Source organism: Struthio camelus, chromosome 3, assembly GCF_040807025.1.
Source record: "Struthio camelus isolate bStrCam1 chromosome 3, bStrCam1.hap1, whole genome shotgun sequence".
NCBI lineage: Eukaryota > Metazoa > Chordata > Aves > Struthioniformes > Struthionidae > Struthio > Struthio camelus.
In genome coordinates, this window is record NC_090944.1 from 118206983 (window position 1) to 118279071 (window position 72089).

At 43.8% G+C, this 72089-nt stretch overlaps 1 protein-coding gene across 1 annotated transcript; it reads right to left on the reverse strand.

Moving 5' to 3' along the window:
• Positions 1-30769: 30769 nt before the first annotated feature.
• Positions 30770-59904, reverse strand: DUSP10 (dual specificity phosphatase 10). Its single transcript, XM_068939905.1, has 4 exons — positions 59737-59904; positions 57289-58134; positions 35738-36115; positions 30770-32814 (listed from the first exon to the last, which is right to left on the reverse strand). The coding sequence occupies exons 2-4, from the start codon at positions 58088-58090 to the stop codon at positions 32549-32551; spliced, it is 1446 nt and encodes a 481-aa protein (XP_068796006.1). The 5' UTR covers positions 58091-58134; positions 59737-59904; the 3' UTR covers positions 30770-32548.
• Positions 59905-72089: the final 12185 nt, after the last annotated feature.

Consider the following 72089-nt stretch of genomic DNA (forward strand, 5'->3'; position numbering starts at 1 on the left):
CTGAGGTTTTAATACCTTCGTAATTCTAAGAGCAAGCAACAGTGCTTTGCTTTCCTGTCATGAGGTGCTTTCCTTAGGACTTTCTCCAGAAGCAGATTCTCTGCCCATGGGCAGAGCAAAGGCCCAAATACTGCAAGCTTTCGCATGGAGCTGATGTACATGGTAGCATAGATAGCTCTGGCCAATGCCCACAGTGACAGGGGGTTACATCAGAAAGCCCAGAGGAAAGATGTCACCTACAGCACTTACAAATGAGGAAATAGGACCATGGTACTTTCAATTTTAACAGCAGGTTGGCTTATAATGGTGTAGCACCCGCTATTTTGGGACAGTGAGATGAGATTAACTCAGGAAAACATCTTTCTCCGGCAACAATACCAAGTATGTGTCCATTGGCCAATGGACACTGAGGACCAAAGAGGAGTTCAGTGTGTACTTAAAGTTAACCATGTGCATATATGGGTATTTTTGAACATGGGCCAAAATGAGGAGGCTTTGAAAGAAGTCCCTGCAGTTATGGTTTTATCACACATTCGGCCTTGCTCTCAGACAGTGAAGCATCTCTGGAAGCTGACTGAAGAATTTCAAATGTTTTGGAACAACAGTAGAAAATTGGGGAAGGGAAAAAATTCCAGAAAATTTCACTCACATTTTTACAAGCTTTGGAGATGACCAGGTGCCATTGCAAGCGAAATAGCTCTTCTGTTAAAATAAACAAACAAAAACCCTATCTTTGTCCAAAGCAAACCAGGTTGACAACAAAGGTACAAAGATGATGACAGCCTCTTAAAAAGCTTATCAGAAAACCACAGCCAACGAAAGGTCAGAAAGATCTCATCATGGAGAAGAGCCACTGAAAGCAAGACTGATGGGCCACATCTTTCTAGTGAAGCCACTATAGGAAAGAATCCCACAAAGGGCTCCAGCTCATCACTACAGCAAATCCATCAAATGTCCAGAGGAGCACAGGCTTCTCTGTTTTCCAGTGTCACAAGGGCCATCTGATTAGAGATAAGAGCAGGAACGCATTATTGGATGTGCAGGATATTAAAGCTTAGCTACTCTTATGTTTTTGGATAATTTCACAGAAAATACACAATTGACATTTCAAGGCTATAGGTATTTTCCAAAAAATGTGTAGAAGCAGATTATTTTGGAGAATTTACCAAAACAGGAGAAAAACTGATTCTGTTACTATCAGCATTAGATACTTGTACTGAAATAGTTATCAAAAGCCTCGGATAGGATTTGGTCTCATTATGCCGAGTCCATATATCTTCACATCCCTGGCTATAGTCCATGCCTTCATATTCTTGCCCTGAAAGACTGATTGTATAAATAACACACCAAATAACGCTCTGGTTTCTGAGAAAACCTTTCTTAGTTTTTTTTTTTTTTTTCCCCATGTGTTATGCAAAGACTACAGCTAGCCAAACCATGCACAAAGATTCCCCATACTGGCGTGGATTTAGGCACTGCAAAATGAAAGTAAGGGTTTTTAAGTATCTTTAACATTAGGGGCCTTACTGACCAGCAAATGCCCTATTGCAGGAGCCTTTATGTCCCCCATATATTTGTATTTTATCTTGTATGACTGTGGATATTATATCATATACATGCAGCCTGATTCTTTTTTTTGGATTATCCCAAAGTCTTGGTTGCAAGTCCCACCTTAAGAGGAAGTGACCTGCAATGGGTTGTGCCTTTAAAAAGAAATAAAACAAAGTCTTAGTTTCACAAGCAGTCAGTTACCAAAGAGGCTGCAAACCAGCTCAGTCTTGCATCTCTGGGCTAGCGGAGACTGTGCTTCTTTTCCTTTTATGAAGTGTTTTCTTTTTGTTGCTTTTAGTCTCCTTTTTAATGTAAAAATCACTTCCTTCCTCCACCATCCTAACCTTCAGTCATTCCTTTATCATTCTCTAGATCCTCCCAGCACCACCCCATCCCGTTTCTTTTTCTGTTTCAAATTCAGGCTCAGATACCTGATCCTGTCTTTCACACTCTCTCTCTCTCTCTCTCCCCTTTTCCCTTCCCTGCTAGCTCCTCCAGGAGTGTTTTTTCCTTTCTCTTAGTGGTTCCACATCTTTCAACTTTTAGTAGCCGTCTTCAGAGCCCTCTGCCAGCCACACCGAGCGTTTTCTCCTGCTCACCTTTCCAGGTGCAGAAGCCATGTGGGGAACAGGGCCAGCCGGGCTGCTCTTCCCAGGGGCTGCAGCCAGGTCCCTCCTCACCTGCCCTAGCACTGCCAACCCTCAGCACTTGGCAGCGATGGCAGCTCTCTAGCAAAGGCCATGACATTTTTAATCAAGTATTTTGGGTTGTGCACCAACTTTGGCTGCATCCCACAGATCACATTAAAGGAAGAACAGCAGCACTTGGCATGGCAAGTGGTGAAGAGACATGGAGGAGGCACACTGTGGGCACATTTGGCCGACTTGGCCCAGGAGTTGCGTACATCAAGCCAAATATGTTACCAGGCTTCTAAAGCCAACATGCAACCGATTTTCAGAAGAGCTTAAGAGGTATGACAGGCTAAGCTTCCAGTGCTAACGGCAGGCCTAAAAATACACCACCAGGAATTCAGAGCGCATGGCCTAATCATTATGGCTTTTGATTTCCAATAAGGTTGGAAGGCATCTTCATGAAAGTTTTCAAAGAAACCTTTAGGCGGTTCTGGCTGTTACAGAAGCAGTTTAGACAGAGTTTCATTCAGAAGGCAAGAACAGAAAACACAAAACCACCCCCACCCCTTTCCACGTGAAAAATCTGCAGTGTCTCATCACAGATGGCCTTCAGCAGTTTTAACTCTTCGTCCAATTGCTGTTTGAACAGCAAAACTACTGGTGAGCTAGGAATGGGAATTGTGGAAATATCACAGGGTACCTTGTGGAAACTTTGGGACTGGGCAGCGAGTGTCTGGCACTCGGACTTTCCACCCGGCGGCAGCAGCACACTTGCTGCAGTCTCCCATCACTTCCCTCCCTGCAGCTCATCTGGGAGCAGCTCTCTGCAGCACATGAGGAGCTGAAGATATTTAAACTATTGGGCATATATTAGGCTATAAATATGTTTTTTAGCTTGCTAAATCCATGTAAGGTGTCAAACAGCATTCCAGATGCTGGGATTAGAAACCTTGGTTCTATTCCCAGTTCTGCCCTTCGCCTGTTGTATGAGGTTGGCTACTCTGTGACTTGGTTTCCCCATTGGTGACATTTCCCTTTTCTTGCACAGTACTGGAGTATTTTTAAGCAAGAGAGGTATGCACTGTGAGGTAGTAAGCTGCCAACTGGAACTATTTCCAGAAAAAAGTAGTAAATATTTCTTTCATTACTATTTGTCCAACTGCTTTTGAGACAATCTAATCTCACGCACTTTGGCAGAGATGCAAAAAAAAACCAAACAAACAAAAAAGCTGATGTAAAATTGTTGTCTTAATCCACAGCTGAAATATTTTGCAGCTAAAAGCAGTTTTTTCAGCAGTGGTTTTTCCTAACTTATCAGTGAGACCTTCTGTAGATAGACTCCAGTGAGCAGACCAGATCAAGTATACAGATTTATTGTCATTTGGGCCTCAGGCAATGCAGGCTTGAAATTTGGTGGCAATTGCTGACAGAAAACTTCAGGCTGCTCCATGGAGGAAGGACAACTAAAAATAAAGTAACATCAAAGCTGAGATGACTGCGTCATGCTCCTTGGACAGTATTTTGATGTCTTGGTGCACTGGAAGCAAGGCTTATAAATTTTAGATGTTATTGAGAGCTGCTTGTAAACAGCACAAGACAGAAATAGGTCATTAGAGAGAAAGTAAGAAATAAAGAAAAATGGAAAAAAAAATTGAAATAGTGTGGAGAAAATAGTAAAATCTATTCTTGGCTACCACTGTGTGTATACAGAGGTTTTAATTGGAAAAAAGTAGCTTCTTATGTCAAATATGGAGCTATCTTGCAACTGACATCCAAGCAACAAATACAAATGTAAGAGTCAATGTTTTTAAAAATACAGGACAGATTACTGAGTCAGTATCTCCTACAGACCTCCAAAACATACAAGTGAACAACCTCCAAAACATACAAGTGAACAAGAGGATGAGTTCCTCAAGCATTCATCTCTAATAGAGCTTTTACCAAAATTTCAGTATGAGGGACTTATTTTGGAGGTGTTCTCCTGCTAGAATTAAAACATGCCCAGATTTAAGTTATAGACAACAATTTCAACACTTTCCTGACTCAGAGTGCTGTATCTTAACTTTATCTGTCACAAAATCAAAACTGAATGGTTACTTAGATATGAGAGACCATGTTTTGGCTGTTCAGTTTGAACATCACAAATGCAGATCCCAAACCACTAATCCAACTACATTTTTTGCAGTTTCACAACGCTAAAAATAAGTGACAGTAAGATAACAAAACAAACATAAAAATAGGAATTGTCATTATTAAGGGTATTTTACTAGATAGCCCAGAAATGAAGATACCACATTCCAAAAAAGGTGCTCAATAATTTTAAAAGCACTTGACTTTTAAGAATGAACTGTACAAGTAAAGCTCATCAAAAACTCAAGTTATAATACATAGCAAAGCAGGGAAGTTGTTAACCAATAATATAAATTAAAATCTAAAATAATAGATGGTAGAAATAAGCAACTAAATTAAGCACTATAAAGAAGGTTTGGAGGTTTGAGAACATGAAGAAGAAAATCAAATAAGTTTATAGTGGGATTCTACAAGAATTAATCCCCAGGCTTTATTATTTACTATTTTTTATCAGTAACTCAGAAGCACAAATAGAAACACTCTTGATCAAGGATTGTAAATGACACGGAGATCTGAAGACTAATAACTAACAAGGACGGTCATTGACACTTGATGATCTGAATCGCTGATTAACTGAGAACAAGGAAATACCATACACTCCAGGAGAACAAACCATGAAGTTCTATATCCCTGAGTAAAGAATTCAGGCCGTGCTCACCTGGGAACCAGGAACTTCAAAAAAAGGCTTATGGTTATGGCAATTATCAATCCAGTGTGACACACTGTGGCCAGTATATTTAAAAGTACACAAAAAGAGGAATATCAAGTAGCCAAATGATCTTATTTGGCTGTGTTGCAAGTACTGCTGTGCTCCCTTCTAGTACCACATGTCTAGAAAGCAGATGAAAAATTGTAAAGGGATTAGAGAAAAAATGAGAACAATTAAAGAATGATGTACAAAATGCAGTCTATTTAATTTATGAAAAAAATACTACAGATATTTTCATCGCAGTTTAACAGCTTCCCCAATTTTTATAACTAATGGCTCTTACATTAAGCAACTAACAATATAACAGGAGTCAACTGATGGAAGGTCGACCTAGACAAGTTGATTCTAAAAATGAAAGACAAAGCAAGAGTGGAATAACTAGTCATTGGGATTACATATTCCATAGCTTGTGATGGATTTTGTCATCACCAGAAATCTTAAATCAAGGGAAAAAAAAAGCATCATCTGTAAGCTGTGCTCCAGAACAACTGTAGAGTAGACTTGAAATAATAGTTAATTCCGGAGAATTGTTATAACCCTTGCAACACAAGGGCTGATCGCATAAGACCCTATGAGTTCTCCAGATGATTCTGTTCATAAACCTGCAATTTAAAAATGGAACCTGGTATAGTTTCTGAAAATGTATATATTTTGTTCATTTTGAAGCTTCTGTGCTATCCCATGACCTCACATTAACACTATATAGATATATCTTTATGTCTGTTACACTGCTGAAAGAGTGTTTTCTTGGAAACAGACGACAGCATTAGAATTTAATATTTGACTCAACTCCACCTCAACATCTGAAACAGCCAGGGAAAAGAAAAAAGATGAACTGACAAGTATACAAAAATCGCCTTTTTATCAGATTTGTGTGTTCCAAGAGGACACGAGAGATTTTTTGAAAGGTTGATGGGCTGCTTCCTCCGAGTATGAAAGACAACTACGTGCCTAAGTCTCCTTACAGCAAGTGACACCACGGTCCACAGCAGGCAATGGGAATATCATGCCATCACCTCCACTAGGGTTAATCCCAGTACCCTTTGAAATGCCATGCCCTGCCACAGCCAGATATGAGTCCTCACAGTATCGCAACCTGAAACTCAGCATCTATGACAGTATTTCTATTCCTTCAGGCAGTGAAACCTGTGAGAGCACAGCAAGATAGCCACTGTCCGTAGTCCCATTGCTCTCTAAAAGAGTATCATAGAGCATCCGTTCTGAACACCGAAACTCTCCCTCACTGCTCTGTGATGATGGATGAACCACAAAGAGAGATGTCCCACTTCTTTTGTTTGTGGACTTTCCCAGGAAAGCAATTTTTAAAGGACAAAGACCTTTTGGTGATTAGGGAAGAACAGAAATAGCAAGCTGTGCACCTGAACAAAGCTTTAATGTCAGGATACATATTAATCTGTTTATTGTAGCCTGGTCACACTTCACTTACAACCCAGCAAAGGGTTAACGTTAGGGAAATTTTGGCAGCAAAATTTCCTTCCTTCTGTCCCATAGCCATGCTATGGTTTGTGCTGGGACAACTCCTCTTCTCCAGAAGAAATTCGGTGTGCCAGAGCCAAAACTGGCTCTATTGTGCCAGTCTGCCAAACTCTGAGATCCCTCAGTAATACCTAAAATGAGATGCTTTCTTGGGTAAGTGAAAGACAGACCTAAAGCATATTTTAAACCTAGACCAGGGTATTTCTGAGAGTTAAAGGCAAGCCAGGGATAGCCAGGATTGATGCCTCTGCCACCATTTCAGCTCTGATCAGCCAAACATTTAACTCTCCAGGCAGCTCAGCTCACCTTGTTCCACAACACTTATTCTTTTGTGAGGTGAACAGAAAGGCAATAACAGCCGCCTTTCAGGGAGAATTAGTGCACCTGTAGTTAAGATAAAGAATCTGTGGGAGAACTCCCAAAAATCTCTTCCCACTAACATCACTCACTCTTTGTGCTGCCCCAGACAAGCTGTTAACACTTTGTGTCTCCCTTCAGCCCTCTCTGAAACATAACTAAACAGTGCTGTGAAGTATAATGAGAACTGATTATCAAAATCCCCAAGGCTGTCTGATGCATGGGAGTCATGCAAGTCTAAAGTGTCCTTAGCTTGCCCTTAAATGTTTGTAAAGTGCTATGTACAACCCATGGCTTGTGACCAAGAAGTTATTGAAGAACTCTTCTACTGCTGACTCCCTCAATGACTGTAGGGTCAATAAGTCTTTCAAAGCTAAGCATGAAGTGTTCAGATGGAAATACCTTGGAAACAATGGTCTCATTCAGCCTCTCTGGAGCTGTTCCACCACAGTGTCTTTAAAATATCAAGAGCAAAGTAGTCATGACAAAGACCACAGGAAGAGAAATTTTCATAGGAAGATTGTCTTGTTTAAGTGCCAGACTAGCAAAAGTCATATGTGAGAGGTCTGGCAGCGAGAGGAAAAGAGAGACCATATTGTCAGAAGGACAAGCATGAGATGCAAAAGAAAGCTCTGGGACAGCTCATAAGACTACAGTCTGACTTCTGAGGAGATTAGGGTGGCAAATGCATTTATTATTGTCTCTAATCTGTTATATTCTTCACAGTGATGATGAAAAGAGTCATTTGATTTTGGAGCCTGAGAAAACGCTGCACACTGAAACATCAAACCTTACCCACAATTGCTATTGTCATAACAGTGGTCGTCCTAGGGAGAGGGTGAATAAGCCATTATGCAGGAGAAGGAAGGCCCACCCTTCATCCTTCACAGGTGAACCATGGTGCTTAGCTCTGAAAAAGGGACCTTGAAGAGAAGGCACACCTAGCAGTTCCAGCCACGCAACACCTGAATTCTGGTTAGAGTCAGGATCCTGAAAATACATGGTAAGAAAATGACTGGCTGAATATTAACCTTCATAAAGTGCTACAATGGCAGTGGCAAGATAACGTGGATATTTAAAAAGCCACACAAATATGGGGGAAAAAAATTCCACTAATTTATTCAAGCAGCTCCAATGTAATGGACTGAAGGGTTTCATCTCTGTGCCTATGGAAGTCCTACTTCCCAGCCAAACTGCAGCTCTTTGGGTCCAGTTCTCTGCTGAAATAACTCAGCTGAGCATTTTTCTTCCAGTTGCTGCTGGAAATAAGAGACTAAAGCTATGGTATAATTGTAATCAATCAAAAAATATCCTAGGATTGCTACTTGCTTCTGATCAAATTATTGGAGAACTTAAAACAAAGGCTTTGTTGTCAGGAAAAATAATTTAGGAAACAAGACTTCAGCTCCTCTAACTTTTACTGTGTTGATGGGATAGCAGTGTCTTTAAATACAGCATTTTTATGAGGGGAAGATTCACTTATATTTGTGCGACTCACTACTATTGCAGTAAACGTATGGATTGTCTAAATTGCAAAGGTGGAAGCTTTATGTACACACATAACCTACTAAATAAAAGGCTCCTCGCACAGTGCAAACAAATGGGAAGGGACAAAGTGTATAAGTGACTGCTGATCTCTTCTTAACGCTATCAGTTCAAGATCACCTCTCATGCCTTTTTTCCTTAGTAAAGCTGTTAACTGCTTAGTGTATGCATGCATATACATGTATATTTTATATGCACATGTATACACATACTTTTTTTTTCCTTGGCAATTGTTTCTTTCTTTCTTCTTAGTATGTTGAACGTCTGCCACTCAACCACTGAGTGATTTGCCATGAACGACCCAGCAGATATTTCTGTAACCTGAAGAGGGAGAATCTTCAGTTCCTGAAGGATATATATACCTTTCTTTTAAGGTCACTCAGGACCTAACCCAAGAAAGCAGCCTAGTGCTTGGCCATCACTAACTGACACGTCAGTAGGCTCTGATCTCCGTGCTATGAGGCCACAGTGTCCACAGGAGTGGGCACATCACCAGCCAGATAACACTCATCAGGAGTTGGAGACACTTCCTATTTAAAGTTTGGGGGAAATAAAGGAAACTCATAGCAAGAAACTTGGGATTTCAGTCTTTTTGTAGTAGTGCTTCTGTTGTGTTTTTAAAGAGAATGAAGAATCACATCCTTTTCTAAATGGCTTTGAGTTCCAACATTACAAGACATGACCAGGAGCAGAAAAGTTCCCCGAATTTTCTTGGACTCTTCCTCCCCGTTCTTGCTGCTGCTTTGCAAAAGTAAAACAGGCACTGTCATATTTTATATCTTCTGTATATCCTCTGATATTTTGAGTGAATTAAGTGCCATTTTGGCAAATGGCAAATATAGCAATCAGCAAAAAAATGAAGTTTGCATCTTTATATAAAGCTTCATTTACTGTCCTTTGAAATCAATGTAAAGCCTTGCATTGACGTCAGTGAGCTTTCAGTCGGACTTGCACCACTGTAAATATAAATTCAAGCTTTCCAATAGTAGAACTCATGTAATAAGCCCCATTTTTGATGTATTGAACAGTGCAATCACATTTTCCTTTGATCATCCATAGCAGTCATCTTCCGTGGCTTTTAAAGTATATTACAAAGGGAGGCAAACATCATCAGCCTCAATTTACAAGTGAGAAAGAAGAGCTAGAAGAAGATGCCAAACCAGGGTCCTATCCAGTACATCACACTGATAGAGGATCTAGTTTACTACTCAGACATCAAAACAATCTTTTCTTTACCTTCCCAGACAAAGCTTTCAGAGGAATGAGCTCCAAAAGCTTCAGACAGAATTTCTGATCAATATGGAAGTAAAAGGGGGGGGGGGGTGGAAGGGGGCCAAACCAAACAAAACAGAGAGGCATAAGCAAAAAAGAAAATGGTGTAAAGTCCCTGTACCATAATCACATGTGACCTCTCCGTTATTTGAGATCAAGCTCAGGTCCACAGTGAGATTTCACACGTGGGCTTTACCTTTAAATGGGTAAAGATTCAGGGGCGTTATAGTTTGGGTATTTTGAGGCTCATTTCTCCTCCTTGTGGTGGGCTCCCTGACTGGACTCCATCTTCTATTGCATACCACTATTTCCCTTCTTGCTGAAGGGATCACGTCAGTACCTCATATTACATGCTCCCTAGAGGACATGGCCTGAATTCCAGCCATTCGGCTGATGATAGGGCAGCCAAGACCGTAATTTCCACCTAGAGGTTAACCAGCAGTCGGAGCAGGCAGTCAATCTGTGCGCAGCCTTCTCCCTGCGAGATCACCTCCCAACTGCAAGGTTAACCGTCCCAGCATTCAGCTCTCTGGCAGTCGGTGGCTGCTCTGGGGGACTCACCTACTCGATGTGTCACCCTTTGGCAACCTAAAATGTGCCAGCCAGTTCCAGCACTCTGGAACTGGGCAGTTCCCGTGCTCTGCCCCACCTCTGGGGCTCCATGGGGTACTGGTGGGGCCTCTGCATGCCCTTGAGGTGGGGAAAAAATAAAGTTAAAAATTAGACATACACATGTCAAGCTTCACGGCTGAGATTTTTCATATTGCTATGGCCATGTACAACTGCCCCATACTGACCTTGCATGGCCATGTACAACTGCCCCATACTGACCTTGCGGCACACAAATAGAAAGAGGAGGAAGGTCTGATCAATTCATATTTTCTAGATTAGGTCAAGCAGTCCTATTTTATTCAATAAAGTCATTCAAATTAGTTCATATAAAGTATCTAATGTTTTATACATCATTTCCCCAGCTCAAAACATGCAGAGCTGCCTTGCACCAGTGCTAGTCATTTGCAAGCAGTCTGATTTTCCTAAATTCCAGTGGACAGCACAAGGATAGCAATATCAGACTGCTTACCAGAAATCCTTGTTATTTATGCTGAGAAAAGGCTGATTAATTAGTCAGAGGGAGGGAGAATTCAAGCACAGAAGTGGAAAGGAAAGTGGAGATATTGCACCACTCCAAAGGAGAGTCTGAAAGGAAATGCTATTTTTAATATAAAAGATTGGTTAACAGCGCCGTGTTCAAAGTCAGAGGGACTTAAAAACGGCTTTCCGTTTCTGTTAGCCTCACAGAACAGTCATAGTTAGGAAAGGTGGAGCCCATTGCTTCTGGTGCACTAGCAACAATCCTATTTATGTAAGCTTCCAGGTACTTATGTGTACAAAATTGCGGCGCACACAGTTTGTAAATAAGCAGACAATGCCAGATTGCCAGTAGTACAAAGGCACACACACTTCATCTCCTTTCTGAGAGAAATAAGAAATGTAGTACGCTGAACGAACTGAACTTTGCATTCAAAAGTGCCCTCACAAGTCAAATCTTAAGCTGCCAGATAAATGTTCTTTAGGATGCGTTCATGTACATTGGTGTGACATCCCGTGGCAGGTTCAGTTAGTCTCAAGTGCTTGCTCTTACCTACGTTTCTCCCACACAATCCTACAGTTTTTCTCTTTCCACCCCCTCTTTCAGCCCCAGGAGAAATGTGGACGCAGCTGGCTGCTTCTGCACAGCACGCTGTGCTTGAGGCCAGAATGAATGGGAGGGTTTTGTTTTAATCAACTCCTGAGTTACTATCCTTTCTTTTCTCGCTTGGTGGTCAGTGTGACATCTCTTATCTCCGTTGCTGCAGGATGGAAGCAGCATCCCTGAGCTCTCCCCTTATTTTCTCCTGCTTGCTTGTGAGAGCACAGGCTCTGCTGATGGATTTGGGGCACTGCTATGCTGTTCACCGCACATCACATCTCCTTTTAATATTTCATGCACAGACCCAGGGAAAACAGCGCATTTTTTCTATGTCACAAGACATATACCACATGGCCAACCTACCATTACTCTCCCTGTTCTCCAGCGATCTATATTTTCCCTAGGGCTCTGTTACATTTAATCTTAAAATCCCATTCTTGGATATTTCCCTTTCATCTAGGGGACCACAAGCAACAGTTTTCCCCTGTGTCAAAAGAAGGGCTTGGCCTATTTTTTTTTTTTTTTAAATCAAAAATTCTCATTGGGGGAAAAACCCTTATCATCCTTCTGTCATTTTTTCTTATGTCCTGCTAACTCAAGGGACTCTTGCTGCAGGTTTCTCCAGCCACTGCCAGGGCCTCTAGGGTCTTCTTTCTGCAGCCCAGTGCAAAGCTGCACCCACAGCTGTGTGGAGCACCCTCTTTATCTCCTTACCTACTCTACCAGCAGGGAACAGGAGAGAACACAAAACTACTTCCCATACAGGCAGGATATTCTCATTTGTACATTTGTTTCCTGAATAAACATTTATTTGCCCTCCGTTCTAGGTTTTTGAGACCTGTCTTGACCCAGAGGAGGAGGCAGATAGTTTGGAGATCTGGATGGCAACTTCACTGGCCAGATCCTTTAGGCATTTGGCATCTAGAATAACTCAAGTTGACAAGGTCTTTCCTAAGGAGATCAAAACCTTAAATTACTTGAGAGCCTGTTAACACGTAGCTAATTAAGTAACAAAGCCTGGGGAGCAGGGCTGCCTCCTTTCCTTTCTGGGTGTTGGTTGTGGTGATGGGGCCTGTTCACACTTCACATATGGATAGCTTTTCCATTAAAATAAATAAAATTCATATTTATTTGCAGCAGCACTTTCATAAGAGCTGCCTAAAGAAATATAGAGACTATATCTCCACGGAATTTCATAATCATCATACATAAAATACATGTGTTCTTCTCTTGAGACTTGCTAACAAGGCAGGGAGCAGATGGGGCTGAGGCCACACTTCTTTATGGTTAGATGGGAAAGGGAGCTTTGCCTACCAGAAAACCTTTAAAAAACACTGGCATAAGGAACCGATTTAATGCTAGGAAAAAACTGTATCCTCTTTAGTGAGTGTACTTGGATTAGGTTTTATGTCAGCGAACACAGAAAAACTTTACTCATTCTTATGTCACTAATCCATACATAATTGGCATGGGGGGAATGGGGTGAGGTAGGGAAAGGAGAAAAAAAAAATCAGCGCACTGCTACTTCCCAGACAAAGTGTAATACTGAGGTTTCTCACTATTAAAATTTCACTGATTTTATACAACACAACAGCAGAATACTCACTACTACACAAAGCCACACACAGACCCCTCTCTTTACTCTTTGAGTAATCCTATATAGATGTCTAAACATAACCAAACAGAGGCAAAGCCTTTCTTCGCATGCTATGTTTCAATAGTAATGCTGAAAAAGTAGTATGTCAGTCACTGTTAGTTGGATGCATTATTCATCTTGTGCTGTAGGGCTGAAGCTCAAATATTTTACAGATCCGTGTCCACTGTCCCAATGTATTTTAAAAGTAAAGCCTTTCTTTGCATCCTTGTGCATACTCTGCTCTTGGAAAGACATCACTGTCAATCTCCTATGTTTTCCCATCTTTCCCTCTATCCACAAACACTTTTCCACATTTAGATGCATCAAGTAATTCAGTTACTGCTTTCTCACAGCTGTCTCCTTACCCTGCCAGTTGCACTGTGAAAGTGTGCTTTTAAATAAGAACAAATAATGAAAAAGAGTATTTGAGAAGGTAAATGACTCTGAATGCATGCAATTTAGGGTGTCTTGATAAATAAGACTGCACGCACAGAGCCTCACATACCCACACATGCTTCATCTGAGTCATATGCAGGGATTTGGTAAGCTTCAATTTCATGAAGCAATGGATGTGTTTTAATCACCCATAGGCAGTACCCAAAAGAGTGTCTAGATAAGCAGAAAAAGAAAATTAATTAGTAGCGAAACATTTCCCAGGAACCACGTTAGCCTCAGACTTAATGATCTCATCTGCTAGTTACTGGCTTTTGGGTTCTTAACTACTCTTGATCGTCTTAGTCCTCTTTCCCTGGGAATATTGCTTTTTTCGTACAGAGGAACACAACTTCAGGCCAAATGCTAACATCTACTAAGTTCAAAGTTATTGCCCCACAAACATACTATCTTATTATGAAAGAACTCCAGCATGCACAAATCTGACCCCTTTCTCCTTAATTATATCTTATACAAGTTGAGCTCTTTCTTGCTATCTGCAGTCCTAAACAACCACATCTATTAAACTGGAAATGTTTATCAACAGGTTTCCAGATGTTCTCGCCCTTGGAAATTTTTCCATCAAGTGTCTTGCGGGGATGGGAAATACTGCCTTGAACTTATTGTCCCATCACTTCTTTTTATTTGGTAGGAGAGTCTCTTTGTTTATTCAAGGTCTCCTATCTGTGCCTCTTTTTGAGCCTGGGGATCCACCTTTCAGTGTCAGCCCAGGTTTGATATGGTTCTGCTGCCCCAAAAAGCAGTCAGTCACTGAAATTTCTCTCTAGCAATCTCCAGCACGTGGAACTTTCTCCCACCAACATCCATCTCACCCTATCCATGCTCCTGCCACAGCAACTACTGGGAACAGTTCACACAGTCAGTACTGACAGGTCCTGTTCAGAGCAGCACTTTTACACATGATATAGACACTGATGTACTCATGCAGTCAAGCCGGAGGCAACTATGGCATTTAAGTTGGCAACAGCACTATGCTGCTACCATGGACAAAGAAAAAGATCTCCTCCCTGTAAGGAAAAAGGAAGAGCAAGACAAGGGCTCCTCACATTGCAGCATCCTGTTGTATCCCCCTGGCAATGAGCAGCATAAGCTTAGTGAGCCTTCAGCCTGAATGTTTACCCCTGTGGTCACCACAAAGCTGGGAGAAAAACACAGATACAGATAGGAGAACTTACAGGAACACAGCCAATGCTCACAGCTCTGCCTATCCCAAGCCAAAAACCCATGTTTTGGAAAAGAATTAGTTATTTTTTAGACCTTCCTGAGGGTGCCTGCTCAGTATTTGCTGAAGACAGGGCATTTTTCATTGGTGTAAAATCAAGGTATCCAAAAACCAGACACTTCTGAGTAATCAACACCTTTCTGTGAGCTAGCCCTAAGACAGTTGTGTGCACCACAGCTGTTGCTTTAGCTACTTCTAGCATGCATGCATGCATGAAAACTGACACCAGGTTTCATGAATTCTAACCGTACTGTAATTTACATGCTATCATAATTATTTTCATTATATAATTTTTAATTGCTATATTTTGATCCTATTACATCTAATTAGATAAGACATAGTTTTATGATGAGACTACTTTACAATAGCACATCAGTCACTGGCTATTTAGTTTTATGCAACATCCAGCATTTTATGAATTTTAATTCCCATTTATTTTCAGTTTTATTCCATGTTCATGCCACATTTATAATGAATGGCTGTATTCCAACATGCACTCCGGGCTCTCAGCACTACGAGCTAGGGAATCTGCGGTATTACGGAGGAGTTCCCCTACAGCCATTTAACCAAGCCCCCATCCTTCCCTGGATAATTGCAACACGGGAGAGAGGACTGTGGCTCCCATTACCTGTAAATGCCCTCTAGTAAAACAATGTGCGAGTAAGGTCTGGCAGTGGCACTGCTCTAGGTGAGCGCACAGTGTAGTCCAGAGCCGCACAGGACTGAACGTGTGGAAAGATCCAATTGCTGGTAAAAAACATATTACTACAGTTCTCATCAGGAGTGCGTTTCCACAGTTCACATCTCGGTGATGACGATGAGGCAAGGGAACGAGAGCAACTTGCGGTGTGGGCAACATCACGCTGGTGTGCCTACGCAGCCTCACATGGGGACCGGGCAGGGCTGGGGACACAGGTGTCCTTGCAGCGCTCGCTGCTGTACAGGGGACATGCGCTGTTGGAGCGGTCTGTGCACGCTGGCTTCAGCGGAGGCAACGCCAGCAGCTTTGCCCACCAGCTTGGGAAATACAGTGCTTGCAGCAAGCAGTGCTAAAATCCCACATCTCGCTGTCCTTGTAAGACCGCATTTCAGATCAGGAGTGTCCACGGATTTGCCGCAGGGGTAAGAGGCTGAGCATACAGTGATGCAAACTTTTGTAACTCTTAGCGTTGGCACTTCCTAGTCATGTGAAACAATATCTCGCAAGCACTGAACAGCTTCCTTTCCAAGGGAAAGCATCAAGGATGCCAGGATCTCTTGGGAAAACCCCCTGTTACTTTAGGATGAATTAGAACAGTTCACACCATATTTAACACAGGCATTTTCTCCACGCAGGCAAGGTGTGGACACTCCAGACTCAAAATCATTTCCAAGTCATATTTAAGCACTGTATAACAATTACATCAATGCCTCATTTTCTTTGATAGAAATTCTTATTCCCAACTACCTATTCCAATGCTTTTCAACCAGGTAGAAAATGTTACTTCCTGTGCAAGCCCAATTCTCACCTATGGCCTCTTAACCAAGACCTCACCCCCACCCTGATTAACCAGGGACAGGTGTGGAGAGAGTAGACGGTTGTTGTTCCACTTTACCCAGAAAGGCTTCCTAGAATTTCTTAAGTTTGCTTCACTGAAGATACTTCACCACTTTGACATCCTGAATTTTATGTCAGTGAAAAGCACTATTCGGCTCTGTCGAGGTGACAATTACTATGGTGTGAGTTTGTTTCAGTATTTATGAGAAGAAGTCTTCTAGAGATTCTGGCAGCAGATTTGTTTGTCATTTTTATAACATTGATCAACTATACATTATCACCGAAGGCAAGAGCGTTACTGCCAAAGAATTTTCTCCAGGTTGGCAATAGCACTGTATTACTGTAAAATAAAAGGACAGGTAGCTCAGTTTCCCTGCCCATGCATATGGACTACCAACAGCAATGACTTGATATGATAACTATGCAGACTGATCCTCTACTCATTAAATTTCTGAAATATTTTTTTTAAAGGCATTTTTTTCTTAACAGAGGACTGCAGGATATGACCCTCCGTTGGGTTTTACTGATGTTGAATCAGTTACTAGTGAACCAATTTCATTTCACATATTCCACAGATACCTGTTGGCAGCAAACAGCTTTCGGAAACTACCTGTCTGGACCAAATTTGAGTAAGTGACCTGACAATGCAGTCGGACTCATTACCCTTCTGCTGAGCCATCTGATCACCAGAAGCTACAGACTTAACACACATGCAAATCCAAATCAGTTTCTCAGGTAGAAATTTAAAGACCATGGGGCCCATTAAGAAGGGAGGAGACTGCAGAAACATCTGGCTTCAGGAATTCAACGTGTCAGGTCAGAGTAGCTCAGAAGCCAGGAATGAGATTTACCACTTCTTTACATAGAATTTAATTGGAGTTATTCATTGAAATTTCAAAACTCAAGTGCTGTTGTCATGATTTTACAGTAGTCAGGATATAAATACCTAGAGACAACTATGGAAAGATATGAGGCAAGTATATTAATAGTTATATTAAATAATTATCCCCTTATTTGGATTAAAAATATATCCTTTAAAGGATTACTGAATAAGCTTGAAATAAAATTAGTCAATCAGTCAGCTAGTATGTGGTTAGGATGACAGAAAGCAGACTAGCTAATTGCTTTGTGGAAGGTTATAGCTGTTGTATTCAACCTCAGGATGAGTTAAGGAGAAGATGATGAAGGGGTAGAGCTAAGCAAAAGTAAAATAAACAGCATGAACTACCAATAGTGGGAAAAATACACTGTAGATGGTTTGAGGTGTGTCCAACTGCAAGCATAGCCAATGATCACCACTAGCCATGGAGTCAGGGACTAAATAAGCAAGTGATAAAGAGCTAGTGCTAAACATGATAAAAATGCACAAGCAGGTTTAAAAGTAGCCACTTGTAAATAGGTGCAAAAATTTCAGATTAGATTGCCAAAATAAGTAATTTTGAAAGCATGGGTGCAGAGGGGCAGACTTATCTTGTAATCATTCCAACATTTGTCAATTTGATAACTGGAGTGGAATTTGAACTTCATTGATTTATGTTCTGGGTTAGAGTGGGGCTGATAGGGAAGAGGAGGACCAATGTTTCTTAGAAGTGTTGGATTCTGCCTGGAATAGTGTGATTAAGCAATTGAGCATTTAAAACTTAACTGGAAAGGGGGGGAAAAACTGGGGGGAGAAAAGGGAAGAAATTTTTCCTTGCAAGTTATCTCTAAGTTTCCTTTCTCAGGATAAAACCAGAACCTCAGGTCTGGAGCAAGAGGAACCATATGTGTGGAAGGAGTCTCAAAGGTTATTGCTCCAACAGCTAGGAACCCAGACAGCCTGAGAGCTTCCACTTCAGGCAGAGTTCACAGGGCTTTCAAGATTAACAGTTTGAGAGGTTTTTACTTCGTAGGAGCCTAGCAGCTTTGAGGACTTCAGTTCCAAGGTATTAAAAATAAAGGAAAGGAGAATAAGATATTTAAAATAAAATGAGGCTTGCAAATCAGCTTACAGAGTCACCTGGACTTTGGTAAAGGACATGAAGCTGCAAATATAAGAGCACCACTTTCCATCTCTAAGTATGCTGCTCCCCACTGCTGAATCTCACTTGAGTTCAGAAAGATGCCGTGCAAAGGCCTGTTTGTTAGTGACTTGAGGATGACAGTTTTCCCTTTACTGAGTCACCAGCCTGACAGATGGCATATCTCAGCCATATCCTCCATTTCCTTGTTTCAGTATCTTTGTTTGCTCAACTATGCAATGCTTAATACTTGGAAAAGCCCTATATCCAGGATACCAGGAAACAACATACACTTCAGCAAACTCAAGTTAGCTTCTCAAATGTACATTTTCATACAGAAATGTTATTTGAAAACCATTTAAATTATACCTTTTCTCTCATCAGTGATATTATCTGTTCCAAATGAATCAAATGCTCCTGCTAGCTATCCTGCAAAAAAAAATATGCAGATGCTTTTTAAAGAAGGAATTACATAAATTACTAACGGGAAAAAAAAAACATCTGAATTATTAAGATATTAAAATCCATTTTGGCATACTCTGCTTGCTTCTAACTTGACCTGACATGGCAGCTTCTCCACAGGACTGGTTTCATTATGTTCTTTGTAGCACATTTTCAACTAGCTTTTTGCAGGCCTTTGTGCCAGCTGTTACTGCTTGTTCTCTTTTATCATAGAGAAACCAACTTCAAGGTATTATCTTCTTCCTTTCGTGATTTTTCTCACCTATGCAAAACATCAGGCTTCCTTTCAGTGAGCCCTAATCATCCCTAGTGAATGCCCAAACCCTTTCACTGCATTTCTGAATTACTCAGAATAATTATGCACAAAAGCATGGGGGTCATACCGCAGAAGAGAAAACAGAAAGCATTTTTCTCCCATAAGACAAATTAAATGCTCTCAATTATAAAAGCCATGTGTTACCTTTATCACTAGCCTGATACTCAGGCATACCTTGATTTCTTACTAGTATCTTGCAGTGGGAAAAACACACTTTCATCCAAGTTCTGAAAGGTCAATGCACTTGGGGCATATTCTCAGTACAACTGAGTGCTGCGAAACTTAAGCTTAGCAAGTAAATAGTGGGCAATATTGGGCTCTTGGCTTTCAGACATACAAACTTTGATATTCCCTACTACTTAAATTGCTCTTAAATTGCTCTTGGACAATCCAAAGCACTGTATTGACTTTAGTTGCACAATACTGTTTCACAGACATATTCATACGCTTTTCTTTCTAAGAAGCCTTCCTATTCCTTTACCACAAATAGCATCAAGAGCCCTTCAGGCACTTCCCAGGACAACTCCAGAGAAGTGCACCAGCATTTGCTCTTTAGCCCTTACTCCCTCTTTGAGGATCCCAACCTAACTTCTTTCATCCACACTTTCTACTAAGAACAGTGAACCCTAAAGACGTAAGCAATCCCCTCCCCTCATTTTATAGGTGAGGACACCGAGTATGAGAATTAGGATCACACTTGAGCACATAAATCGCTGCCTGGAAAGGGGAGATGGACCAAGGAAACCTCCCCTAACACATCTGTTGCATCATGTACTGGAGCAGGGACAGCAATCACTGCTGTAACACCTGCACTGGCTGGTCACCAGCCTTGAATCACGGATGCACTCCAGGAAAAAGGCCAAAGTAGGTTGCACCCCTCAGAGGGGCAATGTGCCGTTGCTACAGCCACAGCATTACACTCAGAGGCACAGTTGACTTGAGCTGCCACCGAATGCCTAGGTGAAAGGCATATCAAGAGTCAATAGCAAAGGCAAGGAGAAAGCAGGAGTCACAGTTCCCAAAATTACAAACTTAAAATTGCTATTAGGCCTTTTCCTACTTTCAGTATATTACGTAAAGGTTTTTCCCACGAGGCTTACTTGAACTCCTCTTCTAGCCCAAGTGCTCCAAACAGGATCGGGCAAATGAGGATTAAGAAAGGAAGAAGGAAAGATGGAAGGAAGGATAGATGAAAGGAAGAGAAATACTAGCACAGAGCATTTTTACTGAAACTGTAATCTAGAAGGATGGCTCTGGCTACAGTTCCCTCTCAGTTCTCCAGGCTGAAGAGATTGAAATAGTAGTCTGGCTAAGTTTGAATCTTACCCAGTTTTGATGAAGAATACGTAATTATTTTCTATAAACAGATTTTCATCTTCGTACTAAGAGCCAGTTCAAGGAGGCACCCCTTTGTGCCCACACAGGTTTAATAGAACAAATATGGAATCAACATCTATCCACTAGCCACACAACGGCAGTTTTGCAAATGCTATCAGTCATTGTGCTTGGGCATTTCTCAAGAAGAGCATAAGCTTTTATTCCCCTCTTAAACCTGGTTTGGTAGTGGTATGACTAGGAGCATCTGCCTAGGAACCTCAGGACGTATTGTACAAAGATATGCTGTACAAACAAAAACCACAAGTCCATTTCTTTTCTCTCTCACCAGCAGGACTTGTACAAGGCCAGGCTGGGCTAGATCCTTTTCTTACCTAGCTCCAAAAGTAATGCACTCACTGATTCACTTAGGAGAGCAGCAGACATGTTCCAGTTCAGTGAGGGTACTTTTCACTTACTTGTTAGTAGTAAGGAATTCTTGTCATAACTCTCAGCACTTTGTTAAATAATGCATCTCCCTCAAAAGCACAACAGACTACTTCTCTTGAATATTTCATATGGCCAGCTCTTGCACTTCTGATGGGTTTAATGTGTCCCTTCTCAACCTTAAGGGCTCCCATCAGGAGCCTTTTGTGACAGCTTTTGGTACCACCAGGTAAGATGTCAGCACAACACCTTCTGACATTAACAGATGGGGCGGTGTCCATCACTTACGCAGCTCAAGCAGCAGAGGTACACAACGCACATCTGACACTTCCACAAATGACCTTTATTCAGTTCTACACACATGGAGAGACCTGCACAGTTTCAATGTACTAAAAAAAACAGTAAAAAAAGGGACAAGTAGATATAGCTCCTCTCTCCAGTCATATTTACAGTTTGATATGATTGGTATTTGAGATTATCATTCACTGGGAAACATTGGCATTCCATATTAGAAGAAACTCCACCATTTCAAAAACTGCCTGCACCAGGACATTTGTGCAGGACAAAAGTGGTTCATTTACAGATGACCAAAGAGTTTTGACAAAAGTCAAAGCGTCTATTTCCCACAGCAAGTTTATTTCATTTTACAGAAACATTCAGAAGATGAAGTCCTTTTTTGGAATGGAGAATTGAAGGGTTTCATTGCTAAAAAGGTCAAAACCAAACATTCTGACCTTATCAAAAGGCTTTCTTTCCAATTATTTTCTAAACAAAGTTTTATCAGAACTGTGCATTCTGTGCAATGTCTTGCTGTTAATGAAACGGCACATCCAAATGAAAAAAACAAAACATTTCAAATTTTCCAATTAGTTCAAGTTAAAAAAGAATGATCTGAGAACACAATGGCCATAGAAGAAACCAGCTTCAGCTCGCAGCAAAGCCTAGACGTCTATCTGGCATGGAAAATTTTAGCCCAAAATAGCTCAAGTTGAGGAAAGTTATAAGGAACTGAAACCTGAGCTTTCTCATGATAACTGTAAGGAAATGGCAATGAGACTGACAGAGTCAGCAGGACAATGACAAAGTGCCCATAATCTCCTCCTTGAGGCAATAGAATTTAACCTTCAAGGCAAAAGGTTGGCAAGGAAGCCAGTATGCCTTCCAGGTGGGTAAAGCTGCTGACAGGCTAGAAGTTTAGCCTTGTCTCATAGTATTAGGATATGTATTGAACTCAACTGTCTTTCAGTCATTAGCAATGCAGCTAAATCCTGGCCCTCATTGGGAAACTGAAGACTCCAGGAGAATTGCAAACGCTTTGACAGGCATGAAATGGCTCCAGTGCCTTCTGCAGCTATCATATCTCAGACAGCACCTAGGAAACTTCATTTCTTTTCCCAGTTCTACTGCTAGGCTGATGAGAGGCAGCCTGTGTTTCACAGCGCCAAATTTTTCTAGCTAAACAGCAGCACACCGTCTTATTTTGGGTCTCTGAATTGCTCTTGAGGGTCAGCACCTGCTCTTTCCACAGCCCAGAGAAAGGGGCTAAGGTGGAATTTCAGCCATGGAGAAACTCACATGCTATCTGGATCACTATTTCCCTCTCTCTAAAACAGGTTAATGATATCATTAAAGAAGTGCGTGAAGCAAGATTGCTATTTTCCTCCAAACGAGCTCCCAGCACCCATTTCTTTCCCTGGGCAGCAGCTTATCCCAAATGGTCCAGCTACCAGTTGTCAGAAGTGATGTTCCTGATCCCCCTCCACCCTGCAGAGATTGTGCATCATCCCTCAAACCTAGGTGAGGAGAGATTCTCACTTGCGCATCTAGTTTTTCTGCAGTGCCATCCTCTGCTCCTAAGCATATCCCACAAGTAGTACTTTTCAGCAAGACAGTTATGCCTTTCCACCCTCCAATCATTAAAAGCCTTGAAGAAGCATGATGAGCAGGAGGGAGGGAATTTTATACTACCTTACTATGCATAAGCAATCTGTCCCATATAGTGCGTGAAAAATGGCTCGGAAGCAATTAAGCAATTGATTTCTTCCACTGTGGAAGCAACCGAACTCCACACAGCAGAATCATCACCAGGTGAAGCAGGAAGCAAAGAAAAATACCATCTCCAGCTGAAATGGAAAGAATTTCAGGTAGGCAGAACATCATTAATCTGTGGATGCAGGCTGTGTGCCTAGAGTGCTACTGAAAGCATCTGGTAGCTTTAGAAGTAGAACAGGAGAGGTTAAAAGAAGCAAAAATACTGTAGAATATTCCCTTGGGGACTTTATGATGATCCAGAAATCCTTTTGCCCACTTTCCCCACACACGACCTTTGCTCTGACAGATTGCAGTAAGTCATGGTTCCTCTGCTTCCTCATGTAAAATATGTGGTCATCACAGCAAAAGCAAGGCAAAAGGCATCAAGAGTAAACAGTTTAATTCCCCAGTAATTTATCTAATGTGCCCTCTGGTTAGGACAACTGTAGCCATATCCAGCCCAGTCATCCCAGGAATTCAGCCAAGGGAGACATTAGATCCAATGTAGTTTGAACAGTTCACAAGAAGTAGCTCTTTCCAAGATGGTGAGTGGGAAAAGGCCCAGCTCTACAAAAGACAGTGTTGAATTGGGCTGGTGTATATCAAGTAGCTGCAGCAGGCTGTGAATATTTAGCTGACATAGTTCCGTCAAGTAGGCATGTGCTATAAGATGCTGCTGTCTAGCCGTTCAGTGTTCAAAGCCAATAGGATGTGTGCTACTAAAATGAAGAAAATAGACTAGAAAAACATTCCTAGCCTTCAACAGTCATTAGTCTGCTCCAAAAACCAAGTCTTCTGTCTACATAATACTTAGTGATTTGGATGCCATAGGGGTACAGAAGTCTAAAATCTCATTTAGCAACCAAAACAGCAGTACCATTGCACCTGTACTTGCCCTGTCACGATGGTCCTTATCTTTGCACAGTTTTCCTCTGTCTTGTAACACCAGGTAGGCAGTAACTTGGTATCTCCTCTGAGAGAGTTTAGAATAGCACAACACAAAGTACAGCTTCCACCATACGCAAGAGCGTTTCCAGAGATCACCTGACCCTGGTCTCAATTTTCTTTTCTGTATAGTACTTGACTACATACCCCTGTCATAAGGATTTCAAGATGATTGTTAACAGTACTGAGCATTATTAAAATGTCAGGTTCAGTTTTCAAGAGTAGCTCACATGGTCACTTAAAAGAAAATTTCTGCAAACACAGCTCAGACTGAAGTCACCGAAAACGTTAAGAAAACGGATTTTGCTTGTTAACAGTGCCAGTTATAGCCTCTGGGAAAGCTTTGAGCAGGTGCTCAGGAAAAAGAAAAAAGGAAAAGCGCAATAGTGTGGGCCCTGTACATAACAGCTCTTTATGAATTATGTCCTCTTGTTTTAAATCTGACGCTTTAGCCTGTGTAAAGCCATGCCAACTGAGCCTGGGAAGGCGAGGAGGGCGAGGTGAGTGCTGTTCCCATCAGACAGGTGCTTACACTGCCACAGCTGACAGTCGCTGGCACAGCAGCAGCCCAGCCGACCTCCAAGCAAGTAGAGATAGTGGCCTGACAGTCCGCTGCTCGCCAGCAGGAACACGTGAGCTTGCCTACACTCGGCTTGCCTACACCAGGCCCTACTGCGTGACTTGCCAGAGCAGTACTCTTGCTCAGTCATGCAGCCCTAAGTTGGGAGTCATGCAAACTGCTGCATACGGGTCACCTCCTGAAACGATGCAAAGCCCGATGAGCTCCGAGTTGTCTCCACCATATAAAGTCAGCTCGGCCAAGTGGAAGTCCCTTTGGGCCTGCACTAGAAGCCTGTCTTTTCCAAATACGTCGAAAACAGAACCCCAAGGCTGGATGCAGGTTTGCTGAGATCAGGGCTATTCTCGTGCAGACAAGCTATGTGCTGCTGATAGGGAGGATTAATGAGCCAGGCTGCTCATCCGTTGCAATTAGAAACAACACTATGACTATTTTGGTGCCATTTCTCTGCAGAGAACTTGAACTGCTTATCAGCCCCTTCTCCTTGTAGATCTCCATGTAATCATGACTATGTTAAATATAGGATAATAAACTGGCAGCAACATTATATGCACTGCTCTTCATTTAGAGCTAAGATTCGAAGGACTATTTGCTAATGGTCACACAGCAGTAAAGTGGTTTAGTGAAAGGTATTAATATGACTTTTGTGTCACTTAGTTGAAGTTAAAATTGCTTCAGCATTTTCAGTGCATATATGACAGCCTGATGAAATCAGGACCTAACCTGCCTTGCCTTCAGGGCCTCTTTATGAAACCTTAGCCAACCATTACACTTATCAGCAGCCAACTAAAGTTTTAAAAATTATGTTTGTAACATTACTAAAGCAAAAACAATTCTAGTTCCTGGGGTCTTTTCTTCACTCTGTGCTGCGACCTTACGCATCTCGCTCATCTACCTCAGCTGTAAAATGAGAGGAACAATACCTGTCTAAAGGATGAAGTCTTGCTTCTAAAGTGTTATTTACTTACGTGAGTGACAGTTAAGGGCAGATTATGACTCCCAAAGAAACCTAAATCCATCCTATATCAATCATACTATGTTTTATACAGGGCCTATAGAGCTGTAAACATTTATCTGCCTCAGTTCCCTGACAAAAGTTATATATCCGTGAGCATGCACCAAGTCCATCCTCAATATGCATCAAAAATTCAGAGTAGCAACTGGACTCGGTCACTCCAGGCTTTCAGAGATTTTTACTGGTGTTCCATGAGCAGGAGTTCAGTTGAGTCAGCCGACAGCAACAGCCAATCTAGTGGTCTTGAGTTTCCTTTTCAGCCAGTGTCAAGCACTCAAGCCCAGAGTGGTTTCTCTGTAGAGGTTGCACTCTAATGGGATCAGCACCTGAACCACAGCTGGACTCCACACCATGCTCTAGCCCTCAGCACTGCAGCCCTCACTGCTGAAGGAGCACAGCTGAAAACAAAGGAGGGTGTGGGGAACAAGGCACAAACTGGGAAAGGTGAGAAAGGTGTCAGTGTGTTCCTCAGTACCTTTTCACCTCCCAATGGAAAGAAGTTGCTGAAAGTGATCATCAGTAACCAAAAAAAATTGGTCTCAAGAGTTGGAGTATTAGGAGAGAGAGCAAAGCCAAGCCATTTGAGGTAGATGCATTAATGCTGCACCCTAAACTGATGCATTTTAAAGAGCTTTCAAATGATTGCTACCAGGGGCAAAGCTTTATTCAGGACTGTTGGACAGACCCTTGAAAGCATCAAACAGCTCCAGATAAGTTTCTCAATTCAGCTGTCAACATATCATGATTTTTCATTCCAACATCCTTTTCCATCACCCCTATGGATTTTAACAAATGACTAGAATATTTTCCCCTCAGAAAATCTACTGTCTATGTCTCTGGCTAGAATTTTTATACCTGCATGTCTCTTGGAGAGAGAGATCTTACAAATCCAATGGATCTCCATTCAGAGTCCTTGTGCCAGAAACTGCTGCTCATCCTTATAGCAATTTACTACTATGCTCTACAATGTGATACTTCTTGAAAAGCTCCTCTTGTGTGTTCCAAAAGTGCAATATGATACAAAACTCCCAAGTGCCAGACAGCTCCTTCGTCTCTCCGTTACAAATAAATCTTCATGATAAATCCATCCTCTCCTATGTCACATCTTATATATAGACAATCAAAGAAGTTAAGGTACAGCAAGTAGAGGTGTGAAGTCAAGGCATATGAGTCAAATTACATTTAACCTCTCGTTTAGTGCTTTCATCGAGCAGGAATAGCTCATATGAAAGCTGTAAGGCACTTTCATTTACATGCTTTAACTTAATTCCCTGATTCATGTTAGTTTTCTTTAATGTTTCTGTACTGGGGGGAAGGGAGAGGGGACAGATGAGGAACCCATTCCGTTACATATGCAGGAACTCTTATCCCCTGGAGTAAAAATTTAGCTTATTTTTCTTGATGCTGAAATGAAATCAGTCCTGAAGCAGGAGCTTATCTGTGAGCTCACTCTAACCAATCTACCTCGTAACCTAGGAACAGGACAAACACACGGGCAACTCATGATAGAGAATTTAAACCAACCAAATTGGGCAGGAGCTCAATTAATATCTGAGGCAAGGGATGGTATCTCTGCATACTCTAGGATATTGGCTCTGTAAAGACTCAAAAGAGAAGATCATCCACTGAATCACCAGCAGGATTTCTGACTACACTATGAGGCAAATCCTGCTACATAGCATTTCAGACCCAACAAGCCTCTCCAACCTAGACAGCATGAACTAGAGACAGGCATGCTATTCAGCGAGTGATTGCAATATGCAGCTCATCATCCCAACAGTGTCCCTTGCTTCTAGTAACAAGGCAGTTCCAAGCTTGCAAGCAGCAGCTGCTGCAGGTGGTCTTCAGCACGGCCTTCCCTGGGAGCAGTGCTCCCTGAAGAACACCTGAGACAAACCAAAAGCCCTTCAGTGCGGCTGAAACATCCAGGACTTGTCGAGAATCCCTCTGAGGTACACCCCCAAAATGACTGGCTTTAAATCTTTTTCCTCTAATCTGAAGAGCAACAGGACAGAAAAAAAGAGGCAGACGACAGCATAATTAAGATAAGGAATGAGCCTTGTTTTTCCAGCTAGTGCTCCACTGGGATAAGAGTCTAAGACAGGGGGAAGAGATAAAGGAAGAAAACAACTCCTCAGGAAAAGGAGCAGCCTATTGAGCAGACAGATTAAAATGGCACCCAGCAGCAACAGGATGCCAGGGGCTGGCAGAACCCAGGATCACTGCTGGGAACATAGCACAGCTCGAGCCATCTCCCACCACTGCCGGTGGCATGCTCTTGGATATGCACACAGGGAAAACCAAGGTATCTAATTATCACCTACTGATGGCAGGCTGTGCTCAAACCACTCGAAACCTGCTCATCAGTAACTTCCTCTGTGTTGCCTACAAGAGCAGCAGGCAAACATACCACAGGAAAGTGGATACCTGCTAATGAGACAGTCATCAAGTACGTGTTCTCTCTCCCTTTGATTACCTCCTTAATTCAGTCAAGATATAGCATGCTTATTTTTGTCTTCCCTACTGAATCAGCATCTTGTGCTACTGGGAGAATTTCCTGCTGCTTGTAGGATATATGCTGAAAGCCAATTCTACAATAGCTGATCAAGACTTAAGGCCAAAATGCTTTTCCAGCCTGTTTGACACTTTCCCATACCCCTTGTAGCTGGTGTCATGGTCTCGTCAGCTCCTGCACGAGCTTTTGAACGCATCTTCCTTCAACTAGTCATTGGCCGATCTTACGACCATAAGGTAACAATGCACTTCCTATGCAATTGCTTCATCTTGAAATACTTCTAGCCTGTGTTTGTCAAATGGATAGGAGAGGAATCTTTAATTTGTCCTTCCTCAAAGGACGTTAGCACAACGTTTTTGAAAAGCAAAGTAGCAGGGAACCTTACAAAAATCAACCGCCAGGATAAAAAGGCTGTTCAGTTTACTCCCAGATGCAACCCACAAAAAACGTATAGTGGTTACTTAGCACAGAAGGTTGAAGTATCTTTTGCCTCTGACAGTCCAGCATTAAATTTGGGACAGCTAGCAAGATCAATGAATTAAGTAAATTCAACTGCAACAAAGGTTTACACAGGCTCTTAAAACTCTCACACACTGATGATTTACCGTTCAGAAGAGTTCCCTAGGTTTCTAAATAGAAAATGCATTCACATTTAGAAGCGATATTTTCTCCTAAAACCCTTCCTTTCTTTGCAAGTTAAATCTAGGGACCGACTTCCATGACCCAGGTCTTAAGGGCAGTGCAGCCTTAAGGGTCTACCCCAAGCTCCCTGAAAGGGGAAAATCAAAATAAGTTATTATGTAATCAATTTGCAGGAAAGCAACTGTTTTAGCATACCTCTTATACAAGTATGAAATGCTGACACTGAGCAGGGAAAAGGAAGTTCTCTTCTCATTGACTCCCACACACGCCAAAGGCTATCAAATGATTTTCCCAATTTGTATTTTTGTTTTAACCAGGCTTAACCTAGGGGGCTAGGAGTGTTACACTCAGCTGTAAGAGCCAGGGGATCAGTGATCAAGTCTCATTTCTGCAAGAAACTTCAAAGCCAAAAGTAAGTGTTCTGGAGGTCTCTGTACCACAGTAATGCCAACATCAGCTTAAATTCCTTTGCAAGTATGGCCTCTACCCTTTCAGCCTTGCTTCCTTTTTGAATTGAGGGTGAATCTGTTTTTTTCTGGGTAAGTGTGTTATGTGATGCTCAGATAGGAGCTTTCTACTGATATGTAAACATATATCAGAAGTGTATCGTATCACATACCAGGAAGAGGCATCTCCCTCCAATACAAACAGGCAAGGCTCCCAGACAGTCTAACACACGTACAAATCTTGAAATGAATTTCCCCTGCCCTCAGTCATAAAGATGCCAAATAATCATACACCAGCTTCAGTAAATTCTGCCTGAACAATCAGCATTTCTTCCCCACCTGTCCCCTGCTAAAGTGGTTCCTAGGATGCCATTTCCAAGCATTGCTATTAGTAGGACACATGGTCCTGATCTCCCATCCTCTAGCCCATCTCCAGTCCCCACACAAGGGCTCCCAAACAGAAGAGGAATGGGCCCACACAAAGCAGGGACCGGATTCAGCCTGTGCCTGCAACCAATATGCCCACACCAAACTCCATGCACATATAATCTCATGTTAGTTTGTGCCATCATCCCCAAATTCATCATGTCAGACAGCAAAACCAGGCAAGTTTTATCCTTATGTTCACTACTGATTATTTCAGTATTGCAAACACAAAGGCTGAAGCATTTCTACATTTAGCAGCAAGCACTCCAGTGCAAGGCAGCCCAATCTCCATATTACTGCATGCAGTAGCAGCACTGCTGAGCCTCACCTAGGCAAATGAATCTGATTCCCTACTGCCAGATATTTATCCTGGACTGCAAAGGCTATTATTTGACTTAAATAAAAGGCAAGAACTTACATGGCTGAAAATGTGATTCTGATCCATAGCACCATGTGCTGGTTGAGGTTAACCCACAGAGGATGCCATGAGTCACATCAGCATGGCAGGCCCTTCCTCCCCTCAGAGACATTTGCATCAGGCCTTTTAGCATAGGAATAAGAGACCAGTAACAAAAGGGAAGACACATTCTGAATTCAGTCTTTCTTCCCCTCACACTTACAGCAGCCATAGTCCATGTAACCAGCTTGCAAGCTCATGTGCTCCTCTTGTCAAACAGCTGATTTCCCTGGTGGAGCTTAGACATTACTATACTGATCTTACAATCACTAACATGTAACACAGGCTGGTAGGACCTTGGTAGGATCTTGACAGCCCTCCACCTCACTGCTGGTTTTGTGACAGTCCTCAATTTCTCTAGCTCAGAGGTGCCAGTAACAAACAGCTTTTCTAACCTCCTGCTCTGCTAACAAATGGCACTCAGGTGCAGTTGTTTGCACCTGGAACTCATGGAAAACAGCTGAAAAAGGAGGGCCCAAATGCAATAAAAGGGGGGAAGGAGACCATATATGATAAGGGACCTCCTTCCCCCTGGAGGACAAAGACATCCCCCCTCCCCCCAACCAGCAAATCATGTTTTTTCTGTTAAGCTGCTCTTTCCTTAATGCTAGGAGCAGTCAGAATTTAAGTGGTTTTTGCTGCCTGTCAAGGATGCTTTTGCTGTCAAGGATGTCACAGTAAAAAGACCAATACTGATCATAAAAAAGAAAAAAAAATCAATTGCAGTAGAAAAATAATTTAATAAAGGGATAAGTTTCAAGAAAATATCTGTATAGTAACAACATTTTAAGTAAAATGTCCACAAAAATATACACGTCTAATGTGATTATACATAAGTTTTCTGACAGGTCCTGCTTTAAACTTGGTTCAGTCCACCGTTTTGATTCAGGAGAAACCTTCACTGCTATCAGGCTTCCTGGGATATATCAGTTTGCACAACAGAATCATATGAGAAATGTTTTCTAACTCATTTTAGGCTCATACAAATCAATTCTGAGTTGATAACAGTCCAGAGCATATCAGGTTATACCATATCATTAAAAAAAAAAAAAATTAAACGCAAACAAACAAGCAAAGCAAAAGAGGTCAGCCACTTAAGGGACACTATCAGCCAGAAAAATCAACCCTACAACACACATCACACTTAACAGTGACACAATCAGAAAAAGAGAGGCATGAAGGAAAGATGTGCAAAAGAGAGGGAAAGAAACCAGCACAGGTAGAAACTGTGGAACTGCTACAGCAGTGGGCTATAGGGAACCCAGGTGAAGCACACAAGAGACTTCACATATTCCTAGAAACCAGACAGTTTTGAAACACAGAAGATAAGCTAATTGCAGGGAGATGGAAATGAAGCAGTGGAAAAAAGTTTATTTCTTATTTTTCCAAATTGCTATTGAGCTGCAGAAATACCTGGTCTACCTCAAAAAGCCCTCACCAACAGTACTAAGCTCCAAGTTTGATGCACTTCCAGGAGAGAAAATTATGGTTACAGAAATTAAGGGATGTAAGAGTACAGTAGAAAATAAGGAAAACACATTCCACCAGCAGAGGACAGAAAGGAAACACGGAAGAGGAGATGTCAAACAAGGGATATCAGTTTTGTCAAAGAGAAACACACACCGAAAAAAATAAACAAGAAGAAAAAAACCTAAAACCCATCCCACAGAAAGCAAATGGAAAACTGCTAAAGAAATAAAAGGACACACATTTTCCAAAAGGTTTTTTGTTTTTATAATCAAATTTTTTTTACATAGACAACTGAAACACACCAACATTTTGTGCGAAAAATATTCTTAAATTAACTTTGCTCGCTCTTGATTTTTGTACATTCTGATATACATATGTAACAAGGTTTATGGCACTGTAACCAGGATCAAAATCATAAAAAGGAACAAAATAATTGCTTTCATTTATCCTTTCTGAACCAAGCTGGCTGCCGTTGCACTATTAGACTTCAAAAATTATTATCTTATTATTAGTGAGCAGCCAAGTCTAACTGGTTTGAACACTCAAAACAAATCCCAAATTATTATTGCACAAGAAGCCAGTGAAGGCATATGGCATAGAATGATCAAAGTCCCTTACTGTTAAAACCTTACACCCCAAAATAGAAAAATAGAACTAGAACATGAAACACGCCAAATAAACTTTATTTTCTTCTTTAGTTTGACTCAGGAATATGAAAAGTGCCTTGCAGACTTTTTAAGCTGCTCTGATCTCCTTTGCATCAGTGAGCATTTTTCTAAGTTACCTCTAGCAAAGCCTTTGCAGAATGAAGGCCCTTATGTTTCAGGGAGTTTTTTCTGCTTTGTTTTGGCTGTTTGTGTTTTGTCTTCAACTCAGATTTCTTCAGTCTATGAACCTGCACAGACTACTTAGACATAAACTCTATAAGTAGCTGGAGAGGGGGAAAAAAGCCCAATATTTCTTCTTCTTGTATTGATTTTAAAAAGTACTCCTTTTGTTTCCAAAGCCTCCCTGCTTTATCATTTCCTGGGAAGGAAATCACAACAGCATTCCAAACACTGTGAAGTTCTTGGATCTCTTTTAAAAACCTTTCCTTACAAAAAAAGGTTTTTATTCACAAAAGTTTTGCCACAACCCCTCCCCCCCCCAAAACCTAAAAAGAAAAACCCACACCCCCCCCCCCATCACTGCCCTAAATCAGGTGAAGAATACGTTAATCCCTTCATTAACCACCTCCTTGTAGCTTCACCGTCACACTACAGTTTCTACGCCAATCAACTTTGGTGTGAGAATTCGTGGTGTAACACCATTATTTAGATCTTCTTCGAACTCCAGTAACTGCCCCATAAAGTTAAGATTAGGAGAAATGATTGGTCGTTTGCCTTTTACAAATTTATAGGCATCCGTCATGGTCATGCGCGTGTGCTTCATTAAGTATGCTATAACTATGGTGGCAGATCGGGATACACCAGCCTGACAGTGAATTAGAAGACCTTTTCCACACTGGTGAGCTTCCTCTGGAAAGGAGAAAGAAAGAAGAAAGTAACATTTTTGCCAGTTTGGAAATTAGAAAATCCTCAACGCAGTTAAGAGTAACAGAAAAAAAATTAAGACAGTGAAAAATCCCTTGTATCTATTTTTCTTTTTTTTTTTTTTTTTTTTTTTAAATAAGCACAGTAGCCTCTCCTCCCCTTCCACTCCAATTGATCTTCCCTCAGGATTTTAGAGTTACTCAGTGTGAAACACACAGGACAGTCTAACACTGAAGATCTTCACATTTGCCTACGTCTCTTTATCAGACTGCTGCCTTGCTTGCGTGCACTGCCAGGGAGTATTTATTTAGGAGGTCAAAGCCCATGACAAAGCAGCAGGCAGCTTGGACTCTGTTTCAGCAGGCAGCTTGGACTCTGTTTCCACCTCTGTCACAACATAACTGTGTTACCTTGGCATCTTAACTTCCTCATCTTTGAAAGAGAGCCATCACCTTTCCAAAGGCAGGTATTTTCGGATTGAATTAGTAACAAAAATATACTTATTTCAAAATTTTATTATTTGATGTTTTTACTAAGTCATTCTTGAAATGAGCTTCCACTGGGGCACTCCTCTACAGCATCTCTGCAAAAGAAGCAGTTTTTCCTTTGTATATCTTAGCAAGACTCCAGCAATGCTGGGAAGAGACTTAAATAACTCCTCACTTCTTGCTGTATATCAAGTTCTGTGTCTTTCTACTTGTTCTCAGCCCCTCAGCCCAACTTTTTTTCATCTTCAGCAGCGTGAAAAGGGTATTTGCCATTACTCTCCCCAACTGATTTGGGCAGAGCATCCAACACAGCTGAACGCTGCCTCTTCAGAAGTTCTCAGCAGGACTGGTGAGGAAGGGGCAGGAGAGGCACAACGCAACCATGCACACATACACGCACACACTCTCCCCCCCCCCCCACCACCAATAGATGCATTACCTACACAGAGTGATACAACATAGGTCAAATTTAGGGAGGACACAGCTCCTGGAAGAGCATGCAGATTGGACATGAGAAATAGAGATAGTCACTACCATGCTATCTTCATCTCCCACACTTTGTTTTTAAAATGGGAGATAACATTTTTAGGATGCAAAACTCTGATAGATTTCTTTTGTTCTACTCTGCAAGATAAGCATTAATTTAGTCTGCAAGATTTTGTGTGAAATCCAGCCAGACCAAAAGTAAGGTGCATCTTTTCTGGGTGCAGTGATGTTTCAGTCAGCTGAGGGTAGCCAAAAAGAAAGTAGTTTAACCTGTGTTACGAAAGCATAAATGAATCCCCCTTTCCTCCAGATATTTTTGCCAGTTAGCATTTAAGAAAGCTGAAGCTCTGTAACTGCCTTTTTTTCCTTGACCCACCTTCTCAGAGAGTTTTTGATTTTACATCCTATGGCTTTAGTCTGATCTAAACCTGGGTTTGGTTGTGCTGGGTTTTTTTTATTTTCTTTTAATTTTTATATATTTAAATAGAGGTAGGCTGATGATCAACTATTTAAACACTTCTACACCTCCTCAAATACAATTTGAAGCTTATACTAAAGAACAGAAGGCTTCGACTAGTTACTTTCCCAGATGGCTAAATTTGCTGGGGAGGGGGAAACCATGGAGAAACATTCATTTATTAAAAACAAAGACAGACCCTCAAGCTGCAATTATTAAAAGGAAAGTAAGACAGCTTTGGGACACTTTCTAAGCCCTTTCAGAGCAAGGCTGGTTTCCTCTGCCCTTGGCTAGATCGCAAGCCTCACACTATCTTTGCATGGTTTCAAGAGCTCTGATCCCCTAGGATCCTATGCATGCCGGACGTGGAAATTTCCCTCTTCTCCCACCCCAAAAAAACATTAATGGAGTTTTGCAATTCCTTTATGTAGCCTTACCCTGCTGCATCCCCCTGTCTTACTGAATTAGAAACCTAAGGTTTTACTGGATTTCCTGACCCAGCTTTTCTTCCCAAGAGATCAAAGCAAGGCTTCCTCTCCCCTGTCCTCAGAGGGCTCTATCCCTTTCCTTTGCCTTCCCCTGCATATAGTAATAATTTAGGGCAACTCCGTCAGTAAGCAAGGGGTCGGGGGCGACAAGGGCATAGCTGCTCTCCTATGATCAATTCCTGAACACTACAAAGCAGGGAAACGAACACCAGGACAGCTTTCTCTCAGAAACCTGGCAACACTACTGTTTTTACCTATTACAAGAATTTTGAACGAATTTTGTGCTTCACTAACTACTCTGAAGGCTGTGTAAGGCCATATTTAGTTTCGCTTGTATTGTCAGAAATGCTGCGTGCCTAGTTTCTGCTTACTTTCACTCTGTGGCATCTCCTGTTTAAGTAGCTTAGGGGTATGATTTTATCCATTGATACTGATGCCTAACTCCAGCCCTCCACATTCAGGAACCCCCACAAAACTGAGATTTTTCTCTCTTCTTCCTAATTGCTTTGCGTTTCTTAGGTTTCATAGTAACTTCTAGTCAAATTCTCTTAGTTACTATCTCTAATGAAGACTGAGTCTCTCCTAACTTAATTTCAAGAGAAAACTGATGAACTTTCAGAAGTCTTATGATAAAATAAATGGAGGTGGCAACTTTGGAGCGTATGTGCAGGTGAGCGGGCAGTGATGGAAACGATTGTGTTAATAGGCTGCATGCTTCACGAGAGACTTTACCACAGAAACGCAGCTCCATCTGAAATCAGGGGTACTGATGAAGAACTAATCCAGCAACGTTATCCACGTTACTCCTAACCTTGCTATGACCCACACAACATGCTCCTCACCCAAGTTTCATGGTGTGCTCATCTATTCTACAGACAGGCTGCCTCTTTCAGCAGGGCTGGTAACCTACTACTCCTTCTACGAGGGCATCAGTTAATAGCACTGAAAACTTGAGAGGGCCTCCCCCATTTCCAGGCAAGGATAATTACCAATGAATTCAAAAGCCTCTTCAAAATACTGCCTGAGATTTTGCTTGTTGCTGTCAGTGGCTGGGAGCCGCTTGTAGTTGAATATGCCTTTCTCGTAATGATACAAGGGCAGGTGGGTGGTCACATTGATTACATAGCCTATGTTCAGCCTCTGCATTTTCTCCAAGTCCTGAGCATCATGCTCATTGCCGAGGAAGAGGAAGGGCAGGATGGGGGTGAGCTCCGCGTTCTCGATGTCCGGCGTGGTGGGGATGGACTGAGGTAGCGTGGGGGGCACCGCAGACGCGCCGCCGCCGCCTCCCCCTTCGGGACACTCTTGCAGCTGGAGGGAGTTGTCGCAGAGGTTTTCGTGGTTCTGTTTGAAACTGCTGAGGCCGCCTGGGAAGAGAGACCAAGCAGACAGCGCAGTTAGATACCTCGAGGTAGGCACGGGCTCTCAGCTGGCTGCTCTGGACCTGCCGTCCCTCAGCCGCACACAGAGCGCGCATCGACTCAGCGGCCGTCAGGACAGGACCCGGGCTCTATTGTCCCCACCACCGTTGTCAGTTGTCACGGTGGCTAACGCTGACAACAGAAGCGGTAGCGTGAATCAGCAGCAGGCATTGTCCCGGCGCCGACAAGGCTGGCGGTGCCAGAGAACGCGCTCGCAGGCAAACACATCTCTGTGCAACGTCGGTACGCTGCGGCTGCCTCACCTACAGGTCAGTGGGAGGAGGTGAAAGCAAGAAAGGCATTTATCCGAGGAGGAAAACATTCTCAGAGCCACAAGCACCAAAGCAGAAAAGCAAGTCAGCTGGAATAGGTCTTTTAACTTTACCTGTTCACAGCCATCGCCTATTTATTTGCCAGGCGGCAGGCCTGCAGGGCACCTACGGAGCATAATACTTCTGACAAGCGAAGGTCAGAGCGGGCAGGGTGTAGTTCACTCAGACTTCACTCTGGAGAACAGTGCACGTCTGTGCAGTTGAACAAAGAGCACCACTCCTCATAACATAATAGCGACTGAGGTGCTTGCTTAACACGCAGCAAACAGCTCTCCTTTTTCTGCCCCAGCTGCCTGAAAATACCTAGCAAGAGTTATTTTTAGGGCATTAATATGGATTGGGAAACGGATCTGAGGGGGAAGGGAGAAAAAAAATTTTTGGCTCAGCGTTTTCCCTGGCTCTGTTGTAAGTTACGTTGTTGGGTCTTCTTCTTTAAAGCAGCATTTTCCCATTTTTCAGGAGGGTGGCTCCACAGAACCAGAAAGAAAAGCAGACGTTCTTTCTACACCTCATTCAGCGATTACATCAGCCCCAGGCTCCCCACCTGCCTGGTTTCCATAGCGATTATACAAAGCATACAATGACATCAGCTGGCATGACATCAGCTCTTTGAGTGCAAACAATACAAGAAGAACTACTTTGTTTAAGGCCTTTGGTACAACTGCGTTCCTAGGAGCCAATGATGTAATGCTAACAGGTGGCTTGGGTTTGCCTTTGCTTCCTTCAAAAGAAAAAGGCAGAAAGAGAAGAAATGCAATGATGCCCTCCTGCCTGCGTGTAAAAGTATGTTTGTGTTTTACTAGGACGGATACTTGAAGTAATGCACCACATTGAGACAGTTCAAGTGTTCAGAATCAATTGCGCTTAGTTAAATGTGAGACAAAAAAATCCAGAAAGAGTGGAAGGGGAAGGGGGAAGAACTACACTGAATTTACTAGAAGGAGCTACACTAAATAAATGCTGAATGTCACCATCCTGCTAAATAGCTTTTTTTAAAAAAAAAAAAGCTGTTATCTTTGTCATGTTTTTTTCACAATGATCTAGCAGAGGAAGATTTTAAAACAGAGATCAAAACATGTTGTCACATAGGCTTTGGACCAGACAGAAAGGACTTCAGTGTTCAAGTCTCAGGCACTGCAAGAGCAAAAGCCTAAGTGCCTGGCCTGCAGGATGGAACCCACCCAGGGCCATCTCGACACCCTACACAGTACACGCTGGGCACAAGACACTCCGACCGCGTCACAACCGGTCAGGGGCTTTGAGAAGGCAGATGCTTAACTAAAGCCCGCAAACACACAGACTATCTATACACCCAGAATCAGCCAATAGGATTCAAGTCCTCATCTTTCAGACAGCATTAAAATCACCAGCTACCACTGCGGGGTGGATGTGCATGCCAGGAGATGGGACACAAGAGCAGCAGCTAAGCACACAGGCACTCAGCCTCTCTGGAACAGAGCGCTTCCAGGTGCGCACAGGGATGCATATATTACAGAACTACAGAATCGTCACAGACAGTGTAGCACCTATGGAGCTTTAGTACTTTCAGGAAAAGTCAAACAGGGACTGCCATTTTAGCCCTAAGTCCTGACCTCCTCTTAATACCTTTTTTTTTTTTTTTTTTTTTTTTTTTTTTGAAGTCTAGACTTCTGCCCTTCACATGCTGTTAGCTCACTTTTTCAAAAGTCCAAGAATTACTCATAACAAGCAGAATATTCCCCCTGCCTCAAAGCCGTGCTTATCTTCAGCTGGTTCTGCAGTTTACAGGACAAGGAGCAAAACCTCTACCTTAGAGATCTCTACTCACAAAGTTAATAAAACAGAGAGCAAAAGGAAGGACAAAAAAATCTGAGCTTGTCTGACAATTACGTCACCTGACCTTGACAGGATCTTCTCAGGCAGCTCAAGGGAACAAATGTGACCATGGTCCCCAAGCTGAACATCTCTGAAGTCTCATTCAAATCAACAGCCCCAGCCTTAAGTTTGGGCTAAAGGCTAAACCCTAATCCACATTCTAGTCTCCTCAGTCCCAATCCAACATTTATTCTGCTTTTGAACAGGCAAGCAATTCCCCTCAAGCATTCCCCGTAAATATTTCTGTTTAAACAATAACCAGGGCATGTTAGGATTCCCAAGAATACCCCTGAAGAATAAGCATCTTGGGCATAGTGACTCCAGCCTCAATGCTTGTTCTTCACTGCTTCCCCAGTCCTCCGGCCAAAAGCAGAGATAGGATCCTATTGCTTCATCCCTCAGGTACCGATATATTTATGGTGCAGCAGATACCATCCTGCTTCTGCAGCAGCCTTGTAAGATAAGGCAGAGCTGGAAGGTCTGGAGAAAGCTCTTTCCTCATTACCCAAGCATCTTTCTTCTGGAGCCTCCCCCCACCCTGTTGGCTAGAGGACACTTTTGCTCCTATTGCCAATTCTTCCTCAGTACTGCGTGTGAACTTGGATCCGGCAGGTAAAAACAGGGAGGAGAGGACAAGAGATCTTTGTATCATGCAGAATTCCTCTATCACCACACCCAGAGGAGAGCAAGAGGAGGTGCCAGGCAACCCTCACCACTCCAGCAGGGTTGCCAGGCCAAAGGAGGGGAAGGGGATCCTAAATACAGCATATGGAAGATGCCTGAACACCAGTACTGTGTAGCAGCTAAAAAAAAAAAAAACCATACAATGGCCTCATCAATTTCTTTCCTGACATTTGTCAGTAAAAAGGTCATCTGTTCCTAATGTCAGTCCAAGCGATTCTCAGAGCACACATTCCTGAAACTATGCAGTACTGGGTAAAGGATTAAGCTGAACTAGCTCAGACACATGAGCAAGGAAGCAGTGGGCAGGAACACAGGTGCCTGGGAAGGATGCAGCAAGATGTGGTCAGGGAGGGAAGATTAATTCTGAAACAGACAGCTAAGCTTAGCTTGGTTCTGTGCTGCAATACTAGTCTTACATGCCTCAAAAAAAAAAAATAATAATAAAGAAAGATCCAGTTACCCCACAAGCATCACTTCATTACTCCACTCGCCCTGCACTTAGCACATAGGATCCTAGTTGAACTATGTGGCACTAATGTAATTTAAATGGAGCTCACGTATGCACAGTGCTCTGGTTTGCCACACATTTAAAATAATACTTCCCCAAAAATGCCCAGGTGAAGCTCTTTATGACCAGTGAGAAAGGGGTACGGAGTCAAAAAGGGATGAACATTCTGCCAAAACAACTATAATACACAGTATTCAGGGGTGTCTGTATTTCTCTGACAGGCAGCTGCTGTTTAATTGTTTTAAGTCTTCATGCAGTGGGGGAAAGGAGGTGGGAAAGAAGAGGCAATATCCAAAGAAAAGGCTGGTACTTCGCTATAGCAAGTCTGGTCTAAGAGTTCATTCATTGAACTCGGCGAGGACAAGAACCTGCTTATATCCCCGCTACTCACAGATGCTCCAGATCACAAGGAAGCCAGAGGTATGGATTTAAAAATACACCAGTTGCAGCCATAACAGAATCTGTTGTGTGATCAAAGATGTTTAAAGCCTCCCGGAGCCTGGGACAAAAAGGAGGCATCGCGGTCAGCAGTGACAGGGAGAGAGCATGGGTGAGAAGCAGAACCTGAAAGAAGCCTCTCACTGATACAAAAGCAAGATGCATTTCAAAAGCAGCTCTTCAGCTGCTATTTGCAATACATACAAAGACCCATCATATAGAGGTAGCCTAAGCTGGCAGGCAATACATCTATCAGAAAAGACCGTTCGCATGCATGACAGTGCAGTTTGAGCTACAGCTGTGAAGCCTAAACTCAGCTGTGTAGTTACCTTCAGTCAGATCGCTCCGATTTCAAGGTGTAACACACTGACAAAAAACAATATGCCAGCAGCTATGTTACTTACTAACGTTCACTTTTATAGCACGTGGCGTTTGTAAGCAGTCTCTTCTAGCTTTAAACATACTCTCTAGCTTTAATTGCTTATGTGTAGTAAAACAACTTCACTCAACCAATTTGATGCTGACACTAAGAACATGCCAAGTGTTTTTGTGCACACTCTGCTCCTAAATGGGTGCCAAGCAGGTTTTCAAAGGGGCTGCACATACCCAAATCCCAATTAAGTCAAAGGGATGCAAGGATATCCTGGGTTTCTGAGCATAGTGGGTATTTTTCCATAAGGACATGGAATCAAGGAAGCAGGATGCTTCTTGACAGACAGCCTGGCCTGCTATCTAGTGAAACACATCAGAAGCCAGAGCACTCCTGTTAGTCACTGATACGAGGAGCCAGAGATTTTTACAATTATCACTACAGAAGCTGCATTACATATTCCACCATGCTATCTTGCCAGAACAGTTAGTAAGCGACAACAGACCTCTGATTGTCTGAGATGTCAAAACTTTTAGGAAGTTTCAAGTCAACACCATATACACTCCAGCTATTCAGACCTGTTTGTTCAAGCTCTTTGCAACCATCTGCCCATAAACATCTTGCTTAATGCTTCTCAAAAACCTCTGCCGAGCAGCGCCAAGGCAGCAGCTGCACACAGATTTCTGAGCTCCAAAGCCACCCAGGAGCTCCAGGCTCGCACCAGTACAGCGAGGCCAGGTGAGCAGCTGCACAGGAGCCAAAGCAGCTCTGGTGTTTGCATAGAAGTTACACCAAACACAGTGTCTGTCATTTGCCATCAGAAAAAGGTTAACAGGATGCAAAACAGACACAAAAGATATGGCAGAAAAAAAGCCAATCAGCTTTTACAAGACACCGTGACCACACAACTGGAACAAGCATCTTAAAAATAAAAAAGTGTGTGTTTTTTTTTTTTTTTAAGGGAAGACAAAAATAAAGAGGCAGAGTATGGCGACACGTGCCCTCCTTTGTCAGGTCTTCTGCGATACCTCTTTCGATCGTTACTGCGGCTCTACAGCAGGGTGACCATATAAACTAGAATGTGGATTCATGGTACGTTTTGGTAGATTTACATTATGTTTCCTACCTGAAAACAGGTACTTACCCCACAGTAAAGGGAGTAGGTTAGTTTTTTGTTTGGCCTCCTTTTAAAAAAAAAAGTCCTCCCTCTTCTCCCCCCACAATAGGGAGAGTGCTTACGTGGAGGCAGTTACAAAATACCCTTACCATCAAGCAATATCTAGCCTGCCTTTGCATTACCTCATTCACACGGCCATATACGCTTTGTTTCGAGAGAGGCAGGTACTGGGTGTTCCTGTTACAACTACAAACAGGGACATTTTTATACATGACAGACTGCAGATGTGGGATCCACATTTAGACAGAACATGTGATCCCTAGAGACAAACAAACCTTTTATATCGCTTTCAGAGCTATTCAGATGGACTTCTGGATCCACTCATCCTTGATTACAATACTACAGAGGCATTTCAAAAAATATAAAGGCAATAGAAAAGTAGAAATCCCACAGCGCTGCGAAGTATCAGCAGAAGATATATTCTGTCTGCAACTTGGACTCTACTCCAGTTGCTGGGCTCTCACGGGGGAGCCCGGGAGCCTTCAGCATCACACGGGCTGCGTTAATAAAAGCGTTAACAGTTAAGGAAGAAGCCCAAGTTTTTGAACGCCCACTCGGCATGCTGCTTCTCAGTACCCTCCCAACAAATCCAGCTCCTACAGCTAAGTTTGACCATGTTTACAGTTGAAGCGATGCAGCTGAAGTAACGAGCTTTTGGGGCACAAGAGGAACAGGAAGGAGAAGATATTTAAACAATCGGTGCGTATCTGTTTAAGATGACGCTTTGAATTTGTGCAAGTACAGCCTGTTCCTTTAAACGCGTGACCTCATTTATTTACATTACCGCAGAAAAGCGCTGCCAGAAGCAACAGCTGATGACAGTCTCATGTATTTTTCCACTAAGGCAACAATTAAACTGCTTCTGTGTTATTAACGAACAGACGATTTTGTGTCAAGTTGATTCAAAGTGCAGGATGCCTCAAGGTTAATAAGCAAGCGCAACTTCGGCGCGTAAAAATAGCGGCGCGCTGCCGGCCAGGTACCGCCGTGCTCCGCGCCACCCCCTCCCACCGCGCAGCGGGGCCCCGGCCCGGCAGGCTCGCTCCGCGGGGAGCTTTCAGCAGCGCCCCGAGGTGCTGCGCCAGCGGGGCACCTCGATGCTGAGCCACCGCGGCGAGACCGCAGGCGCCGGGGGCTGCTCTCGCCACCCCGGGGAGGGCACGCAGCGGACCGCGGTGCCAGCTAGCGTATATGAACTAATTTGAGCCATGCTGTTACGTATCTTACTGGAGCACTGACAGTAAGAACATGCTTATCTTCATGAGTGCTGTACTGGCTTATCTTTGCCCCTTACCGCCGTTCTTCTTCGGCTCAGACTGCTCCACCAGGCAGCTCCACCAGGCAGCGTTGCCTTTCTTCTGCTGACCTTCATAAAACCGGTTTACGGATGGCCAAGGCTGGCTGAGCTTATCTGGACATAATTGTTTTTGTCACCCAGGTCACAGGTACGCTGGGAGCGCTTTCCCAAGCGAGGGGGAACCGGAGCACTGTGGCACCGCGGCGCTCCGAGGGATGTGATCCCTGCTCCGACACGGGGACACTTTTAGCAGCAAATCCATCATAGCTTCCTTCCTTCCCCCAAGGGAAGCAAGCTGTACAGGGCAAAGCAGAATTTTGCCAGTTTAGGCCAAATCCACCCTCAGGATGCTGTCTGATCCCACAACAGCCATCCAGCTCACATGTCTTCATACCTCTAACCAACAAAGCCATGCCTGCAGAAGCTTATAGCATAGATATGGTCTTAACTCCACTTGAGAGTATTTATGGGAAGTACTGTATTCTTCCTGCAGAGGGATCAGTCACGGTTTTTGGTCTCATATCATCGTCATCTCAGGCTTTTCCTTCCCAGGAGGAGTTCCCAGCTCCTCTCCTTATCTCTTTGTTAAGATGATCGGCACTGAAATCAGTAACTTTGCAACCAAAAGCGTTAAGTCTTACAGTTGAATCACCCTGCAATAAATGGCTACTAGAGAAGTTTCTGCTCTTCCAACTCAACTCTTTGTTTATAAAGATACGAGCAATGCTCACGGAAACTTCCACTCTCGCAAGAGGAACGATCCTCAGAACCCCATGGGTTGGGCATTCAAATAAAATGTTTCTAAATGAGGGCTGATGCATTCTGTGGCTTGCAAGACAGACTCCATTCTGGCTTGCCAGGCACTAGCCTAAGTATTTGATATGGAAACCCAGACAAAGTAGCAGAACTAGGCTGTTAAGACCTGAGCCACAGATCCCTTATTTCAGGGCACTAGCAGCCAATGGTGGAGTTTGCAGCTCTTAACGTGTGTGTGTGGGGGGGGGGGGGGAATCACCCAGAACAGGGGATTTAAAGAGAACAGGAGCCAGACATAGGGCAAATCTTTTCACACTTGGCTGATACAAGATCTATTACGCATGGCTATGACCAAACCAGAGGTCTATCCATTCCATCATCTTGCCTCCAACACCACCAGTAAGCAGATGTCAAGGAAAGAGGAAAAACAGATGGAAAACACCTTGCTCTCTGCATTTCTCCTCCAGCCCACCCTCAGCCTCCCATTACTTCCAGCTTGAGGAGGTATAGTTCTACAAGGTATCAAAAGCACTAGCAAGGGCTGGAGGCACCGGTGGGGTGCCTGGAGGGAGAGAGCAAAAATAATCTTGTAGATGAAGATCTAGCCATTGCATTTCACAACTGTTGCTGACACCATTTCATCCACAACAAAGAGAGCATCCATGGTACGTACTGTGGATCATTCTCTGTTCATCAGTGTCTCTTCAGTGCCTCAGGAAGTTCCCTATACACCATGAACGGCCACTTTCTTTGCTGTGCACCAAGAGCTTCCTTGCCCAAGCAGCGCTTCCCCTCTCTGCAGGAGGCTGTAAAGGACCTTACTTCCCACACCTCTTCCAAAGCAACAGGGCTAACTGAAATATATCAGCTCAGAAGCTGATATACTCGCAAACACAGATCCTCTCCTTACCACAGCTGTTCAAGTGGTCAGTGTCCAGACCACTCATGGCTTGCCCTCACTGCTGTAGGAAGATGAGTGCTGCCTCACGGTTGAAAACAGTGTACTTGGCCCACACAGCAGGAAGCAAGAGATGAGAAGGACAACTCCCCCCTCTGTCAAAGGAAGTGGAGACTGTTCAGACTACACTCGCCTAGACAAAATTACAAGCAACTCCTTTGATTTCAGGGGAATTGTTCTTTTTTTTTTTTTTTTTTAAATACATTGGAGAGAAACTGAAATATGATCAAGCTCGCAACAGGGGAAAACCCATCCTTTTACAGTACAAAGAGAACACAGTGATACTGAGAGTGTTTTACACATTACAATTTCTGCTGTAACAGAAGGGAAAATTCATTACTGCAGCTTCATTCAGTTCCCCAGAGCAGAAAATTATACCTCATTCACCATCCTTTCACAATATAAGTATCCTTTCCTGGATTACATTTACCTAAAGAACCTGCACAGATTTTAGAATAGGGCGGGGGGGGGGGGGGAAGGACGACACACACAAGTGACTGAAAATTTTACTTCCCTTGCTACTAAGTGAAATAGGTCTCGCTTTCTGATCTTGCGAGCATATTTCTCACCTGCTAGAGTATGCCCGCAGCAGGTTCAAACAACCCATTGCAAGGTTTCTTTCCCCTATCACCCACACAGCATTCAGTATCAGCCTGGCCACAAAAGATTAAGCTTTAAACAAACAAAAAAAAAGTAAAAGTAAACATAGTTCACAAAGAACAGCTTCCACCTTGATACACTCAATCTAATCTAGTCTCTCTCTCTAATCAAGCTGTCAACAGCACTTCAAAAAAAGCAAAACTGTGCATTCCACAGAAGTTGCAAGGTCAGTTTTTTTCCATGTGGGAACTATCCAGAGAGGCTGGTTTATATGCAGATTCTGGCCTAAAGGAGTTACAAGCACATCGTTGACATGATTGCTTTGAGGTCCCTTTAAATGTCAAGAGAGTGACATAGGATAAAAAGGGTAAGTTTCCCCTCAGCATTGACACACACATGCATAACATTCGCATGCTATTTCTAAAATCACCTCAGTGCTGCTCGCACCTCTTGCCACAGCATATCATCTCCTACTGGCCTCTTGCAGTCTCTGATCTTGTCTACTCTTATTTAGCACTTTGACACCCGGAACAGTGCAGTGCAGCGCTTTCCTGAAAGACATCACAGGCAGAACTAGGCCCTCTTCCCCCTCCCACAGTAAAGCAGGAGAGGTCACCAAAAGCATCTTCTCTGGACTGCGCCAAGGGACACTAACTCTGCCCAGCTCAACTCCCTGCTCTCATTTCCTCCGCAGAGGCTTCTCTGTGCTGCCTGTTCTCCTACCATTTTTGCTACCGCCTTCTCAACCATGTTTTCACCCGTTACGGCACCCACATCTGAACACAGGGCTCGGTTCGTTCCAGCACTATCCCACATTGCTTTGGTTTTCGACTTCCAAGGGCCACCAGAGCATACAAATTGGTTCCGATTAGGAACAAACAAAACAGTAGGCTTTTACATGTTGCTGGGGGAATATTTTGAGGTGGTTTTCTTTTGGCCTTAAATTTGGTTTTGCCTCATACCCTAAGTTTTGTGCCCAGGCTGCCTATGCAAGTCTGTTCACGTTCTAACATACACCTCGCTCCCCTGCCTTATTCACAAACTTTTCCAAAAGATGCTCTTCATGCTTCCAGACTACTCGCTAACTCTTCCAGAGGATGCTGTTGATATTTTTGAACTATACTTCTCAAACCAAATTGGAGAACAATGATTGCAGTTTTGTAACTGGAACCCCCCCCCCCCCCCCCATGCTGGGTGAGCACAGAGCCTGTCCGTTTGAGAGAAAAAGAGCATTCACAGGAACAAACTACGTAACAGCATCCTTCAAAGCACTGAGTTATTCTTAGGGAAGTGGTCAGGAAGGTGAAAGAGGAGAAGGAATGTTCTTACTTTCGGTCAAAGAATTAAGCTATACATAATACGTAACTGGGAGCAAGAAAAGAAATTCCATGTCCCAAACACACTACTGTGTGATTTTACAATAACAGATGACGATTGCACTTACACTCCCTGGAGAGCAAGCATTTAAAGCAGAAACTGAAAATTACACATTACAACTTCTCATAGCAGAAGTATGCTTTCCCATGGGGATTTAAGCTAACATGAAGTCCAATTAAATAATCGCTTGAAATGTCAGTGTAAACCCTGAAGGAACACATACTTCTGCTCTGAAATGCTCCCACTAGAAATCAGATTAACAAAAAGGTCATCAAGAACTGTTAAAGCTATGTATAAAGCAGAGAGAGGAAGCGTGGGGGAGGGGGAAAGGAAGAGAAACTATTTTAACGCAATAAAGATACCACAAAAGACAAAGATACCACACTGACAAAGAGCTACAAGTCTGCTTTCAGACAGAGGCATAGGGCGGACCTGACCAGATTTGCCCAAATGCTAGTGTTCAATTATTATTTTTTTAAACCTATTATCAATTCTCTCCTTTGATTATCCATCACTGTTTGCACCCATGAAGCAACTTGCCCATTTGCCCTTCAGAGCATCTTCACCTGGAGACACCCAGCAGCTGGTGCGATCATGCACCGGCATGCAAGAGCATGAAGGCAGTGCAGAGGGCACTGGCTCAGCACATTTGAAGAGGGGTCCAGGGGCCATTTCAGAATTCTGCAGTTTCGGATGCGTATGAGTGGACACTTCTGCTTAATTTGCAAGTTTTAGAGAACACTGACATTTTCATGGTTCAGCCATTTATTTATTCACTTTCCCCCGTCAAGGACAATCTCTTCAAGATGGTTTCATTTTAACGACAGAGCAGTCTAATTTGTTTCTTCTGGGAATGAATACAGGCTCTTTTCCTGTCCACTGCTGCTCCTCTGCATGAAGGGGACCAGCAACATATGGCATTGATGCAAAAAGGAAACAGGGTGCTGCTATACCACACTGGCATTAGTGTGAATTCCATTCATGCCTACTGGATGAACCCTTGCCTAAAATGAAGGGTTTCTATCCTTTTGGCTAGAAGGTAATAATACCTGAATCTCATTTATCACTTTCCAGCAAAATATCTCAAAGCATAGGGGTAGGGGAATACTCCCAAAATAAAGGAAGCCTTCTTGGTATAATCTAATGCCACTTTTCATGGTCAAAAATAAAAGCAGCAAATCACTGGTACTAGCCAAGCACAAGCCATCCCCCACCCCACCACGTAAAAAACAGGGCCAGCCATCACTGCCACTTGAATCACGGTATACTTCCAAGTTGTTGACAGACATGTGCTGAGGACCTCATGTCCATGCAAATCGCTCCTCCTTCCCAGCCTTCAGGAGAAATACTGTGCTCACTTCATAGGGCGTGCACGCAAGGAGAATCCATTGGAGGAAACCCAAGTCAACGAAGGGATATGTATTTACTATAGAGGCGGCAGTTCAGGAGGCACCTATTTCTCTGTGGTGGGAACAAGCTCCTGACTCCCATTTCAGCCTCACCTCACGCAGAAGTGTCCCCTGTGCAGGTAGGAGGCCGGAGCCGGGAAGTGGGACTGGATTGCTGGAGGGTGTTTTCAGACAGCAGCACAGCCTGCATGCAAGGACCCTCGCCTGGAAAGCTTCAGTATCTGATGGGAATCTATTAATGGGTAGCCTGTTTTCAAGCTGGCTCACTGTAGTTTGTCTGTGCAGCAGGAGTACTCCCTGCCGCTCTGGCAGGCCGCCTTGCCTGGAGGGGAGGCAGCCTGCAGCTCCCTATCCGCAGGGCCCCACCACCGCCTGGGTCAGGTCACAGCATCGGGCTGGCCAGCAGTAGTCCCACCATGTGACTCCACAGCAGTGCCACTCCACCAGGGCCAACGCTTGCCTTCGCTGCCTGCCCCAAAGCCAGCCCAGAACGAGACCACAGGCGAGATGCTTGAAGCCACAGCACAGCGGCATACCCAGGGCTGCAAGTTTCCCACCTCGGACTTTTGCCAAGGATTCCTAGATAGAACAAGTAGCAAGCCCTGAGCCAAGCAGTCGAGCTGCCTGAATCACACACGCGCCTGCAGCTGGCGCAACGGCAACAGCTGCACACACAAAGGTGCATTTTGCCATGCTTGTCACCAGGAAGCTCACAGAGACCATGGCTGCAAACCAGTTTCTTCTGACATCTCCTCTGTGCATCCTCACCTCCCACGCTGCACCTCTTCTTCATAGGGAAGGTATGAAAAAGAAGGGAAGATGATCCTAATGGCCAAGGAGGCAAGGACAGACCCTAAAAAATCCAAGGCATAAGAAAAAAAATTGACCCAGTTTACATCTTACACTCCAAAACAGGAAAAACTGCATGCACGCTGGCAATAGGGAAGCTAAAAAGATATATATTCACTGAATCTGGAATTAAATAGCAGTCAGGGAATCCTTTCCATACAAGGAGGATCTCTTTAGCCAGATCCCTTGAAACAAACTGGGTCTCCTTGTCTCCACAGGAGAATAAGTAATAATACTTCCCAAGAGGCCTAAGCACTCACTGCCTTATCCCCCAATAGAGATAATACTGCCTAATAACTGCCTACAAAGGACTAACTTGCAGCTCATTGCATCAATGTGCAAAATTCATATATATGTGTGTGCATATATATAAAAATAAAATAAGGTTAACCTCAGGTTAAAAGAGCACATGAAGTGTTTTTATACTTAAATTATGCGAGCAAACTCAAAGAATAAGCCTTTTGCTGCTTTTTTCGATTGAGTGCATGGCTAGAACTCCCACCATCTTAAGAGAGACCACAGCCAAGAGGAATTAAAGACCCCATCATCAACACAATACACATCAATTGCTTTGACAATAGCTTTTGTTTTATAACATTATTGGCCAGTTGCCTATAAAAGGCTTGCTTCAGCACAATAAACAGACAGTCCAGAATCGACTAATGTGACAGAAGATTGCAAGTTATCTTCTATTTCCAAATCTCTCAAAATTACCATGAAATATTTATTAATCCACACACATGTGCAGATGACGGGTGATATTTTTTCTTATTACCTTTAATTAGTAACAGTTCTTCATTGTTGCAGTGAATTAATCGGGAATTAACTCAGACATCCTGGAGTGTGTGGGGTTTTTTTTGTTTGTTTGTTTTTTTAAAGCCAGAGCACAGTAAAAAGAGTCAGAATGAACACGTTCACATCACTTTCTCCATTTCCTCCTTCAAAGCCATTATCTTGGCAATAGAATGACGTATTAGTGCAAAGCAGTATCTAACACTTGTGGGATTAGTGGCTCCCAAGTCCCCCAGCCACTGAAGAGCATTTGCGTCCCCTTGGCAGCAGAGTCCCCCCAACAGCACTCACCTTGGACCCCTCCAGCGGGGGCAGCCCAGGGCAAAGACATGAGCTGGCTGGACACAAGTCTAGCTGGATCAGCCTTGCATTGCCCCAGGCAGCAGGAATCAGAGGCTTATTACTTTCAGGGTGCCACCTAGACCCCCAGCTAGTAGAGCTGCAAGGTCCCAATTACTCCCTGGACATTTGCTAGCTCGGATGGGTCTCTGCACACACATCCATGGAAGTTGTGACATTTTCTTTGAGGCACTATTGAAAAACAAATGGCAAGAGATAAAGTTGTGCACTATCCAGATTTGGCCTTTCTACTCCGAGTGCAGCTTTCCTTTAGAAAGAATATAACCTGCTCTCCACAGCAGAGGGAAAGACGAAAAACAATTTCAAAGAATACAAAAAAACCCAAAGGTAAATCAAAGTCTACAGTTATTACATTAACAAAGATGCACTGTCAGGGCAGATGGGGAAGGTGGTACCTGCAAGTCACTCTCCCACTTTTGGCAACAGGCAGATGTGTTGTTCCAAGGCATTGCTGTGACTGTGGATCATTCTGGGTCAATTACATTTATTACTGACCACAATAAGAGAGATTAGCTCAGTGCTACAAAAGGTGTGAGAGCGAAAGGGAAAAAGAAAACCCAAACAGATTAAAGTGACCTGTCCAAGGCCTCACAGCAAGTCTATTGTGCACGCTTAGTCACAGAGCAAGCAAATTGCCATTGCAAGGTCTTGGCCAGCGCACCCTATTAGCTACAAGCAGCTATCTCTCTAGCCTGATCACCTCCTGTGCAGTGTAGGGGAGGGAAGGACTTAGTTCTCCCACCTGCCCCTCTCCTTCAAGCCCCGAAGTGATGCTCTCCTGGTCCCGAAAGTCTAAAGGGACACATGCTACCTGGGAATCAATAACTTCCAGAGATGTATCCCCCGTTGCATCACGGGGAGGATGCAACAAAACCATCTCTAGTGGGCCGAGAGGATTACAAGCACAAGGTTGGCTTAATCACAACTGTTAACTTAGGCAAAGCATTTCTTGTACTTAAAGAGTCACAAGGCATTAAAAATCCCCACAGCTTCACTACTGAAGCTACTGGTGAAAGGAGCATCAGTCCAACCACACAGCACCAAGCAGAGCGTAAGCACCCCAGGACCTTCCAGCCACAGAAGTAACCTTGCTGGAATATTTTAAAAATAGCAGCAGCGCCCCTTCATGCACGCTTTTCGTAGCAGCCTCCTTGTTCTGCCTTCACACAGGACACACCAAGAGGCACAGCCAGTACCATTAGCTAATTTTCTAGCCTGGCCTAATCCTGCAGCACTGGAGCACGAGAGCTTTACCACTACAACCGTTATAATTTTTAGGGGAGGAATGGAAGGGTGACAGCCATGGTATTTGGCATTTTTCTTTAAGCCCTGGCTTAACCAAGCACCTTTGTGCTAATGAGAACCTCTGATTTCCTTTAAAAAAAAAAAAAAGGAAAAAAAGTTCAACTTGTACAGTACAGAGACATTAAAAAACACTGAAGACAGACGCAGGTAAGTACCTTGTGAAAAAGCTTCCAAGCAAACAAGAGCTCATGATAATCAGGTCAACTCTGTGATTTCTGGAGCCAGCATTCCTCTAGCTCACCAGAGAATTCCCTGTAAGGCCAAGGTGGCAAACAATCTTAGCTTTTGCACAAAGGCACAAAGCATTAGATCATCCTTATAGTGTAATGATGTCCTATTTAACAAAGCTGATGTCTTCTGTAGCCCTGTAAACCCTGTTGAATATTTGAGAAATATTTCTCTCATGGTTTGTCGATAAACACACAAGATGAGGCAGAATTAAGGCTATGCGCATTTCTTCAGTTTCTTACATAAATAAAACTAATTGTTATATGGCTTTTCATAGAGTAGACAGGGAGTCACAGCCTACAGACAAGTGGTTGATCCCCCATTTCAAGTGCCTCAAAGCCACATTAATCTTATCAAGAACTTCGTGTTCCTAAGCATAATAAAAATTATCAGCTGCTGCTTTAGATAGGGCGAGGGGGGAAACACGTGTATGCCCTAAAACAAGCCAGTTTGTATTTGTTAACATCCAGACACCACTCAAAAGCTCAAAGGCAGCTAGTGTTCCCCCCTGTACCTCTCAAACAGGTTACATTCAACTTAAAGTAAAAATTTAAAAGAAAAATAGAAATATCATCAGCAAGTAATTCTATAAACACACAGAGATTTCACTAGTAGTGAGACTGTCACATCTTTAACAAGGTAAGAGGAAGGACAGCACATTAGGCATTCAGCTATTCATAACTCAACTTCTGTCTGCTAGGATCATTGCGGGGGGTACCCCCGGAGTTTAACAGAGCTGGAGCCAGATTTTTCCTTCACTAGCATTAGAGACGTTGGCCCAATAGAAACAATTTGCTTAATTCTTAGTTTGATTTCCAAGAGTATGAGAAGCTGGACAGCTAAAGGAGGAAGACACAAACAAACCAACCAACCTCCCCACATCTTTTTTCCTTCTTCCTAAGGCAGTGCCTTTGCTTTTATCCCCTCCAAGGACAGTCAAAACATGACAGACACCGTGCATGCCAGCACCTCAAACTCCAAGATGCCTTCACCTGAGAGGAAATGCTACACTGCCCATTACCGTTGCGTAGGCGCAGTTTAGAGGTACACAGAAGCAGATCAGTGCAGAAGTACTGATTTGAAGAAAAGCGTATGGTTTTGACAACATTATTACCCAAGTTTATCTATGCATATACATATATGTACACATATACAACTAGTTTTCACATATTAAGGCCAATAAGACTGTCTATTGCAGTAGAGAAAGATACAGTTATGCTCTAGCAATCAGACTCTAAAAAACAAAGGTGAAATCTCAGCCCTAGTAGAGCCAAGAAAAGTTTTTCCCCCTCGAGTGGCTGGTGGGGGGGCCAGATTTCTCCCGCAGCATAGGCAGAACATGCTTCAGTTTTAAACATGCTGGATTTTAAGCATGCATTACTTAACACGTAAAAATACATGCGGCCCTGTTACTATCATGACCTAATAATTATTCAGTGTCCTTTGAGACCTCTGGTGGAAATAAATGCCAGACACGTCTTGCTGATCAGCTGGTTTCGTCGACCACTGCGCCGAGTTCTGCTCTCGGTTACAGCTACGCAGCGTAATTCAGTTAGGGTTTAAAGCAGCGCTATCGCTGTCGAATTATGCAAGTTTTTGCAAGAGACTATGACCAGGTCAGGTATTCCAAAGGCAGGCAATCACAATGCTTTGTATTAACACGGGACAATGTGACAGGGGTACTTTTTTCTTTTAGGAGTCGCTTGGTTCCTCTGCGGTTGTTTTAACTTTGCTGATATGCTACTTCAGTGAGGTAAGAGATGTGAAGTTATTCTTAGACCGTGGCAGCAAGCATAAAGTGGTTTGCTGCCAGGTTTTATACTCCTCACTGTAATGAGAGCTAGTCACTTTATTTGTTTCCCTGTTAGATGAGCAATGAGAAGACACAAAGCCAGAGCATAAATGAGCTCCTCAAACCAAGAATAAAAATAGAGAAGCAACTGCTTGTGATCACCACTGGTCAGTTCCTCCCCTGCCCCCCCTTTTTGCCTCACTCCAGGGATCAGTTTACTCTGGGCACAACCGAAAGGAATTTTTAGCAGACTTGAGCTTTGCATCTTTGCTTTTGAACTCAAATTTTCTCTGCAGTCATCAAATAGAGAGGCTTTTCAAGGCTTCTGCTGCTGGGGCTCAAAGGCAGAGGAGGAAGGGTGAGAATAAAACAATACTACTAGACGCTGTCTAGGAAGACACAGGCAACTTATTCTTATTCTAAAAGCTGTTGAAGTGTTTTGACACAGATGTTAGTTTTTCATTTTCAGTTCATGTGTAGATTTAGTTTTAACTTGAAAAAGATGCTTAACTCCGAACTTAAACATTTCATTCTCTGTAAAATAACACTTTTCATTTGAATTTGAACACGAATGAACTTCACACTTCCTTTTTTTTAGGTCCCAGTAGCAAACTAAAGCACAAAAACTCCCCCAACGCTCTAGGCCACTTTCACTATGAGCTACACACTAAGGGAAGGCAAATTCTTCCAATAAAGCAGAAACACTCTAGTGCTTATCTGCCAATTTCACCATGCCTTGCTGCTGGCTTTGACGGAGTTGTGCCACCTTTCCTTCTCCCAAGGAGGCCCAGGGCTGCAAGCCCACCGGGAGCCACGTTATGAATTTCTCCCCCCCACTTAATTCAGCAACAGTTTTGCCATCAGCCTCAAGCAGAGGAGGTGCTGAGCTCCATCCCTGGTTTTTCTTCCCGCCCTTCACAAACTTAGACAAAGAAATGTAGCCACAAAAAGGGAGGCTTTTACGTTTCAATAGGTAGGTAATACCAGCATCTGTTGTGAAGATGTATGGGGGGGGGGGGAAAGGGAGGAAAAAGCATGACTTCTCATATACAAACAGGCTGAACAGCAGCTTCAGCCACAAGAGCTTCTAAGGCCAACATAAGAGTAAAGTACATTAGTCTTTCTTAAATGTTGTTGTGCTTTCTGGACAAAAAAAGGAAGAGAAAAACCTTTGCTTCTAAAGGGCTTATATCAAAATGCAAGTCTTGCACTTATGACCCAAACTGTCCATACTAAAGGAAGTAGCAAAGAGGCAGAGATATGAAAAGAAGAACAGAAATGTTTAAATCCCTCTATAAAATGACATAGCTTCCAATACTCTCCCAAAGTGTTAGTTCATATGGGCCTGCTGCTCACGTTAAAAATAAATTAGGGCCCTTCTTTGTAACTTGATCCTGATAAGGTGCCCTATACGTATATTTATCTATAAATCAGTACAGAATTTTTATGCTGCTTAAAGATTCAGGCATCTAAACTTAAATACACACTGGACCAATCTGCTGCCCTGAAGTACTGTAAGTTAAAGCCGTAACTCAATCCCTTCGGGTGCAGGCCCTCAGGTTTGCTGATCAGATTCCCCCCACAACGTGACACCGCACCACAAAAACAGCAACAGGGCTGCCGGGCTGACAGGCAGCACCAAACATGGAGAAGGTGGCACCAGATCAGGGGGACATAAACTTGGCCGGCAATGCTAGCAACCAGTGTTTACAAACATAAACCAGAGGATCAGATGGGCCAGCAATAAATTAGGACTGGACTGCAGTGAGCAAGAGAAATTGCTCAAAATAAAACATAAAAGCAAAAAGGGCTCATAAGCTACCACCAGTTTCATTGCAATCCCTGAACCCAAAGACACACCCACCCACATCAGCTCTAGCACTTCTGAAGCATAATGGAAAAAATTCTATCTAATAAGTGAAACTAAATAACAAGCACTTCTAGCACCACTCCTCAGGCTTGGAAACTTCAGCAGAGCCTTCCTAAATGCTGCTTTGCCACATGCGCGACTCCATTCGACCCCAATTCAAGCCCCACTTCAAAGATGGGGAGAGGAGTTACAGTGGAAATGGGAGCACCCTTATCTCTTCTCCCTGCACTACCGACTTCCCCAGGCAAGGTCTGCCCTGCCTCAGCCAATCGTCACACTCAAAAAGCATAGGATTTTGGCTTCCTTTGTCTTCTAACACAAGTCCAACTCTGTTGGCAGAAGCAGTTCAGGGAGAGGAATTCTGCTTAGCAGGACTTTTGAGACTGATGCTAACATTTCCTCCATCATCTTAAAAAAAAAAAAAAATCCCGAGTAATACCACAAGCACTCACTTGGTGAAACCCAGCAGAGTACCCAGTGAACCGCAACTGGCATGGAGAGGTGGGAGAAGATGCTGCCTACAAAACGCACATAGGGGCTGCCCACTGCCGGTCCCAGGCCCAGCAGCTCAGTGCTACCCAGTTACAGCTGCGTTGCTCTATCTCAGCTCCTGCCTTTAACTTCAGATACTAAAAACCGTCCCAGTTTGGAGTCACAGGAGTTTCAGTAGGTGCTTTCAGAGAAACACAAACAAGAAAAATACCTTCAGCATCCCGCTTTCAGAAGACTAGAAAGACTTGCAGACTACAGCTTATAAACCACATTTCCAGTTGCAAGGGCTTAAACAGAATGCCTTTATCACCAGAAACACAGCACTTCACAGCAGTAACTTTACTCTACAAAGAGAATCTTCACCCTTTTGTACAGCTTAAGGGCACCATCATGACCTGAAAGAGTCAATACATGCATATTGGGAACCAGTAGCAAGTGTCAAAGCAAACGCTGCGTAACTATTTACTTGCTATGCTTTACTCACACAACAGAGCCCAGCGCAGTTTTAAGCTTCCACAAGAGTCAGATATACTCAGAGAGGAAAGATCTCACAGGACCCTTAATTTAGCCCATTTTCTCTATTTAGCGTCATACTCTTCTAGGAGCTATCAGAGCAGTGAAGTCTGCTGCCACATTGCGTAGGTTGAAAGAAGTAACTTCTAAAGGAAAAAAACAAGTGAATTAAATACACACAATGAGCTCAACAACAGATCCTCCTGTGTTTCTGAGTGGCATAGCCAATCTCTATCAGCTATGTGTCTGAATGGCATAAACCCCCAGGGAGAAGAGATTTAATCTAGAGGGCAGCACTGTTATAAATAGGAGCTACAGAATAAAATGAAAGAGGGAAACGTCCTTGGATGCTGCTTACGAAAAGGATTCCCTAAGTGGCAGGACTTACTTTCACTTAGAACATTAAGAGATAGATCAAAGAACACATTAAATCGGTAGCTTTTAAAGGAAAACGATATATAAACAAATATGCATCCATGCATACACGTATATATAACCCTTTCAGGACACTTTTTAAGCAAAAATATCTCTCCATCCATTACTCTGAACCCGCTCCACCAGAATAAGGCTTGACTGCTCCAGTTTCACTGACTGGTCCTCACAGTTCACGCAGGACTAGCCCATGATGCAATGCCACAGACCAGCTGGCTTCCCTTGTCTTTCCTCCTCCCTTCTTTTACTGTCCTATTGCCTATCTCCAACACCTATGAGTTCAGTTTTACATGGACTAAAATAATCAAGCCCAAGGCTGCTAAGTAAAGGTCAGTCTGATGATCTCAAACAGCTAGGGGAGAGAAGTGCACCCTCCTGGACCTCTGCCCCTTGGGCTATAAATACTTAGAGCAAACACTTGGGGAAATTCTTTGTCTACACCGGCAGACACTAGGAAGCACGTTTCTTCTCTCTTCCAATTCCCACCGCACTTCACTACTCAAGGACAACAGTCAGAGACAAAGCAAATATCCCTTACTATCGAGCTACCAGCTCCATGATTTGTTGAAGGAATGTGTTTGCCTTGCCACCTGTGACCCCAGGCACACGGGCCATCCTAGAAATAAACAGCCGCATTGAAAGTTCTGCCATAAGCCTTGCTTAAGGTTGAACAGATGCACAGCAAAGCAAACCATGAGATTACATGGGGGCAAGGTGCAGGATTACCTTTTAGGACTAGGGGTTCCTTGCCTTCTCGCTTGAGTGACTCCAGCACTATGTGGAGCGGCTGGGAAGGCATTACTCTGCTTGGCTCATTGGTATTCTCATCATAAACTATGATTTCTTTGGAAAAGATCCTCTTGAAGGAGTCCTTGCCTTCCCGGCAGGAGATCAAGTCCAAGACAGTGATCTTGCCCTGCTGGAGCCTCCTCCGGCTGATCTTGTCGGAACAGTTAATGTGAACAGCCCCTTGAATGTGGCTCTTATTATACTCCATGAAAGGCCTGCAGTCAATGATGACAGGCCCTTGGTTCTGCTGGTGGCTCTTGCTGCATTTGGTCATCTTCTTTGCCAGGTCATTGGGGTAAATGATTTTTATGCTAGCTAGTTGCTTGGTTGTGCCCGAGACCGGGCTCCCGACTCCACCCAGCGGGCTCAAGCTGCCGGCGTTCTCATTGCTGTTGACCATTTGGTTGGCAGGGCAGGCAGTAGAGGCTCCGGTGTGGGCACTGCTGGTGCTCGCTTGAGTTTGGGCCTGAGTGTCCTTGTCGTATGTTGCCACAGTGCAGCAACTGGCACTGCTGCATCCACAACTCAGGGAGCGTGCAGAGCCGTTAGATGAGGGCATATACGTGAGATTAGCAGTCTTGAGGGACACGACAGCGGTGCCAAGCAGACTGGAGTGGCTCTCACTGGCAGAAGAGACGGATTCAAGATAGCTAGAGTCTAAACAAAGGTTGAGATCCTGAGGTCTCACTGGCCTTGAAAGTGCCACTACTACCCTGTCGTCTAAAGGAGACGGAGGCATGAGGAAGCTGAGAACTAGCAAATCAAGAAGAACTCAGGATCTACCTGCAAGGAAAAAAAAAAAAAAGGGAGGGGGAAGGGAGAGAAGAGAAAGGTGATGAAAAAAGATCACAGGGTCATGCAAGTCTACAATCAACTTCCCAATGCTTGTAACCCATCGTAATAATTATTAGCTCACTGTGGTTTGCTGACCTTTCCCGATCTTGCAGTGAATACTTCAGCTATTTGCATGAATGCAAATGGCACACAGAATATACAACGAGCTTAGACTGTGCAGCTACACCCAGGAGGAGGCATTTGTCTACATGCAGATGGTGCTGAGCTATTCTGAAACACCGCTGCAAGGCATGCAACTGATAATGATAAAGAGGCATGTTCTCTTGTTTCCCTCGCAGTAAGCAAAGGAAACAACTACTGGACTGACTCTACAGCTGGGAGGAATGCACAGCAGCTGAATGTGTCAGTGGTGATGCATAATTTTTCCAGCTTGCTGGAATAAAATTAGCTTTTGAATAAATTCTCAAAGACAGTTGCAAACTTAACTACATTCAGCTACACAAAAAAAAAAAAACAACAAAAAAGAGAGACAGAAAAGGAAAATTAGGCTTTGAAAATCTTGACAGAATGCCAGTGCACGCCTTGAACTTGCATCTCCCCATTATAGAAGTTAATTCAGTGTCAGTTAAAGCCCTCCAGCTAAAGGCTAGGGGAGGCTTGTGTTCTCCAGCAATCTCAGAGGCAAGAGTTCCCCTCTCCGGCATGTTTCAGGGCTTCTTAAAATAAGGGTCCGCTCTACTCCCAAGGTCGCAGTCTTCACAATCGTTAGCCTGTCATTTGCTAAGACACAACACGCAAGATTAAAAAGCCTTCCCTTCCAGTTAAAAGGAAAGGAGAAGAGTCTGAAACAACCCAGAAGATGCAGACAATGCCTCCCCTTCCCCAGCAACTGGCAGAGCAGCTGATGCTCCCGTTTGAAAGTACATGATAACAACAATTTAACTAACACAACATTTCCATCAAGAAGCATCTACGTGCTAGTAAAATTGGTCCACCGCCTCCGTCAGCTTCACGTTGGCCCTGCCTTAAAAGGCAGAGATGTCCCTCTTTTTGACTAAGTAGACCTTCTCTCAGGGCAGCACAGAGAATACAGCCTTCTTCCCTTAGCCTTTAGCCACAACCCCTTTACAGAACAGATCTGAAGACACCTGCAGAGCAAGGAAAATACCGCGGCTGCGAGCCCAAATGACAGCAGATGGGGTCTCCCAGCTCAGGCAGAGCAACCTTCACTGTGCAGCCCACAGCGAAGGCTCTTCCAGCCTATCTTTGCCGTCCTGCCTCCCCCACCCCCGCCTTTTGCTTGCTAAATAAATAAAACAAGCAAACTCTAAGCGCTTTCAGCTAACACAATTTTTAAAAATAAGCCAAATCATCCACTTTCCCTTGCTAGGGAGGGGGAAGAGGGGGAAAAAAAAAGAGAGAGAGAGAGAGAGAGAGAGAAAGAGAAGGAGACAACTCAAGCTTTAGTCCCAAACACGGAGGCGCTGCCCGCCCGCAGGACCCGCTCGGGTCACAGACGCGCGCTGCCGCCCGGACAGCCGCGCACCGCCGCCCACCCGCCGAGCCCGCGCCGCATCGCACCGCACCCACCGTCGAGACGGCACGGGACGGGTCGCGGCCCCTCGCTGCTGCTGCTGCTGCTGCTGCTGCTGCTGCTGCTGCTGCTGCTGCTGCTGCTGCCCGCGCGCGCCGCCCGCCCCGCGCCCCGGCCGCGCCGCGCGCCGCCCGCACCATCCTCGTTACTTTCTCTTTTGCTACAAGCGTAAATGTACGGCTCCCGGGGGGCGGGGCGAGCGGCCCCACCGCCCAATGGGAGCGCGGCGCGCCGCGGCTGGGCGGGGCCAGGAGCGGCCCGGCCCGCCGGGCCGCGGGAGGGGGTGATGTCATTGCCAGCCAATCGGGAGGGCGCGGCGCCGGCCCGCGCCCGAGGGGAGCAGCTGCTCCCCATTGACAGGCGAGGGCAGCCGGCGGCGCTGGCCCCGCCCCCGCGCCCCCGGGTCCCTGCGCCCGCCGGTCCCGCCCAGGGCTAGCCTATGATAAAGGGCCAGCGGGACTACCGACCACCTGCAAAGCAGTTGAGGAACAGCTAGTCCCACCGCTCCCAGGGCGTACAGGCACCGGGAAGGCGCGCTTGCTGAAGGAGCGGACGTCTGTGTCGGCTAGGCAGTGAGCACGGGGTGATCCCTCCTTCCCCACCTCCACAGCAAGCAGGTCCGTGATGCGCAGTGGTGCTGAATCAAGGAGGCTTCTTTTTAAGTGTATTTCCAAATAATCCTGTTCTAACAAAAGGAAGCCTGCGCAAGATGCTTCAAGTAGAGAAGCAACACACTCCCTGAACGGAAGCTACAAATGACTGGGAGTGCAAAGCGGGTCCTTTGCATGTAGTTCAGAGCCTGCTAGGCCTGTAAGTCTCTGCCTGCCTGACCTCTATATTAAAGATGAATATAGTTGCTCCGTGTTATGCAAATTCAGATCATCCAGCTTCTGGCATACTGCCAGTCCAGTCCTTATCAGGCAAAGATCATGTACATTTGGATTAGACTAAACTTTCCCAGGGTAAAAAGGAAAGTGATGTAGGCTTGAGGATAAGCTTTTAGGAACCAGTTACTCAGACGAGCATAAGTCCCTTCCGTCCTTTCCGTCAGACCTTTGACATGGGAGAAATAATGAGCTCTTACCCTTGTTACGGGTACACTACCAGGCAAAAGGTGAAAATCGATTTTCAAGCTGTACAGATCTACTAATCAGACACTAGAGCACTCTCTGGCAGCAGCATGAGATTTTTTCATTCTTTCCTTCCCCACTGTGCAAAATCCATTTTAGTATTTCCTGGTTCAGCAACAATATCTCATCATGTATCTATCCAGCACATCAGAGAAAACGAAAGTCTCATTGCCACCCAGGCAATCCAGCGGGCTGACAGAATGATGCATCCCACCCCGTCCTCTCTGTCTGCAAAAGTGCCAGGAGAATCTCACTTACAACGAGGAATGCAAATCCTTCAGTCTGGAGCAGGGGAGAAGGTTAAAGCAGATAAGATTTTGTTAATATCATAACCTCGAACCCAAATTAGTGCCCGAGAATTTGGGTTCTGGGGTGAATCTGCAAAATTCATTTTTCAGCTGGGATTTGCAAACTGTGACTACCAATCCTACTTGTAGTTGGATTACAGATAATCCAGAAGTAGTGTTAAAATGCAGTAAAATCAGCTTTCAGCAATTTGGAATTAAAAAAAAAGACTCATGAAAACAGGTAGCAAGATTTCAAAGGTCCTGAATACTTGATTTTTTTGATGAATAGCTAAAAGTTAAAAGCCAGGTCCAGTTGTTCTTTTCACAGCTGTTCTTTAAACAATCAGCTTCTTTCCCGTTAACGTTCCTTGTAAGACACTGATTCATTCAACACAGACTCATACTTAATGGTCTCCAGTTTTGCTTTGCCACAGTAGGGCAACAGTTCTACTGCACACTGGAGAGAAAAGAAGAACTGTAAAATGTTCCAACACGCAACAGTTTGACCTCTAGAAATCTCTGCTCCTTATATCTACTGAAGGTAAGCAGGTACATCCTGAGCAAAGATTTTGAGCAGGTTGAATCAGGGAATAGCTTCACTCTCACACCAGCAAAGACAGTAGTCCTGTCTGGAGGTATTACTTTCTGAAGGCTTATAAAATACAAGTCATTGTGATACCCAGTAGAAAGGAAAGTTGTACTTTTAATACCAGTGTGCAGTTGCTTCATGAACAGCTCCCTTCCCCAGCAACACAGCGAAGAGATTAATTGAGAAATGCAACGGTCTCAAATTCTTCCGCAAACTTGGTTCAGTTCCCCTGAGGTGCCAACATGAAACACCGCTGCAGTTTTTTCATACTCTCTGTTCCTCTTTGTTGGTGACTTGCTGAGGTTAACATTAGTCTCACCACAGAGGCGAAGGTTAGCTCGTACTTCCCTCAAAACTGTCCTTTCAGGCTGTCCTCAGGCTTAGGGAAGGAGCTCCCCACAGGTCTGTGCTCAATTCACTGTCTGAAAATGGTCTTCCCAACCACGGGAGCTGGCAACTGTGTTTCTGTGCTTGGGCATCCTCCCCAAATTAGACATGTCCTAAAGCAAATATTTGCTAGAAAACACTTAGGATCATTGACTTAATATGGTAGCTAACTTTCACTTTCTTATCAAATTTCTCAGCACTAACAACACGCTCTGAACAAATGTTTCATGAATTGCTTATTCGAGGAGCTAAACCTAGCAGAACAGCTGTACAGAACTTGCTGGAAGCAAGCAGTACTCGGTTCTGAAGGAGATCAACTTTTGCCAAGTCTTCTTACAATGCAAAGAGAGGCCAAATGTAATTTTGTCTTATATTTGACTTAGATTTATACTTTTAAAAGAACGTTGACCATAAGGGATATAGTTGCTATTCATCTGCTCTTTCAGAGGACTTCCTAGAGAACTTTTACTGACTTCATCTTTAATATATTTTCTTTTCCTTTGACATAAGGCTGGCCTTTTTCCTGCTCACCGAAACCACAATCCACTCTGGGGTTTTTTTTTTTTTTTTTGAGCATATTCAATGAACAGCTTTCTAAATACTTTTACTTTCTAGGCTTCAATATACAGAAGAGACACAACTTATCTATCCCGTAACAACTAAACTTTTATTTTCCAGAAAATGTACAAGAATTCTTGCTACGACAGCTGATAGATCTCAGTCAAATTTCCACTTCCAGAAGTAGCAGCACATGGGATTTTGACATTCATTTTCTTCAAATGCTTTGGCCGTCAATGTGCACACACTCTTTGCAGAAATCGCAAGCAAAGTGAAATCCTTTCAGAATTCAAACAAATCCTCACAAACCGTGTCACACTGTACTAACCACGAAAAACCCAATCAAACCCGTTCAAGCTAACAAAAAGGGTAAAGATTGCTAAATCACACTGGAAATTTAGCAGATGTGAAAAAGAGGCCATTAAATTCTCACCAATGACATAGAAATCATTTAAGTGCTCTCAAACTAAAGAGTCCCTTATTATTGACGGATCTGCTCCATTTGAACCATTCTTTTATCTTCCACCCTACAATCAGGGACCTTTTCTCTTGTTTGGAAGTAAACAAAAATTTCACCTTGGCCAACACAGCGATGCACAGCACCTGTCCTGTGTATAAACAGAGATGAAGCTCTACAGCCCTGTCCGCTCTTAACATTCAAATCTCCTGCTAAGCGATGTGTAAAGAAAGGATGTGAGGTGATTTACCAGACAGTGAATCCCATCGTGATGACTGCTCCACGCTCTCTACTCAGGACGGATTGCAGAACGAGGCATTTCTATTTCAATTGTTGTAAAGAGCATTTGGCTACGTCGCGCTCTCAGACATAGGTTGATGTATTTCAGAGAAGCAGAGTAACAACCAAAGCTAGGTGTTCACTGTAACAGGCTGTGCGAAGACGTAATAGAAGACAGGCCCTCTTCCCACCTGAGACCACGATCTAAACAGAGCAAAGAAAGTTCTCAGTTTTACAGGAAAATGATGGACGGCAAGGAGAATTCAACCTTGAGTGAGAGTGTGCTTTAAGAGGACCAGAAACTGAGCACCTCTCCCCTATGTCCGTAAGCACCCTCCTCTCACCTCATGGCAGAGGACCAAATCCAGTGATAGTGGTGGGGTGTGTCACCTTCACCCACATGTCCAAGACACACATACGATCATCTGCAGGTGTACACAGAGATGGTAATGGCTTGCATTTCTGTAGCAGTGCTCTCGGAAGGTGCTCAATGTGCCTTGCAAATTGAAGTTATTTTAGTTTTAGAAACAGGAAGCAAGAGGTTGAATTACTTTTCCAAAGTTACATAACAAGGTGAACAAAGTTACATTACATGGTGAAACAGAAAATAAGGACACTTGTGGAAAGCAAAGGTGCTAACCAACATGAGATTTAAATATCAAACCCAATATCTTGTATTTAACGGCTATAGGGTGTCTGAGTGGGTCTGTACAGCAGCAACAGCAGCTACAGCACAGTCATATCATACACCCTAGTCCCAGCCCAGGCACAGGCTTGGCATGGAGAGTCTTTGCGTGGGAGCCTGCCCGAAGACATTATTCTGCAGTGACAATCTGTGCTGCTGCCCTACCGCAATCCAGACGCCTGTCAGCAGCCAGCTAAGGGACGGATCAGCCCTCCAGCCAGCTTTCTGCAGGCTCAAAGTCCAGCACAGAAGATCTCCAGCTCAAGGGCTTCCCTTTCCCACAGTGAGCCACAGGACTGTTCAGGCAAGGAATAGCACCAGCACCCAGATGCAGTGGTGAACACCACTGCTTAAACTATACAACGCATGTGGTTACACAGGTGAAGTCAACAATTATCTGTTGACCTTCATAAATGTTCCAATTTTACTCTCAGTCGCTGCTGTTGGGCTGTGCTCAGACATTCACCTCGCAGCCCTTTCTGCTGCGTGCAGACATCCTTGCATCCCTGGTGCTTGGTAGCACATCTCTGCTCAAGACAATTACATGAGCGCTCTGAGCCACTGCAGGCGAGCTGCTGGCACTGGTGGCTCCATGAACAGAGGTGCAATCCCTTCTGCCCGCAGAGAGTGGGGGCAGACGAGGACTGGGAGGAGCAGGTAGTGATTCAACACCTTTAACCAGCAGAACTAGAGTGAGAGGGTGATTTGTGCTCACAGCCTTATTTATAGGATGCCATTAAACAAATGGAGTTATAGATTGACATTGTAATTCCTCTACAGGACATTTCCCCACAGGTTCAAAACAAATATATTTCCACTTTCCGAGCAGTATATGCCAGCCCTAAAACAGCAGATAAATGACTAAACAGGAGTTTGCTTCAGTAAAGTAAGGTACTTTTTCAAACCTACTTGGGTCACACTTGCTCTTCTGTATTTAAGCTAGACCAGCCATGGCTAGCTGCAACCTGGCCTGGAACCTCAACAAGACGGATATAGATTTTTTTGCAGACGTTTCATCATTATGGTTTCCCTGTTTAAGCAATTGCTCACAGTTATGAACCTCCTCAGTGTAACATGTACCATAGGGAGCAGAATAGACTCCTGTCTCAAGAAGTCTTCAAGTGTACTTCTGGAGCCCGTGTACAGCCAGCGTAAAGCCGTGCAAGGAGCTCATCAACAAGAGAGGACAGATGGCACATCTGTGCCTTGAAGGAGTGTAAATTAGAGACAGGGAGGGAACAAGTATGGAGGAGGAAAAGAAAAAGGGACCTGCTTTCTGAACATTTTTAAAGCGCCTACCATACAAACACGTGGTCTTAGTTCCTTTTCTTAGGATAAGATCCCTCACTCTGTCTCTCCTTAGGATAGCTAAAGGGGAAAACATCAGTGATGGGGAGCAGAGCTAGAAAGCAAGAGGAACAGAGAAACTTCAGCTGAAGTCACTTCTACAGTCTGTTCAGCACTTTGGGGGCATAAAGGCTAGTCCATCCTAGCTTAAAGAAAAGAAATTAGGGAGAGTGAATTATTAAAATCAGCTCTATAGAAAAATAAGTGCATAAGTAATTGCTGCCCTGACAATAACTGTGAACGGAGAAAGCAACACAGCTATTGGCAGGCAGCTGGGCCAAATTCCACTCTCCACTGCACCCAGACAACCCTATCGATTCAGTAAGAGCAACATCTGCCTTTCTGCGTGCTTGCACAAGGTCTCCTTCCCAGAGGCAAATATCCAATTGTCCTGTCCTGCCCTGGCAGCCTGGGATCTGCAGATGGACGTGCATGTGGTGGGTGAGGGCACAGCAGTGCTGACACAGGGGGAAGAGGGCTCCTTCATGGTCCCCAGGTGAGAGGTGCTCTAAGTATGTTCCCAGGCAAACCTAAACCCTGTGCCCCTTTGCAAAGCGGAGTAAGGCCAAGCCCTTTCCTCCCTATGCTGTGGCGGACCGCTACCTGCCTGCCAAAAACGACAGCTCTTGGCCTTTATTGTGGCGTCCCTCCTGGTTTTTCTTTCTCAGGCTAAGAGGCAGCTCCTCCCTCCCAACCTACAAGAGTGAAAATACCATCCTTTCCCCTTAAAAAGCACATTGCATATTTCTCTCTCCACCCCCATAAACAAAAGGGGAAGCAGGACAGGAATATGACCTTTATGGCTTATCTGCACTTGGAAGTGTGCCAAAACAGATCTTTGGAAATAGTTGCTCCCAAGCGCTGCTGTGGCTGTTTCAGCAGCTGCATCTGTATGGCCCTCTGTTCAAGAAGAGCAGCTTTCTTAGGTGAGAAGGTTCTCTTCTCCCCCAAAACAAGTTCCTACACCAGAGTTTCCATCAGGACAGTTTCTTTGGTCCTAGTCTGCCTGCAAACACTAGCCAGGATCTGAAGGTCAGGGGTGTGAAAACGTGCAACACTGGACTGCCAAATCAAGATCCAGCAGACAGTGGGTGTGTGTCTTCATAGCAGAACTGAACTTTTACCACTTCCCTTCTTTTCCATTACCAACCTGTCTACCTGGGGGCAAAGCACAGCCAAAGTAACTAGTGTTAGCAGCCCTGGTTCTTAAGTAACTTTTTGCCAACCAATGTAAGCCATTGCCAAGCACCTTCCCTGCATCACTTCCCACCTCTTGCTGGTGTTCCTGCCTCGCTGCCTGCACTGTACCGGTGCACACATGTGTACAGGCATGCGGTGCAGAGAGCTGATCCTTTCAGACAGAACCCAGCAGAAAGGCCCCAATTCCTCTTCCTCTACCCCCTCTCCACCAGATCAGTTCTCTCCTTGCACTGGTTGCACCTAAACAGCACAGGGGCAGCAACGAGCAGCCAAAGATTGCTTGCTTCATCCAGGGTAGGCAGCACTTGCCCCTGCCTAGGAGCAAAGAGCAGAAGAGCTTCATTGGCAAAACACTACCCATGCAGGAAAACCACCGGCTTCAGTCCTTTGCTGGGACTCCTCCTAAGGCTGTTTATCCACATGCTGACCCTGCCTCATCTGGTCTTAACTATCACAAATGCCAGCTGAACAAGTAACAGCCTTTTCAGAGGTGTGACTGACCTGACTAACTCACCCACTTAACCAGGGCAGGGCAGGGAACAGGACTCCAGGTTCCCAGCACTCCCTGTCAGCTTGGCAGAGACAGAGACTACGCAGCTTGTGGGCAGGTTATAAAGTAAAGAACATCAGTCACCTGTCAGCAGTGCTGCGTTCTTGCATTTGCAGATCTTTCAGAGGAAACTAATTGAGCTATCATAAAACCACTCTGAATGTTTGTCCTAAAAGAACATCCTAATTTGTTTATGGCAGAGGCTTTATATTGTAAGTTGCTGCTCATTTCGATTACCATTCAGGGCTAGTTTCCACCCCACCCCATTTCCATCTGTATTAGACAGAGCTGTCAGCGTCTTACTTCCAACGTAATGAGCATTAATATTCCTTGGCAGCACGCGGAGGAGACTATGTGCAAAGCAAGGATTTGAACAGTTTAGTAAATGTGCAGACTTATGAAGCTGGAAACTTGCTCAGCTCGTCTAGATGGCTTAGGCCAACCACCTCTCTCCTCTGCTGCGATAGAGTCATCAGAAAGGAAGGAGAACAGATTCTCTTCCAATTCACATGCTTTCTGCAAGGCACCACCACAATTCCTGAACCACACAGACCTCCGCTGTGGGCCAGAGACTCATTTTTTAAAGTACACTTTCAAGCAACGCCTCCTGCCAGGCCCCTAAGCAACAGCTTCCCTTCCATGGGATAAACTGCCTCTTTCTCAGCTTGATTACAGCAATCCTAAAATTGGAAATGAGAAGTTAACAGGAAGAAAGAGCTGGGATCTTATTGAGATCAACTCTATTTCTGTCATGTTGACTGAAATAGGCAGTTGACCTTGTTCTACTTATAACTACTATAGCGCAAGCCACAGCTAGCTGCATCACCCAGTATAGGGCGAGCAGGTACTGCTGAGGCTGGATAACATCTCCCCACTCCTCACAGCATTCCTTGGCTTCAGCACCCGCCGTCCAGGGCTCTTACCCTATTTCACAAAAACTGTGACCCTGGCCACAATCAAATGACCAGCCCTCGCTCTAATGCAACCAAAATCAGACAACAGGGAGAGTGGAATTTGTGTTAATGGGTTCCAAATTTTGATCTCATTAGTCCACGAGCAAAGTGCTCTGGGTCATAGGATAGGCTTGTTTCCCTCCTCCTCTGCTTCCCCAAGGCTGTGAGCAATAATTACACTCACCATCTTCCTTGCACTGATATAACAAACTAGTTTATCTACAGAGAGAGCTTCCCTTGCCAGTGTATTGCACCAAAGGCAAATGGGCCCTGTGCTGGTTTATGCAGCTTTCATTTAAAAGAAGATTTCACTTTTGAAAAGGATGACAAATTAGTCAAAAGCATCTCCTGCCTTCTCTCCCACCAGAACACCGCTCCTCACTTCCTTTTCCTTTCGCAGCTGCCAGCTGGGTCTGACAATACATCTGTGACCCCTTTAATTCTTGCCTGTCTATTTCTACACCAGCCATGGGGGCTGCTAGTGCTTCCCAGAGGACGTGCTGCAGTCACCAGGGAGCAGGAGGCCAACCACACTGTTAATCAATCTCTGCAGGTGAGGTGAGGTGAGGTAGATACCGGCACACAAGTTGCTCATATGAACTTCTTTCCCTGAGGTCACAGCCACTTTTAACTTAACAAGATGCACTGGCACTGCTGAGCCTTTAAAAACTGCATTACTCAAAGAGGACCAGCGTGTCCTCTTTCTGAGGTTCAGGTAGCCTGTACTTCTTTGTGAGATGGATATATTAAAGCGACCAGGAGATCAGGGAAGGGTACAGCAAACTTTAAAGCTGTTGGGCTCACCCATTAAGAGCAAAATTGATCTTTAGTCTTCTCCTACCTCAGTGGTTCGTGTTTACATTCAAACTTTAAGCATAGACAAGTGTCTATGGTTTTACCAAATAAATCAGTGCAAGTCATTCAGATACCAGAGCAGTGGGATAATCTAAAGGGAAAATAGTACCTAGATTTTATCAAGCAAGAGGATACCTTTTAGGCAAGGCTCACAAACTAATCAGTGTAAGAGCTCCGTGCTTGTGTAAAATTTTTAAGGCAAATTCTGCTGAGTTTACTCATGGGCTTGAGGGACTTCCTAAGGGACTTCCATCACTCTTGATTCAAGGAAAACAACATGATGTAATCTAGGGAGGAGAGGAAGCTGAATTCCTCATGCCCACTTGTGAGAGTACAGCAAGCAGTATTTGGCCATAAATACAGATCACCACTTCAAGCAGAACGCTTATTCTTGCGCAGAAGTAAGATCACCCACGCTTGGATTAGGCTGGCTGCATCTAGTAGAAAGTATCAGTGCACTTCTCTTTTATAGCAAGCTATGAAAAATAAAATCAAGCTTATTTATAGTTAATATTAATGTCCCAGACGTCTCTTATAACTTCTGCTTTCCCACACTAATAATTCTACAGCTGAGGTATTGTGAAATCACAGTGGAGGGACTCACAAAACAGATGTCAGCAGTAGAGATTACAAACCACGGCTTGTTTCCCCAGACCACTGAGGATTAACACCACACCTACAATCTATTTAGATCCCTTCTTGAAAGATTGATTCACTGGTTGGACCAATGATCGTTCTTCTCCCTTTTACCCAGTGAAAATAATTCAGCATGCAGCCAACAGCTGATCGGTCCTTTTTCTTATTTCAGCCTAACTACTGTAATTCTCCTGATTTCTTTTAAGGTCCTTCAGTCTTTATAAGGATCCCATTCTCATTAGGCAGCCCCATGACTGCTTCTTAGCTGGGCATGAAAACCCTACCAGCAAGCCGAGGCCCTGGCTCCAGGTCCCGGAGCACTTTGCCATGTAGCAGGTGTATTGTAGTGGAAAGGCATCTCTTAGTGAGACATTCATGTCATAGTTTAGGGTTACACGGTTTTGTTTTGCATATAATAACCTCTGAAGGAGCACAGCTGTAGCTGCAGTGTCTGCTGGTGGTTTTGGCTAGCTCAGCCCTTTTTCCTCTATTCAGCAGCAAACTGCAGATATTGGGAACTGGATGCACAAGCTGTAATTGCGGCCCCCTTCACCTTCTCAGGCCGGCACCCGAACCGATGTGGAGGTGGTATTCAGGGAGGTGTGGGATGGGCTGTCACTACTATAAGGGTCACTTATAAGGGTCACGCTATTGCTCTGTCACTTAATCTCGGTGGCCTCCAATTTGCAGGTGATTTCTATAACTCATGGGTCATCCTTTGAGCTCTAGCTGGAAAGAGTGACTCCAGATGAAAATAGTGGTAATGCTAGTCCTCACCAACGAGTCAGTGTTGCCCACTTCACCCACACAGCAACAACTGCCCCAACCCCTCGGTTAGCCTTTTTCTTCACTCGTGAAGAATTGTTTAGAATGAGCTTATAGTCGTGGATCTTAGCATACGCAGTGTTGTACATCCTCAGAGCGTTGTCAACACACTGACCAGTCCTCCATACCACTCGCACGAGATAAGGAAAAGGGAAACTGGCATTTAGCAAGTCATTCAGGGCCATACTCCACATGTGGCCCTACAGGCTTCAGAGTGACCATCTGAGCAATAAGATCCTCTCCAAGGGGAGCGTGGTGACTTAGAGATCCCAGGTGATTTAATAACAAACTATTTACAATACAAGTGTTGGCAGCAGACCCAGAATTAAGAATCGAGGGCAGTTGTCTCTCAGCTCCAAGATTAAACCAGTAAGAGCGTGTCAGGACACGTGCCAGAATTTCAGTTCTGTCTGAATCCTGCATCAAAAGCAAAATGCAAAGACAGACTGATGACGTAAATAAGGCCTGGGCATTTTTGACTGCTGTTTTCAAATTCTGCTCTGCATCCTGAGGCCCTGCTAAATTTCGCTGTTATAAACATTGTTGAAGAACACTGCTTCCCCTCCCTCTTTTCCAAAATAAGGCCATTGATTACAGAGATCTAATAATAAAGATACAGTAAACTGGCAGGACTTTGTATGTTATTTATGAAGTGGTGACTCAGCCTTAAATGAAGAAGCCAGTATATGTAACTGTAACCTAATAGAAGAGAGCTTTCTATAGAAAAGTCAAGCAGAACAATCAGCTATACACCAGGACAGAGTATTGTGCAAATGTTGTCTCAACTTATGCCGTGCCAATCATTCATGCTGCATCAGGCAAATCAAGTGGATTTCATCAAAAAATGAAAGTGATCTTTTTTTTTTTTTTGCCAAGCAAGTACATTTACTATTATTCTGATTGAAGTTGTTTTCAAATATGACTAATCAGATCTAGCTAATAAGAAAATAAATAACAGCTTTTCCATCAGACACAGCAATGCTATGGTAAACACTGTCATTCTAGGCATCACATGTGACCTCTCTGAATTCTGTCAAGTGACTTTCATTCAGGATTTTAGACCCCTTCCTTTTCTAGGCAGCCATACCATCCAAATGAGGCATCTAACTGTAGCTGCCTAAATTAGAAGCCACCCTCGGATAACCCAAGTGCTCTGAATCAGCCAGCAGAGTCTTCTGTCCACTGATTATCTAAGGAGATCTAAGAGGAGATGCCAAAGTCAACAATGTGAGTAGTTACTCATGTTTTTAATCAAAGGAGTGTAAAAATAAAAGGTGATGATATAATGAAGTGAAAGATTCTTTCCTGATGAGCTTTAATTAAGTCACGGTCACAAAGCCCCTCGGGGAACAGTGAGTGGATTATGCTCTCCATTCTTCAGGTGGGGAAACAGAAGCAGCTCCGCTAAGTCCTATAGCCAAGGGGCTGAGCAGGCGTTAAAGTGTGGCAATGGCTAGTTGCCACCTCTGTGCTCATTCTGTGAAAGAAAACTCTCTTTCATCATCTCCATGGTCATTTTTGGCTGCCCCCGTTTCCCAAAGTGGGGATTATACCCTTCATCTTGTGTAACAAATCCTAGATCCCTTTCACATCCTGGCCCCTTTCTGCTTT

Bases quoted from the DNA above. Each gene is read 5' to 3' on its own strand.
- DUSP10 (XM_068939905.1), bottom strand. From the start codon at position 58,090: ATGCCTCCGTCTCCTTTAGACGACAGGGTAGTAGTGGCACTTTCAAGG. The intron at 36,116-57,288 runs GTAATCCTGCAC...CTCTCTTCCCAG, and splicing joins GGAACCCCTAGTCCTAAAAG to GCGGCCTCAGCAGTTTCAAA. The intron at 32,815-35,737 runs GTAATTATCCTT...TCTCCTTTCCAG, and splicing joins AGAGGCTTTTGAATTCATTG to AGGAAGCTCACCAGTGTGGA.